This window comes from Medicago truncatula, chromosome 4 (genome assembly GCF_003473485.1).
Source record: "Medicago truncatula cultivar Jemalong A17 chromosome 4, MtrunA17r5.0-ANR, whole genome shotgun sequence".
Lineage (NCBI taxonomy): Eukaryota > Viridiplantae > Streptophyta > Magnoliopsida > Fabales > Fabaceae > Medicago > Medicago truncatula.
Window position 1 is genome coordinate 727,639 of NC_053045.1, and position 72,089 is coordinate 799,727.

Genomic DNA, 72,089 nt, shown 5'->3' on the forward strand with positions numbered 1-72,089 from the left:
AGAATTAATAGCAAGAGAGGTAAACTAAGTTAAAGCTAATTTATCCATAAGACTTATTATCCACATATGATGTATATGCACCAACAAAATAATTGCAAAATAAACAAAATTGATAAGAGACTTCGAAATTAAGGTTGTAAAATATATTTTTTCAAAATATATTGATCATAAAATTTTCTTCAAATCTAAAAGTGTAAATATATTTTATCAAAATATACTGATCATAAAATTTTCTTTAAATCTAAAAGTGTAAATATATTCTCTCAAAATATATTGATCATAAAATTTTCCTCAAATCTAAAAGTGTAAATATATTTTCTCAAAATATACTGATCATAAAATTTTCTTTAAATCTAAAAGTGTAAATATATTCGCTCAAAATATATTGATCATAAAATTAAAGTGTAAATATATTCTCTCAAAATATATTGATCATAAAATTTTCTTCAAATCTAAACAGTATATTTTCCTCAAAATATATTTGACAATAAATTTTCTTCAAATCAAACAGTATATTTTCTCAAAATATATTTGACAATAAATTCTCTTAAAATATATGTAATAAGGAAAAAAAGATGAGCAAAATCGTTGTCCATGGTGTCATTGGCATCGAGAGGAACCATAATGAATTCATCTCCGCCTGCTCATGAGAATGACTATAATGTTTATGAATTGAGGTCCTCTTGTTTGTTGGACCATCCATATCATATAGCAGAATGTTAACTGACCCCTCTTTGTTTTGAGCTTTGTGGCGGTTTCGTGGGAACAAACAACCATACAAACCGGATTAAACAGTTTTTCCAAGAAGACTAGTATCATGACAAGAGATTTGAAGGAAGGCGTTGGGATAACACGGCGGCGCGGAAGCATTGATCCATTCGGCAAGATGAATCAATCGATCTCTGGCTATGGTATTGAAGTTTCATCACCTTGACGACGTCATGATTGAAGGATTCGGTCATCACGGTGATGAGGTAGTGAGAAAGGGTTTACGAATCACGATTTGTGATTCGGAAACGTGGTCAAGGTTAGTTTTACCTTTTCCCACAGACGGCGCCAACTGTACTTGCAGAAAAAGTACGGTAAGGATTCTAGGGTTAAGAATCGTAGACTAGGGTTCTAATCTAGGGTTTTTTAGACTGAGTAATGGATCCTTTTAGAATGACCCCAAGGGGGTTATTTATAGCCTGCTAATGGGCTTTTTCCTGCGTGACTTAAGCTCTAAGAAAGCAGGGTTTTTAGTCTTTTCAGCTCATTTAGGCGGTTTAGGGCGACTTCTAGAGGTTTCTAGAAGCCGAGGTAGACGGCGCCCTGAGGAGGACGCGCCTAGGCCTCCAAAGTCCCTTCTATAAGGCGCCTAAACCCTTCTGGAGGGCTTTTAAGCCCTTAGGAATATTATGACGGTCCATTATCCTACACCGATATCCGCCCCGATACTTACCATTTAATGTTAACTAAACTAACTTAACTCTTGTGTATTGATGTGTTATTTTTTGAATATAGTGTTTCTTTTTTGGATAGATATAGTATGACACTAACAATAGACACATTAATTGATGATTGCATTAACAACTTTTCTTAAAAAATGTGAAAAAAGCAAAAGGGGGTTATATATAGGGATGGAGAGAGTAATAATTAAAGGGTAGAGATGACAACACTTTCTTTTGAACACTCTCTCTAATACTCACTCTCTTATTGGTTTAAATCATTGTGGGTCTACACTTTAAAAATTGAACTTACACAAAGTGGTGGGACATACTTTGATTTCATCCAATAAAAAAGTGAGTGCTAGAGAGAGTGTTGAAAGATGAGTGTCAACTTTCGAATGTTTTGGGTCAAACTTCGTTATAGTCTTAGACATGAGTGTCAACTTTTTAAAAAGAAAAAAAAAATCATAAAAAATTGTTTTCATCAAAATATAAAGAGTAAATTACACTCCCCTCCCCTCAAAGATACTTGAATTACACTCCTCTCCCCTCTTATGTTAAAATATACACTCATCTCCCTTGAAAAGTAAAGTTGATACTCCCCTCCCTCACGAGAAGCTTGAATTTCAACTCTCTCCCTTAATAATTAAATATATACTACACTTCAATCTATTTTAACATAATTAAATATTTTTATAATATATGCTAATTTTGAATCACAATTTAAAAAATAAAAATTCATTTTTTTTATAATTTAAATGTCAGTTATAATCAAGATTAAATATTTTTTTATTAATTTTATAATTTGGAGTATAAAATTCAAATTTAAATAAGCATTACTTAATCGACTTTAGTTATTTTTCACATATTTTAATTTTATTTGGGTTGTTTCATATGTTATAATAGGGTTTAAATTTACATATCAATGAAAATGTGAATAATAAATAGAAAGAAAGAAAAAAACATGTATTCAAATTTTGATTTTATTAAAATGAACATGTGTTAGACCATTTTTTTGTTAGATTATTATAAAAAAAAATAAAAAATTATTGAGGGAGTAAAACGTAGATTTTAACATAAAATGGAAGGGGAATGTAATTCAAGCTTCTTTCAAGGGAGGAGAGTGAAATATTTTCTAATATGTTTTGAATAAGAGGGAAGGGAAGTGTATATTTTAATATAAGAGGGGAGGGGAGTGTAATTCAAGCATCTTTGAGGGGAGGGAAGTGTAATTTACTCAAATATAAAATGTGTATTGAGAAAGCGAAGATGATTAGCAATCCAAATTTATTGAATGATCCTTTAATGATGATTAATGTGCTTGTAGACTTTTTATAAAACATAATTATGAATGAATAACAAATTCAAACTAACTAGTAGCTCAAGTTGCCTAACTAAATGTTAGTTATTCAACCAACAATTTACCTAACTTGAATTATATCAACTAATACACCTCCTTAATTCAAGTTAGTGACATTTATCATCATGATTCTCTTCTAAGCTCTACAAAGGTACTTATTTTTAATGCCTTTATTAGAATCAGCCACTTGCACTTCAGCTCATATCGAAAATCAAGCTTTTCTTTATTCTTTTAATTTCTAAAAAAAGTGAAATCTTGTCTCAATGTGTTTGCTCCTACCATGAGCAATTGAACGCTTAGCTAAATCAATTTTTTTTTTTTGAGAGAAAATCAATTGATGATTTGCTACCAACTAGAAGTCTCGTCCATCTTTCCTTAGATTTAGTTCCTCCTTTAACATATTGATATCGATGCAAATGCACGGTTTAACAGTCATAATAAAATATCGATCTTAAAGATTTGTGATCATCGGAATCATTGGATTTCATTGTTATGACGAACACACCAACTCATATTCCTTCCTTTTGTCTTGAAAATACATGACTAAAGATGATGTATTCTTATTTGTATTGTTTACTTACTCTATCTCTGGTAATAAACAATGGCCTCACTAACACAAAATTGTATTCTCATGACAATTCATGCTAACTTGGCCTATTAAACCCAAATACCCATTTTTTACATCCCAAAAATTCTTAAGCTATTCTCATGTTTCAAACTTTATGTCTAACTTCATATCCTACACAAAAGAAAAGAAAAAATAGATCATGAAAAGTTTGTATAAAACTATTTTTCATGTCTTCAAGACCTAAAGGAACTACTAACTCTTCACTAAGTTGAGAGCATAAACATAATGAAAACAAAGAATGCAATAATATAAAGAAGCAAAAACTATATTGAAATAAAATGCAAAAGTAGAAGTGTTCTACAATTACAAAGCTTTTATGCGTATAGTGATGCATATGCAAGAGCCAGAGGCCACATGCTAGAGAACTAATGTCATGAATGCCTAAATGAGAAAGTTAATATTTGGAGTATTAAATTCAATAAAAAAAATTGGAACTGGTTACGAGTGTAGTGATGCATGTGCAAAAACAACACTGATTTTTTTGGGATAATGTTACACAACTAATTAAACATGAACATATATGTACAAAAAACAGCACTGATTTATGTTTATCAAAGTGGTGTATTTATTACAATGTGTGCATATGCAGCTAGCTAGGGAGGCATCAATGCAGTACTCGCTCATTCTTTCTTAATTACAAACTATAATGTATTTATATACTATCATACAAAGATTCTAATTAATTAAGAGGTATTCTTAGATCTTATATATTGCAACCTTGTGGAAGATCATCATCTTCTTCTGAAACTTCCAGGGGCAGAAGAGGCTTTTACCTCAGAGTTAAACTCTTCATCAGGAAGCTTAACAGCAGTGTAATTACAATAACTCTGATCATGTACTTTTAAACAATTTTAGTATGACTCAAATAAACTCTCTGTAGGTACACAATGCAAAGAACCTTATTTATTTTGCAGACAAAAATTAGGTACACTTCTAACCTGGCATTTCTACATCAAATCAAATGAACCTAAAAATTAGGTACACTTATGACCTGACAAAAATGAGAGTGAGAGACAGAGAGAGATAGAATTGCATTGCATACTTGTTTGATTGGAACTTATGTAGAGCACCAATGTACAACTTCCTAGTGTATGGACCTAGATTCCCTACCATACTACAACATGGGATTTGGATTTACTGCAGTCACAAATTCACGTAGTTAGCACATCAGTGACCGTTGAGTTCAAATCGGATCGTACATAATGTAAGTAGTTTTTTTTTTTTCATTCTAAAATACCGAGCTTGAAATATGGACCTTCCGAATTCAGATCTTAATTTAACGGTCTTCGATGTATTAATTGCGTGAATGCGTGAAATTTGTGGTTGCAACAAATCCTATTTAACATGATCTAAATTAATATCAGCGGCTAAAAGATTATTCTATCGGTCATTAGATTAATCCAACGACTAATTTATTTTTTAGTATCCAGTCTAAGGATCGACTAATCTGACAACTAGTACATTCTACTTTTTTTTTAATGACTTTATTATTCTCTTCACACTTGCCTCTCTACATTTTTGGTATTTTTATCTACTTTTTATTGGTATATTCATGACTATAGGTTATGACTTATGATATGCTAGATAAGATCAAAAGCCTACTTTTTAAATTTCAGAATAATGTATTCTTGTAGAATGGACTTGTCTTATAAAAGGTGTGGTATCACTAGATTATCATACACCATGCAAAATTTGCGTCTAATTACAATAACCCTGATCATGTACTTTTAAACAATATTAGTATGACTCAAATAAACTCTCTGTAGGTACACAATGCAAAGAACCTTATTTATTTCTCAGACAAAAATTAGGTACACTTCTAACCTGGCATTTCTACATCAAATCAAATGAACCTAAAAATTAGGTACACTTCTAACCTGACAAAAATGAGAGTGAGAGACAGAGAGAGATAGAATTGCATTGCATACTTGTTTGATTGGAACTTATGTAGAGCACCAATGTACAACTTCCTAGTGTATGGACCTAGATTCCCTACCGTACTACAACATGGGATTTGGATTTACTGCAGTCACAAATTCACGTAGTTAGCACATCAGTGACCGTTGAGTTGAAATCGGATCGTACATAATGTAAGTAGTTTTTTTTTTTAATCTAAACTCTTTGTCTTTTGTGTATTCTATTATTATTGTGATAGACAAACCATTCCACAAAATCAAGTTGATGAGGGCATAAGCTGCAGTTAAAATCACTTACATTAATCATGGAGGTTTGATGTCATGTCATATTGTCAATTACTCAAAGAGTTTAAACATAGAATAATTTTGTTTCTCTCACACATGAACATAATAAACTTTATCTTTACTTTTGTACCCGGTATTTTTCATCATTCTTGTGATGAATGAAACAAACAACTACAGAAGATTTAAGATTCGAAATGGCTTAAAGTAGTGCAAGAAGAATATGCATCCCTCATTGCCATTATGCAGTCATGGAGATAAATTGGCCTCACTATACTTCAGAATGTCAAATGTGTATAGTAGGAAACTGTGGAAATGCCTAAAGCTCGTTTGGTTACTCAGCACTAAGCTCTTGCAAATAATTATTTTTGGATAAACTCATAGGAAGTTTCTCCAAAATGATTTATAAGTAAGAGAATGTTCATGTATATTTTAGAATGAAATAGGAGTATAAACTAAAGTCATTATTATCGGTCTATATAATGATACTCCCTTCGTCTCAAGTGTTTTGTGAAAACTAGGTCATCATTTAATGATGCTCTTTAGTTTAAAAAAAAAAATTCGACTAAATTAATGGGTTTAATCCCGCCGTTTATTATACATATTTTTCTTTAATAAATAATAAATAGCATGTTAAAAACATAAACTAATTATCTATCTTAAAGGATAAAATTGTAAAAATAATAGTGATTACAAACAACTTTAAATATCAACTTTTTTAATTTCATTGCTTTTGGCAAATCGGTCTTTACATATAAGGACGAGGTTAGTATCAATAGTATATATATAAAGTAAGGTTTTTTATGACGCGTGTCACTTCTACGTTTATTCGCAATATTTTTATTATTTTTCTATTTTTTAAAACCGATATTTGATTTGGCATAAATATCTCAACAAACTTTTGATCTTATCTATTAAATATTTTACTTAAATTTTTTATTGAATTCATAATATTTTATGTAACAGAAATATCTCAACAAATTACATACGACACCCTTCAACTATAAATCATCAATAAATCAATCAATCAACGGTGTATATATAAAGTAAGGTTTTTTATGCCACATGTCACTTCCATGTTTATTCGCAATATTTTTATTATTTTCTATTTTTAAAACCGATATTTGATTTTGCATAAACATCTCAACAAACTTTTGATCTTATCTATTAAATATTTTACTTAACTTTTTTATTGAATTCCTAATATTTTATGTAACATAAATATTTCAACAAATTACATACGATACCCTTCAACTATAAATCATCAATCAATCAATCAATAGTATATATATATAAAGTAAGATCTTTTATGTCACGTGTAACTTCCACGTTTATTCGCAATATTTTTATTATTTTTCTATCTTTTAAAACTCATATTTGATTTGGCATAAATACCTCAACAAATTTTTGATCTTATCTATTAAATATTTTACTTAACCTTTTTATTGAATTCCTAATATTTTATGTAACAGAAATATCTCAACAAATTACATACGATGCCGTCCAACTATAAATCATCAATCAATAGTATATATATAAAGTAAGGTTTTTTATGTCACGTGTCACTTCCACGTTTATTCGCAATATTTTTATTATTTTTCTATCTTTTAAAACCAATATTTGATTTGGCATAAATATCTCAACAAATTTTGATCTTGTCTATTAAATATTTTACTTAACTTTTTTATTGAATTCCTAATATTTTATATAACAGAAATATATCAACAGAAATAACACAAATTCCTAAAATATTAATTTTATTATATATATATATATCCTATTAATTTTATTTGTATGTGCATCTATAAATTTACGAGTATTTATAATATGATATATTTTATTATATTTGTGTGTATTTATTAAGATATTCATCATATTCCGATCGGTGATAAATTTTATTTGCGGATATCATACATATAATTTTTTTTTATCTTTTTGAATATGTTTAACCCGGGTAAATACACTACTCTTTTTTTTTTTTTTTTGAGGGAGACACTAGTCATTTATAAAAATAACAAACGATGTATTGATATTCTAAAATATCAATTTTTTTGAGAGAAAAAGAAAGACAAATGTGACAATTATTATGACATCAAGAGAATGCTATCTTTAAAGAAGTCTCTCATTTAATTCAACTTTTGTTTTAATGAACTAATATTTACTATCTTGAGGGTAATTTAGGCAATGTAAATAACTTTTTTCTTTGTTGACTAATGTAAATAACTTTTTAAATGTGATTATGTGGTTAATTATATTCTTAATATAGTGATGATTTAAATCAAGTGATTGAGTTTAGTACGTGGTTAATATAATGAAATGTTTGAGTTTGAATTTTGCTCGAAACTATCTTTGATTATAAAATTTAGTAAACCTCTCAGTTGAACTTCAAACTATGAGAGCTACATTTCCTTGATAATCAAATGGTTAAAAAAAAGTGATTCGATCAAATTTTACTTATAAATCAAATGCTAAATAAATAATTGTTATGACATTCAGTTTTATGGATTATCTCGGATACGGGAAATGGATGTATTTTCTCTAACGGGTTGAGTGAATGTAGGGTGATGGAACCTATCAAGGTGGAAAAGCATGATTATTGTGAATTCAGATGAAAAAGGCACCACAAATTAATTTGTGGAGCAAATATTAAAGGCAATCAATAATCGAACAATCTCATACAATAATAAAAGACCTAACAATTATGAGCAAGAACAATAAGATAAAGAGAGTACAAGAACAAACACACCATGGATTTATTTACCCAATTTGGTTCAAATTGGCCAACATTTAGTAAAGAAAGTGGTTATCCAATTCACTATCAATGAGTCTTTGCAAGTACAGTCTCAGGCAACAATAAAGAGTCATAAAAATTTTGAGTAAATAAAATGCACAATCAAAGCAAGAACAATAAGATAAAGAGAGTACAAGAACAAACACACCAGAGATTTGTTTACCTGGTATAGTTCAAATTGACCAACGTCTATGGGAAGGAGCGGTTTTTCAATCCACTATCAATGAGTCTTTACAACATATATAAAAAATTAGTTTCAAGAGTTCTCCAAAACTAACCATATTTTCTACCATTTTCCACTCTCTTTCCTTCAACAAGAGAGTTGTAAAGTCATCAAAAAATTGTACCCAAGAAGCACTCTACATTCATGAACTTCTGTGTTTCCTCTCCTTGCCTCTCATTCTTGTCTCCAAGAATCTCTCAGCAAAATACAACATTTTTTTTAGAGTCCTCTCTTTTGATTCTCCAAAATTAGGTTAAAAATCAAATCCAAATTCTAATATCAACCAAGAATTGTCCTTTATAACGTCACATACTAATAACTATGCCATTCATGTAGCAAGTGTCACTTTTTTTCTGGAATTATTCAAAATGAAACTAATGTAATTATGAGTTACATACTCCCTTTATGATATTCCCACTGAAAATCGATTCAAGTGTACTTGTGAGGATTCAAGTGTCCCATATTACAGTGTCTTTTACATACATAAATATCATAGTTGATATGACATCACAAACTAATGTCTATAGTTTTTTTCGAAACAATTCCCTTTTCATAGTTGGCCATGTGTCCTTCCTTTCTTTTGCTTTTTCCTTTGTATATTTTTTAAGATGATAATGCTACATCTTAACACTTAATAATTGAAGCCTAGTTTAGGAATTCCATAATCAAGTTTTTTTATATATTTTCTTACACTAGTTAAGCTTGACACAAACAATGGGTATATAGGAGAATCTAATTTTGGCCTTTTATGTTTTCATTCATTATTTAATTCTCTTTTATCATATACTAGTACCATTTAATTCTCTTTTTATCATATAGTATTACTATTTTGCTTCTTTTCTCCCATCCAACATGTGATTGTATCGAGTAAAGATCATCTTCATTTGTCAAATTAAATGGAGTATACAATTTAAAAAGAGATAGACAAAAACAAGTAAATGCTTCCACTAAATGGGTCCCAGCTACATTAATTATTTTATACTTTTTTTATAAAAAAATTGTGTCTTTATTATCTCAACAAACGAAGAAAATGGAGATAAATGAAGAGGATCCTAACTCGATTGTTCCAGTTGGTTCAACCTTTCCTTCTTCTTCTTTTTTACATTTTTTCATTTTTTCCTTTACTTTTCTTAAGTATTTTTTTTATTAATTTTTCGTTATCCAGATCAACTGTGATTGAATCAATTGAACCATGATTCAAATGTGTGATCGCTTCGATCTAATTTTTAAAATTGAAATTGTCACAAAATGTTTATGTTTGTTCTTAAGCATTAGGTCACAAAATTGACTCATACCATGCAAGGACTTGAGTCCAACTCATAGCTTATCACATCTATGAGCCTCCCATGATTTTAATAAATAAGTCTTAGGATCCAATTCACATAAACTCTCTTAAAAAAAACGAAAGAAAATAATAGATTGAAAGAATAAAAAGAAAATATTAGAAATATATTTCCTCTAACATGTACTAGTAAAATAGTGTTGCAACATTCGTTACATACTTTATTTTCACCATTAAATCAATAAATTTTATTTTATCTCACTTAATTTATTACTAAAATTTATTGATCTAATAGTAAAAACAAACTTGTACATGATTTAACACTTATATGAAACACTTCTCAATAATACATTGTATTTTTGGCCTAAACAATAAATTGAAAAAAGGTTGAATGAATAAATATAAAAATACTTATATGTACATACGCACCTTCCTAAGAAGGCATGAATTGCTACCTCACCTATCCTATTCCTATATATATGCATTACCTAGTTTTGCACTCTCATTCCAATTAATATATCAAAACAAACAATTTTAACATCAATCTCAAGGCCTCTCTCTCTCTCTCTATGCTTTAAGAGTGATTAGAGTATGGACAATGAGGAAATCCCATCAGTACCTTCTACCCCTGCAACACCAGGTACTCCTGGTGCTCCTCTTTTTGGTGGCTTCAGGTCTGAGAGAACTGGAAATGGTAGAAAGAACTCACTCCTCAAGAATTTAAAATGTTTTAGTGTTGAAGATTGGACTTTGGAAGATGGAGCCTTACCTAAAGTCACTTGCTCTTTACCTCCCCCTCCTGTCCCTCTTGCCAAAAAGGTACACTTAATTAACATATCATATATATATATATATATATATATATATATATATATATATATATATATATCTGTGCGCGTGCGTGCGTGCGTGCGTGCGTGTGTGTGTGTGTGTATATATATATATACACACACACACACGCGCACGCACGCACGCACGCACGCACGCATACATATATTAAGTGCGTGTTTAGAATCACTATGAGTTTAACGAAGTGATAGTAACATGATTTTCGTAAAGGTTTCAAAGTGTAACGTTTTTCAAAATCTGGTGACATATTGTGATTTTGTCAAATTCTCCTTAATTTTAACATGTACTAAAACTTGATGTTGTGGTCAAGGCCGGCCCTAGGCATAGGCCAGGGGTGCGACAGCCTAGGACCCAATTTTTTTTAAAGAAATATTTAAGGAGCCCTTTTCTCAAACTTGTCCTATGACCCATAAACAATAGGAACGATCCTGATCGTAGTTCAAATAGTAATTGCGGAGTTATTTTAAATTTTATAATCTTGCATAGTTGCATACATATAAACAATTATATCAAGTATACAACATTGGTAAAATACTAACAGGGGTCCTATTTTTTATATATTGATGTATTAATTAATGTAGTTGGGCTGATTAATCAAATTATTACCAGGTTGGAGCTGAGTTTATAGGCACATACATTCTAATGTTTGCTGGAATAGCCACTGCAATTGTGAACCAAAAGATACATAACTCAGAAACACTAATTGGATGTGCTGGAGCAACTGGACTTGCTGTTATGATCATAATATTATCAACCGGTCACATTTCTGGTGCTCATCTTAATCCGGCCGTCACGATTTCATTTGCTGCATTAAAACACTTCCCCTGGAAAAATGTAACAAAAAACCTTAAATTCATATCTTCTAATTCAATTTTTACATGTTGATTAAAAAATGCTAATTTATATTTTGTGAATTAATTTTAGGTACCTTTGTATATTGCTGCACAAGTTTTGGCATCAATATGTGCTTCATTTACTTTGAAAGGGGTTTTTCATCCATTTATGAGTGGTGGTGTCACGGTTCCTTCAGTTGAATATGGCCAAGCTTTTGCTTTAGAGTTTATTATCAGCTTTAATCTCATGTTTGTTGTCACTGCAGTGGCCACCGACACAAGAGCTGTGAGTATATTATATATAATATATATCTATATTCTATTATAAGAAGTTCGGTCTTGCATATATATTTTTGGTTTGAATTGAATGTTATATGTATACGTATATACACTAGTAAAATATGTTAGAACCGATCATGTGCTTGAGGATTGGAGTAGGACAATAGTCCATACTTTGTTTAAGAAAATAAGGAAATGCAAATAAACAAGAGGAAATAAAATAGTTTTTATGTTCTCAAATGAAATTTGTGCTAAATATCAAATTAAACAAAATGAGTTAGCTAACAAAATCAGCATGTAAAGTTTAGAACAACGCACAATACATGTAAAGTTTAAAATTCGAACCCTAAAAGAAAATTATAAACAAATAAAGAGGCTAGAGAAATGCAGTTTATGATTTGCAATTAGCACTCTTTCATCACCAATCATTACTTTTAATATCTCATGATTCAAGCCACTAGGCTAACTTTGTTCAATCAAGTAGTATAACTGATTAAGTAAATACAAAAACAAAAAAATAATTATAAAAGAAAATTTATTAGTTTACTTCATCAGAAATTAATTTTCACAAAAAAAAATCAATTATTAAAGGAACACTCGTATATATGGATACAATAAAATATGATTTTTTTATAATATAATCCTGAAAAATGCTAACATGTGTCCTTAAGATACTTGTTAGTGTACCTAAAATAAAAACTTATATTGTTTCAACGAATTTAATTCATTTGATAAGGACACTGCATTATATATGTATGGGTATGGTAGGGGTTTGAACCTTGGACTCTCTATTTATTCATCTTAAAAAAGTGAATTTCTAGCCATCGACTATTTAAAAAAAATAGAAACTTATATTGTAAACTCAATTTTTTATTTCTCAAAAAGTTAAAAATTGCTACTCTTTATGTTTTCTTAACATGTACTCAAAATATAAGTTAGCATAAGATATAAGCTAGCATGACCTTAAAATTAAATCCAAAAAGAGTCGACCAAGAAGACAAGAAGGGTACATGAAGATTGAGGCACATAAATCCAAAATGCTAAGATGAGAGTCAATGGAAAAGATATGTCAGCAGCTTTTGTCCTCACTAAATGGATATATAAAATTCGTTTTTTGTGACCACTAATTGTATCTATGAACATGCATACTGCATACATGTTTTGCAGTGAGATATTTGACTCTATACTCATCATAGTTGAAGACATGTGGGATTTGGAACCTTTGCTTGTTGCATCAACTAATAACTAGGCACATATATTCTGAAAATAGTTTATTCAAAATAGCATATCCTTATTGAACATGTAGAAACACATACTCCATCTGTCTCATATATATATAAACAAAAAAATATTCAATATGAAGATTTAAAATAATAAACACAAGAAAGTTTTAATTAATTCTATTAATTTAATGATATTGTGTTTGAAAAACTCTTTAGTTAATTTAAAGTTAAAGTTTTATTAATTTAATTTATCTTTGTGAAACAAGTTTTGATAAATTACAAATTTGGAGATTATAATTATTATTTGATATAGATAGATGAATCTCCCATATTATTGTTTTTTTGACAAAGGATCTCTTTATGAATTAATTAATATCGATAATGACTTGTGCTAACATGATGCAATACAGGTGGGAGAACTTGCGGGAATCGCGGTTGGAGCCACTGTCATGCTCAACATACTCATTGCTGGGTATGTTCCAACTTTCACTCCTCATTATTTTAATCACATTCATGTTTATATAATTGATCTAATTAGTATGTATGTATTGTGAATGTAAATAATTTTTTTTATCATCAATCATTACTAGATCATTGGATATATTTTTATTTATCAATCAAAATCTGTGTTTACCGTTCTCGACTTCGTGAGCATAACTCACTTGACATAACATATTGCCATATGTGAGATTTGATGTTCAAACATCAGATTTTTCATTTGTCTTAAGGGTTGATCAATTTATAGCCGCTAAAATATTTAGAGGAAAAAAAACGTGTGTATAACCGACAAAGCAAATTATATAAACTTGACAAAGGGCGAGAAAGATCTAATATTTCATTTAGGCCTTGTTTCCTAACATGACCTTATTGCTTGCAAATTTCTTTTCTTATCTCACACTTCTCGGATGTTTTGGTTTATCAAGATTTTGAAATTCGGACGTGTAAAAAAAGGTGCCAACACCTGTTTTTTACATGTATGCATTTTAAAATCCGAACAAACCAGAAACATCCGAGAAGTGTCAGGTTGGAAAATAAGCAATCTTATTGTTTTGACACTATATATACTGCAGGCCTGCAACTGGAGCTTCAATGAATCCAGTAAGAACATTAGGACCAGCAATTGCTGCAAACAACTACAAAGGCATATGGTTATATCTCATAGCCCCTATTCTTGGTGCCCTTGGTGGGGCAGGTGCTTACACTGTTGTTAAGCTTCCTGATGAAGAGTTTAACTCTGAGGTAAAAGCCTCTTCTGCCCCTGGAAGTTTCAGAAGATGATGATGATCTTCCACAAGGTTGCAATATATAAGATCTAAGAATACCTCTTAATTAATTAGAATCTTTGTATGATAGTATATAAATACATTATAGTTTGTAATTAAAAAAGAATGAGTGAGTACTGCATTGATGCCTCCCTAGCTAGCTGCATATGCACACATTGTAATAAATACACCACTTTGATAAACATAAATCAATGCTGTTTTTTGTACATATATGTTCATGTTTAATCAGTTGTGTAACATTATCCCAAAAAAATCAGTGTTGTTTTTGCACATGCATCACTACACTCGTAACCAGTTCCAATTTTTTTTATTGAATTTAATACTCCAAATATTAACTTTCTCATTTAGGCATTCATGACATTAGTTCTCTAGCATGTGGCCTCTGGCTCTTGCATATGCATCACTATACGCATAAAAGCTTTGTAATTGTAGAACACTTCTACTTTTGCATTTTATTTCAATATAGTTTTTGCTTCTTTATATTATTGCATTCTTTGTTTTCATTATGTTTATGCTCTCAACTTAGTGAAGAGTTAGTAGTTCCTTTAGGTCTTGAAGACATGAAAAATAGTTTTATACAAACTTTTCATGATCTATTTTTTCTTTTCTTTTGTGTAGGATATGAAGTTAGACATAAAGTTTGAAACATGAGAATAGCTTAAGAATTTTTGGGATGTAAAAAATGGGTATTTGGGTTTAATAGGCCAAGTTAGCATGAATTGTCATGAGAATACAATTTTGTGTTAGTGAGGCCATTGTTTATTACCAGAGATAGAGTAAGTAAACAATACAAATAAGAATACATCATCTTTAGTCATGTATTTTCAAGACAAAAGGAAGGAATATGAGTTGGTGTGTTCGTCATAACAATGAAATCCAATGATTCCGATGATCACAAATCTTTAAGATCGATATTTTATTATGACTGTTAAACCGTGCATTTGCATCGATATCAATATGTTAAAGGAGGAACTAAATCTAAGGAAAGATGGACGAGACTTCTAGTTGGTAGCAAATCATCAATTGATTTTCTCTCAAAAAAAAAAAAATTGATTTAGCTAAGCATTCAATTGCTCATGGTAGGAGCAAACACATTGAGACAAGATTTCACTTTTTTTAGAAATTAAGAGAACAAAGAAAAGCTTGATTTTCGATATGAGCTGAAGTGCAAGTGGCTGATTCTAATAAAGGCATTAAAAATAAGTACCTTTGTATAGCTTAGAGGAGAATCATGATGATAAATGTCACTAACTTGAATTAAGGAGGTGTATTAGTTGATATAATTCAACAACAATATATTCAATTCTCATAACTAACATTTGTAAATCTTTGTTAACTTAAATATCCGAAATTCAATTCATCTAAACTTTCTTAAAAAAAAAATAAAAAATAGATTAGATCTAAATTTCTGCAATAGAAATTAAGCAACCTCTTAAAAAAAAAAAAACGATAAGAAAGAGAAAGAGGAGGAGGGAAGAAGCAATTGTCCCCGCGGGAGCAGACGGTCTGTCTTCATCGCCAACCAACCAACAATCATCATCGTCGTCAGATTCATCACTCTTTTGATTCAAAGTTTCAATCTTTCTTCTTTCTTTTTTGTTTTTTGGTTTTCAGCCATGGAGGTACCAACTACTTCATGGGATTCCCTTCGCAAACAGGTTTCAATTAATTTTCTCTCATTCTCATGTTTTTTATGTTGTAAATTATGCTAATTGATATGAATATGCACAATTTGAATCCCCATGTGTTAAAGTTTCGATTTTTCTTTCTGGGGTTTTCTCAATTTGTCTGTGACGGGGAAGGAATTTATCATTGGATGAGCTTCCGCTCTTTTGCTTTCTCTGATCCTATCATAATTTAGTGCATGTTTGGTTCACGGATGATAAAAATTGATTTTGAATGAATCTATTTTGTAAAATTGATTTTTACTTAAAATGACCCGAATGTAAAATGATTTATGTTTGAACACATTTACCTAAAGTTAACAATAAATTTCGTGTTAACAATAAATGTACTGTAAAAAAAACAATAAATTTTAGGGTAAAAATCAAGTTTAGACTCAATGATTACAAATTCTATATTCAAGTTAAAATCAACTATGGAGGCAAAATTAATTATTAATATCTATGAAGCACGGATACAGACACGGACACGACACATACTCTAACACACCGACACAGCTAATAATTTAAAAAAAATCACATAATTCAGTGTAATTACAAGTGTTGGTGTCTTGTACACGACACATGTCCGACACAGGGACACGCCTAATCCGAGGAGTGTCCGTGCTTCATAGATTATTATGAGTATTAGAAAAGTTTGATGAGGTCTTGCAAAAATTAGTTTTGAATGAATTGATTTTGGTTGAAATTGAACGAAATGTAACTTGTTAAGTGATTTTATGGTGGATACATACTGTCTCTTACGTAATAGTGAGTGGCACGGAACATTTAAGACTTAATTTCAGGGCAAAAGCTTAAAATTCTAGTTTAAGTTGGAATTCATTATGGATGCAAAATCAGTTATTCTTGAGAACACTGTGAGATGTCCAAGTCAATTGTATGCTTTTAGAATTCATTTTACCTCCTCCAAGAGTGAAACTTAGACTCGTTGCTTAAGGGGTTGAATTGTGAATATTTGAAATGTTTTGGATGAGAATATGTTCCTTGGTTTAGGTTCATTTGATTTGATGTAGAAATGCCAGGTTAGAAGTGTACCTAATTTTTGTCTGCGAAATAAATAAGGTTCTTTGCATTGTGTACCTACAGAGAGTTTATTTGAGTCATACTAATATTGTTTAAAAGTAAATGATCAGGGTTATTGTAATTAGACGCAAATTTTGCTGCGTGTATGATAATCTAGTGATCATAGATGGTGTAGGAATTTGGTTTTTTGATATACAAGATGTAAATATAAAATGATGAGTAGAATCTCTTTAGAAACTAAGACGTGATTTTGAGTGACTAAAATTATAAGTTGTAAATTGTCACTCAAAATAATATAGTCTACAGACAACTTTCATGCATTGGCTAGAAACTTTATAGGATTGTATGAGTACTAGTCTAGTACCCGTGCGCATACGCACGGGTGGATATCGTTGATGATTTACAACTCAATACATCAACACATGATTAGCTTCAAATTACCCAAGACAATTGATCAAATTACATAAGCTAAGGACAAAATGGTGTCAAAGCGATGATTGCATTAGTTTGACATTGACCATTTATGTTTGGAATGTTTTTTTGTCAGTATTTGATTATTAGTTAGACATTGGTTGGGTAGTCAGTCATTCAGTGAACCCTTTATAGTTGTTTTATTACGACTTATTATTTTATTCGCTTGATGGTTTCTGTGATAAAATACATTATTATCCATATACAATTATACATTCAAACAGATTAATAATTGTAACTTGAATTTTATTGCATTGATAATGAACAAAGAATATAGCATGAATTCTATAATACAACTCTCTTTGTTCTAATTAAGAAGTATTGTTTTATTGTACTAAGTTAATAGACATGTGGAGTCACAAACTGGAAACCTCACTTCCCTTTCGCTGAAGCAATAGTTGTTTATTTTGTGAAAATTGACTGGAAGACATTTAAGACTGCATCAAATTATTCTACTCACAATTCATGTTTAAAAAATTGATTGATACCTTTTCCATTATTACATATAAGATTACAAACATTCTCTTTATTTGCCAATCACAATGCTAGAGTGTGTGTAGTATTATGTCTGGCCCATATTTATGTAATAAAGCTAAAGTAAATTTTGTTCACGACTTCATGCCTTGTTTAATAAGTTTCTGATCATTCTTATCAAGGTTTAATTGTTTTTGCTTTTCAGTATAAATAGTAAGAAGGAAAGAAAAACCACCTCATTGATCTATTTATTTAATAAGTTTCTGCATGCTTTTATGTACCTTTTTGGATTTTTGGTGTTGTAAATCATCAATCATTCCTAAATAGCATGCAAGCACCGGTAGAAATTTTGTTGGTTTTCTTTTTTAAATTGGTGTTTAAATAGATTTCCATTTTATGTTATTGACCCTTAATTTTATGATGATTCTGCATGTTAAACTATATTTACAAATTTCAAAAGAAAATGTAAATTTTTGGGAAATATTCTAATTGTTGTATTCTTTTGTTGTGCCTTCATGTTGCTCGTGTGATTCCTTTAATGCTCCCATGAGATGTTGTGAAAACCTGTAGTTTGGAGACAAAGGAGTGGTAAGAAATTGCATGAATAAACTATTAGTTTGGAGACAAAAGAGTGGTAAGAAATTGCATGAATAAACTATTGAATACTCGTGCAGAATGAGAGAAAAACAATCCATGAATTTGTACATGTCTTGTAGAAAATAGGACACAACCCAATAAGAAAACGTGTTTTATTCCTCTAATATATTACCTGCATCATCAATTTAGAGCATGAAAAACACAATTTATGACAACATAATTCTCAATCATGAAGAACAAATTTATCAAAAAACTTGAAAAAAAAACTTCAATGACAAGAGAAATGAATAAATTAAAGTTGATTTAATTACCTTGCAGGTTGGAGATGGCAAGAGTTCAAGCAGGATGGAGAACGAAAGTGAATGGCAAGTGAAGAGGAAATCTTGTGTCTAAATACTACCTCTTTTGACATAAAATATTCATATACATGGTAGGTTTGTAACCTATATTGTAGCTTTGTAGGTATTATATGAGGAAGGCTTATTTAGCAAGTGGATGAAAAAAAGACAACCATTGCAAGTGGATGTTAATTAATTTGAAAAATGCCCAATGCGGGAAACCTACCATATCATTTTACATACAAAAACAAGAATATTATAATTTATTTGTGTTTGAACAGTGGTATTTTGAGATGACTGTTGTTAAGATTATTGATTTACTAGAGTTGCAATGAAAAGCATGCAATTCTAGTTTTTTGACTCTCAATAGACTTTTACAATCTTCAAGCATGCAATTCATGTAACATTTTTTAATATAGTTTTCTTGGATGCCGAGTCCCGGTGTAATTGAATACTGGTTGGTATATTTTTTTTATATATATTATTTACATTTGAATAGAAGGTAAGCGGATAACATTCATGAACTTAATTACTATGCATGACCTTTTAAACTCTATGTAGAAGGACAACAACCTCTGATATTAAGAAACCAGAAATATCAAAAGCAAATGGTATAAAAAAGAAAAATCCTCCTTCAAAAAGAAAAACCCTAACATATAACATATAGTAGCACAACTACTAATGAACCGTAGACACGTGTATATCTGTTTCCCAATTGTCATATTCATATGAACACTTCCTTGGAGACTTAGGGCACATGGTGATGTGACTTGCATTGGAGTGTAAGTGGAAATAAATGGTCCATGTTTGAGTTATCTTTTGATGTTCTCATGTTGGTACGATGAATTGGTAATGGTCCAATTCTTGAATCCCTACCTATTTTACTTTTGTACAAGCAAGGTTATCATAAAAGGGATTTTCATTCAAATTCTGCCCAGCAAACAAAATAGTACAAAAGCAATGAACCTCAAAAGCAATGAAGTACTATCCTATAACCTATTTCACTTTTTAGCCAACCATATCAACATTCTATATTTTGATGTTTCCTTTAACTCTATCGACTACATTATTTTTTCACATAAATCATATACTCTTTCTTTTTAGAAGATAAATCATAGACTCTTGTTTTAGTAGGAACTCACCTTCATTGTGATAGGTTAGAGTAGCACTTGAGTGATATAACATTGGTGATATTTGTGACATCGACTAACTATACTGTTACAAGTGTAAAAAAAACAAAAATATCTTGTAGAAAAGAGAAGAAAGTCACTTGTGACATTGTGATTGACCGATGCCATCAAATGCTATATCACCTAAGTTCTATCCGAATTGTGATATCATGTATACAAGATTATTAGATCTCTTTGGATGAGTAATTAGAGAATCCTCATTTTATTGTTGTTGAAATCAGAGTCTCTTTATTTCTTTAGAAAGAAAAAAAAAACAGATATGTTAGTAGGGACGCACCATTTCTTAAAATAAATGGACATCACAAGTATTATAGTTTAAGAGTGAATTAAAGATACGAATACACACATTTAAAAAAATTAGCAACATTATTAGACGTTTAATATATCCCTAAAAAAACACAAAAATATAGTATGAAACTATATTATCTTAGTTACTAAAAGCTTTACCATCATTCCCTTAAAATAAAAAAAAGAAGCTTTACTACCATTATTAAAAAATACCTATATTTTATTTATAGATTTTTTTTTTGTTTCTAAGTCCACTACAATAATAAATATTATATTCATCATTCAGAAGAACTTATTTAGGGCTCCTGTTAAAGGACATTTAATTCAAGAACTAAGCTCATAAGTGTAAACAAATTCATGTAAGGAAAATAATAATAAAACAAATTTGTAGCTGACTTCTCCAAAATGTTAATAATGAAGACCCATATTAGATTTTGAGAAAAACGTATGAAACTTAATATTTCTCTAACAAAAATAAAAGTAGTTTTTAGTCCTTGAGAAGAAAAACCGGAATATATTAATCTCTACATGAACAACCACTAAAAAATGGATATTTAGATCTATAACAATAATTAAAAATTGTAAATATAATCATTGACAATAATTAAAAAGAGATAATTTAGTTGTTATTGTAAGAGATCAAACATCTCTTTTCTAACTATAGCTCAAGTAAAAATTATTGTCTTAATCTCTACATGAATGCACCACTATGATGTTAATGGTTCCGTACCACTTCCAAGCTAGGTTTTTTTTTTTTACCATTTGTAGGCAGACATGCAAGTTATCCTATCCTTTCTTGTCAAGGATTTTATTAGTTGATATAATTCAAGTTAGGTAAATTGTTGGTTGAATAACTAACATTTAGTTAGGCATTTAGTTAGGCAACTTGAGCTACTAGTTAGGCATTTGTTATTCATTCATAATTATGTTTTATAAAAAGTCTACAAGCACAAAAAGTTAAATAAAATCAAGAGGTTCTTGTAGAGTACTACGAATATTTAGGGTGCTAATACCTTCCCTAAATATAACCAACCCCCGAACCCTAAATCTCTTTAAAATGGGTGGTTTGGAACTTTTTCCCCTTAAAAAAAAATTTGTTCAGTCGTGAGATAAATAGTGAGTCAAAAATTTGTCTATCTCTTTTTAAATTGTATACTCCATTTAATTTGACAAACGAAGATGATCTTTACTCGATACAATCACATGTTGGATGGGAGAAAAGAAGCAAAATAGTAATACTATATGATAAAAAGAGAATTAAATGGTACTAGTATATGATAAAAGAGAATTAAATGATGAATGAAAACATAAAAGGCCAAAATTAGATTCTCCTATATACCCATTGTTTGTGTCAAGCTTAACTAGTGTAAGAAAATATATAAAAAAACTTGATTATGGAATTCCTAAACTAGGCTTCAATTATTAAGTGTTAAGATGTAGCATTATCATCTTAAAAAACTAGTTACAAAACCGTGCTTCAAACCCGTGCTTCGCACGGGTTCAATAACGTTTTTGATAAAAAAAAAAAATCGAAAGAAGATATGTTAAAACGACGGAACATTATGATTCATCATAAAATATGTATGGGTTGATTCCAAAGCATTATAAAGATATGCTGTAGAAAAAGGGCATGTTCTATTTTGTTCAAAAGATTAGGAAAACAACATTATAATTAACATGATACTAATTTGAACCAATGAAGGAACCAATAATGTGCAGATTAACGTTACATAATAGTTAGGTTTATAAAAGAGACTCCAAGTGTCAAAGACTAACTAAAAAGAGATTTTTGCCAATATTTACATCAGACAAAATGAAAAGAACAAATGACATCCCAAAGTCAAAATAGTTTATGATTACAGTCCAAAGCGATACGTCAAAATAGTAGAAGTTCAAATAGTTCAGCAGCAAATATTTACTTTAGAACAACTCGAACGTGCAAGTTCTTCGGTGACTTTTCGAGACCAAATATGAGCTTACCACCTTCTATCATCACACGTTCTCTGCAGAAATTGATCCATAGCCCACCCAAGTATTTTTCATAGCTTGCTCTTTCGGCGGTAATGAGGCGACACTTATACTTTCTCTGTATGCGAATATAGTTACATATAATTTATAAAATAAAGGTAGCTTAACTGATTTAAGCTAAAGAAAATGTATCATGACTTCTAATTTATCTTCCTATTATCTTCCTATAAAGTCTAGATAAATACATGTATGTGCATTATATGAACCCCGATGACCAATTAACATTGTTGAAACAAATGGAAATTAAGCATCACTCCCGCATGTGCATCTATAGCTAGCACCATTTGACATTGATGTCTTCGAACATTTGGTGCAACTCTTATAATACCATCCAAACTGGTTATGATTGAATTTAGTTGTTTTCCAAATAGTGATGAAGTATGTATCCTAACCCAAATTATGCACATGAAATAAAGAATAATGCAATATGTATTTTTAACTTGTGCATCAAAAAACTCAAAGCATGTTCGTGCATAAAAAAAGCAGACCATGACTAAGTTTATAAATTCAGTAATTGGCCTAACCTGAGGCAGATTGAAAAAATCGTTGTACAAAGTACGTTGAGAAGAAGCCGAACTCTAACTTAAGTTATGACTGATACTTTGCCTCTGAGCTTGAGAAGTGTTAAGGTCACGACAACAATTCAAGAAACATGGTCAAAAAACAATCAAATCAGATTGTGAAATAATAAGTTACTCTAATACTATATTTTGAAATCATAATGCAAACTTACTAAGTCTTAAACTTCTCAACAACCGGATAATGTAGGTTGATGAGCAGCCTCGAACCTGACCAATTGTTACATATATTTGGGTTGCGAATGACTACAAAATGGAAGAACTCAAGGTAAATAGATGGTAAATGATCAAGCTACGGAGTATTTTTCCCATAGTGTTACATCAACTATATTCTCACTGCATAAGGAAAGACATCTTTCAGGTCATTATCAAACTTATACAAAATTCTATCATCTGATGTTGACAAACTAGAAAATAATACCTTTTATCTTTCAACACAGTGTTCATACACGGTTTCTTTCTAGTGCCAATTGGTGTTGTCTTGACAATCTCATGAAGAAGCCCGATGATTTCTTAAAAAAAATATTACATCTATAATAATATTATAATCGGAGAAAACAAAGAAATAAATTAAAGCACATAACTATATCATATAAAATGTCAGATTTGAATTTTCCATCTTGAATTTCCTTAAATGACTTAAAACGAAATTCATGAGTAAGAACGTTAGTTAACTTGTCATACTTCTGCACCTTTGTATCAGAACCAAAAACAACCCTAAAGAGATTAAATACAATGTCATTATCAAACACATGACAATTATACAAAGTATAAGTCTTGTTTTCCTCGATCAAAGCCTTTCAATGCTCCAATTCTCTATACCGAGTTATTACATGAACTCGATCACCCTAAATTCGAGAAAGAAACCAAAAAATGTAAATAAATCAAAATGTACACTAATAAGTAACATTGATAAATCATAAAGGAAATTACAACAAATCTTAACCAACTCATCTAATCTTTGCATCACAAATAATGAGTTTCATATGTTGATTCTCATTACTACCATTTACAATCCAAGAATCCAGCACTCCAAATCCTATTTTCCAAATGTCCAAATCATTTTTTAGATCCTTAATGTAGTCATAATCCCTTGACATCGAAAGTCCTATATAAAGATACAATAATACATCATTTAATTTTATTCCCTCTGTTCATTCTGATATCGAAAGAAGCTAACATATTCCTATGTGATCAATTTTTGTATCATCAAATCAACCTGATTTTAAATGCACAAATTTCTGAATCATCAACTTTTTGGACGTCAATGATATGACCAAAACAAATTTCACCAATCAACTTTTGTACGGCTCAATCATATAGGAAAGAATAAACCAAATATGAAAATTGTTATGGCTTTATGATTACTCACAAAAACTAAAATAACCCACATACATCAAATTTTTTTCAACCACAGTACCAGAAGCTAAAATAACAATTGTGTCAAAACCTTATCATGAGCTAAAATTCAATCATCATGATTTATCAATGTTACTTATTAGTGTACATTTTGGTGTCTTTCAAAAAGATAAGAATTTATATTATATGATATTATATTTGTTACATTGTTGGTGCCATGGAAACATATATGTTTAGTTTTTTCGAATAAGAAAAAGATATGCATAGTTTGTTACAATATAAGGGTGCAAAATATATATATATATAAGTATAATTTTTCTAGGCATCTAGACCTTTTTTGAAGATAAGAATAAAAATAAGCATACGCATTATGCAACGTCAAAAAAAATTATACGCAGTAGCGTAACAAAAAAACAGACACATATAAAGTATTACTCTAAGCGCTAATATGTGTGTTCGTATATATTTGCGAGGTTGAAGAAAGAAAATAAAAATATTTGGTATCTTTAAATGACAGTGTGAATAAAAATATTTGTGAGGTTGTGATGATTAAACGATATTGAATTTAAATGTATAAGTGATAAAAAGATAATAAAATTCCTTTGAAAAAAAGGTAATAAAATTAAATGGGACCTCCTTAAAAATAATTAAATGGAACGATTCCAAAAAAAATTAAATGGAAGAAAAAATCATATTGAAATATAATATTAAAAAATAAAATAAAAGGTTCCCAGTGTGAGTTGAAAAGATGTGCTTTTGAAATAAATTGTCGAGAAGTAGTTTTTTAAAGTAACATTCAACAACTTTTGGCCAAAGCTCATTCCATTCAATTTTATGCATTAAAAAAAATTACTTTTTGTAGTAAGTACTTAATTGATATTGTGTTTGTGTTTGACCTAACTTCTCCTTAAAAATGTAGAAAAGTTGGAAAAAAAGCCGGGTCAAACGATACCTTATTCTCCTACAACGGCAATGTAGAAACAACTGAATTTGGGAAAAAAAATTGAAAAATAGTTAAAAACATAAAAATTGGAAATAAAATATTTGGTATCATTTAATGACAGAGTGAATAAAAATATTTGTGGAGTTGTGATGATTAAACAATATTGAAATTAAATATATAAGCGATAAAAAGATAATAAAATTAAATGGAACATCCTTAAAAAATTAAATGGAACGGTTCAAAAAAAAAGTTAAATGGAAGGAAAAAAACATATTGAAATATAATATTAAACAATAAAAGAAAAGGTTCCCAGCGTGAGTTAAAAAGAGGTGCTTGTGAAATAAATTGTCGAGAAGTAGTTTTTTTAAAGTAACATTCAACAACTTTTGGCCAAAGCTCATTCCATTCAATTTTATGCATTCAAAAAAATTACTTTTTTTTAGTAAGTAAACAACGTGAGTTAAAAAGAGGTGCTTGTGAAATAAATTATCGAGAAGTAGTTTTTAAAGTAACATTCAACAATTTTTGGCCAAAGCTCATTCCATTCAATTTTATGCATTCAAAAAAATTACTTTTTTTAGTAAGTAATTAATTGATACTATGTTTGACCTAACTTCTCCTTAAAAATGTAGAAAAGTTGAAAAAAAAACCGGGTCAAGCGATACCTTAATCTTCGACAACGACAATGTAGAAGCAACTGAATTTGGGATAAAAAATCGAAAAATAGTTAAAGTTATCAAAAATATAAAAATTATAAAATAATAAAAAAATTGTGAGGGGCAAAATGGGAAATGCACCCATATAATGGTGAGGTGGCAACAACACAATTCCACCAATTAGAAAATTACAAAAATACCCCTCCTAGGGGCAAAATGGGAAATTTATAGGGCATCAACTTTAATAGTAGTATATAGATATACAAAGGAAAAAGCAAAAGAAAGGAAGGACACATGGCCAACTATGAAATGGGAATTGTTTCGAAAAAAACTATAGACATTAGTTTGTGATGTCATATCAACTATGATATTTATGTATGTAAAAGACACTGTAATATGGGACACTTGAATCCTCACAAGTACACTTGAATCGATTTTCAGTGGGAATATCATAAAGGGAGTATGTAACTCATAATTACATTAGTTTCATTTTGAATAATTCCAGAAAAAAAAAGTGACACTTGCTACATGAATGGCATAGTTATTAGTATGTGACGTTATAAAGGACAATTCTTGGTTGATATTAGAATTTGGATTTGATTTTTAACCTAATTTTGGAGAATCAAAAGAGAGGACTCTAAAAAAAATGTTGTATTTTGCTGAGAGATTCTTGGAGACAAGAATGAGAGGCAAGGAGAGGAAACACAGAAGTTCATAAATGTAGAGTGCTTCTTGGGTACAATTTTTTGATGACTTTACAACTCTCTTGTTGAAGGAAAGAGAGTGGAAAATGGTAGAAAATATGGTTAGTTTTGGAGAACTCTTGAAACTAATTTTTTATATATGTTGTAAAGACTCATTGATAGTGGATTGAAAAACCGCTCTTTCCCATAGACGTTGGTCAATTTGAACTATACCAGGTAAACAAATCTCTGGTGTGTTTGTTCTTGTACTCTCTTTATCTTATTGTTCTTGCTTTGATTGTGCATTTTATTTACTCAAAATTTTTATGTCACTTTATTGTTGCCTGAGACTGTACTTGCAAAGACTCATTGATAGTGGATTGGATAACCACTTTCTTTACTAAATGTTGGCCAATTTGAACCAAATTGGGTAAATAAATCTATGGTGTGTTTGTTCTTGTACTCTCTTTATCTTATTGTTCTTGCTCATAATTGTTAGGTCTTTTATTATTGTATGAGATTGTTCGATTATTGATTGCCTTTAATATTTGCTCCACAAATTAATTTTTGGTGCCTTTTTCATCTGAATTCACAATAATCATGCTTTTCCACCTTGATAGGTTCCATCACCCTACATTCACTCAACCCGTTAGAGAAAATACATCCATTTCCCGTATCCGAGATAATCCATAAAACTGAATGTCATAACAATTATTTATTTAGCATTTGATTTATAAGTAAAATTTGATCGAATCACTTTTTTTTAACCATTTGATTATCAAGGAAATGTAGCTCTCATAGTTTGAAGTTCAACTGAGAGGTTTACTAAATTTTATAATCAAAGATAGTTTCGAGCAAAATTCAAACTCAAACATTTCATTATATTAACCACGTACTAAACTCAATCACTTGATTTAAATCATCACTATATTAAGAATATAATTAACCACATAATCACATTTAAAAAGTTATTTACATTAGTCAACAAAGAAAAAATTTATTTACATTGCCTAAATTACCCTCAAGATAGTAAATATTAGTTCATTAAAACAAAAGTTGAATTAAATGAGAGACTTCTTTAAAGATAGCATTCTCTTGATGTCATAATAATTGTCACATTTGTATTTCTTTTTCTCTCAAAAAAATTGATATTTTAGAATATCAATACATCGTTTGTTATTTTTATAAATGACTAGTGTCTCCCTCAAAAAAAAAAAAAAAAGACTAGTGTATTTACCCGGGTTAAACATATTCAAAAAGATAAAAAAAAATTATATGTACGATATCTGCAAATAAAATTTATCACCGATCGGAATATGATGAATATCTTAATAAATACACACAAATATAATAAAATATATCATATTATAAATACTCGTAAATTTATAGATGCACATACAAATAAAATTAATAGGATTTAGTAAAAATATTAACATATATATATATATATATATATATATATATATAATAAAATTAATATTTTAGGAATTTGTGTTATTTCTGTTGATATATTTCTGTTATATAAAATATTAGGAATTCAATAAAAAAGTTAAGTAAAATATTTAATAGACAAGATCAAAATTTGTTGAGATATTTATGCCAAATCAAATATTGGTTTTAAAAGATAGAAAAATAATAAAAATATTGCGAATAAACGTGGAAGTGACACGTGACATAAAAAACCTTACTTTATATATATATACTATTGATTGATGATTTATAGTTGAACGGCATCGTATGTAATTTGTTGAGATATTTCTGTTACATAAAATATTAGGAATTCAATAAAAAGGTTAAGTAAAATATTTAATAGATAAGATCAAAAATTTGTTGAGGTATTTATGCCAAATCAAATATGAGTTTTAAAAGATAGAAAAATAATAAAAATATTGCGAATAAACGTGGAAGTTACACGTGACATAAAAGATCTTACTTTATATATATATACTATTGATTGATTGATTGATGATTTATAGTTGAAGGGTATCGTATGTAATTTGTTGAAATATTTATGTGACATAAAATATTAGGAATTCAATAAAAAAGTTAAGTAAAATATTTAATAGATAAGATCAAAAGTTTGTTGAGATGTTTATGCAAAATCAAATATCGGTTTTAAAAATAGAAAATAATAAAAATATTGCGAATAAACATGGAAGTGACATGTGGCATAAAAAACCTTACTTTATATATACACCGTTGATTGATTGATTTATTGATGATTTATAGTTGAAGGGTGTCGTATGTAATTTGTTGAGATATTTCTGTTACATAAAATATTATGAATTCAATAAAAAATTTAAGTAAAATATTTAATAGATAAGATCAAAAGTTTGTTGAGATATTTATGCCAAATCAAATATCGGTTTTAAAAAATAGAAAAATAATAAAAATATTGCGAATAAATGTAGAAGTGACACGCGTCATAAAAAACCTTACTTTATATATATACTATTGATACTAACCTCGTCCTTATATGTAAAGACCGTTTTGCCAAAAGCAATGAAATTAAAAAAGTTGATATTTAAAGTTGTTTGTAATCACTATTATTTTTACAATTTTATCCTTTAAGATAGATAATTAGTTTATGTTTTTAACATGCTATTTATTATTTATTAAAGAAAAATATGTATAATAAACGGCGGGATTAAACCCATTAATTTAGTCGATTTTTTTTTTTTAAACTAAGGAGCATCATTAAATGATGACCTAGTTTTCACAAAACACTTGAGACGAAGGGAGTATCATTATATAGACCGATAATAATGACTTTAGTTTATACTCCTATTTCATTCTAAAATATACATGAACATTCTCTTACTTATAAATCATTTTGGAGAAACTTCCTATGAGTTTATCCAAAAATAATTATTTGCAAGAGCTTAGTGCTGAGTAACCAAACGAGCTTTAGGCATTTCCACAGTTTCCTACTATACACATTTGACATTCTGAAGTATAGTGAGGCCAATTTATCTCCATGACTGCATAATGGCAATGAGGGATGCATATTCTTCTTGCACTACTTTAAGCCATTTCGAATCTTAAATCTTCTGTAGTTGTTTGTTTCATTCATCACAAGAATGATGAAAAATACCGGGTACAAAAGTAAAGATAAAGTTTATTATGTTCATGTGTGAGAGAAACAAAATTATTCTATGTTTAAACTCTTTGAGTAATTGACAATATGACATGACATCAAACCTCCATGATTAATGTAAGTGATTTTAACTGCAGCTTATGCCCTCATCAACTTGATTTTGTGGAATGGTTTGTCTATCACAATAATAATAGAATACACAAAAGACAAAGAGTTTAGATTAAAAATACACTAGGAAGTTGTACATTGGTGCTCTACATAAGTTCCAATCAAACAAGTATGCAATGCAATTCTATCTCTCTCTGTCTCTCACTCTCATTTTTGTCAGGTTAGAAGTGTACCTAATTTTTAGGTTCATTTGATTTGATGTAGAAATGTCAGGTTAGAAGTGTACCTAATTTTTAGGTTCATTTGATTTGATGTAGAAATGCCAGGTTAGAAGTGTACCTAATTTTTGTCTGCGAAATAAATAAGGTTCTTTGCATTGTGTACCTACAGAGAGTTTATTTGAGTCATACTAATATTGTTTAAAAGTACATGATCAGGGTTATTGTAATTAGACGCAAATTTTGCATGGTGTATGATAATCTAATGATCATAGATGGTGTATGAAATTCAGAATACCACACCTTTTATAAGACAAGTCCATTCTACAAGAATACATTATTCTGAAATTTAAAAAGTAGGCTTTTGATCTTATCTAGCATATCATAAGTCGTAACCTATAGTCATGAATATACCAATAAAAAGTAGATAAAAATACCAAAAATGTAGAGAGACAAGTGTGAAGAGAATAATAAAGTCATTAAAAAAAAAGTAGAATGTACTGGTTGTCAGATTAGTCGATCCTTAAACTGGATACTAAAAAATAAATTAGTCGTTGGATTAATCTAATGACCGATAGAATAATCTTTTAGCCGCTGATATTAATTTAGATCATGTTAAATAGGATTTGTTGCAACCACAAATTTCACGCATTCACGCAATTAATACATCGAAGACCGTTAAATTAAGATCTGAATTCGGAAGGTCCATATTTCAAGCTCGGTATTTTAGAATGAAAAAAAAAAACTACTTACATTATGTACGATCCGATTTCAACTCAACGGTCACTGATGTGCTAACTACGTGAATTTGTGACTGCAGTAAATCCAAATCCCATGTTGTAGTACGGTAGGGAATCTAGGTAGGGAATCTAGGTCCATACACTAGGAAGTTGTACATTGATGCTCTACATAAGTTCCAATCAAACAAGTATGCAATGCAATTCTATCTCTCTGTCTCTCACTCTCACACTCACGGTTTATTTTCTCATTAGCCAAGATCTTTGAACTATTTTTTTTCTTCCTTTTTTATTTTGTTCTCATGTATCTCTTGTTCCACCAGGTCTAAATGCATTTTGGTTACATACGAGAGTTTCATGTTTTGCTATTATTTGCTTTATGTTTTGTCATAAAAATAAATGTTCTTTCCATGGATTTATTTTGAAGTTAAAACTTCCATATTGCTTTAATTGGCTTTGTGCATTTAATGTACTTCAAACTTAATTTAATGACACGAGCTTATGAATTTAGAAATTATTTGTCGCCAAACATTCTTAGTTAACTGTAAAACTGCTTTTACCAGTTTAATGACTTGAATTGAAATTTAATAAAGATAAAGATTGATGCTTCTGCATGTGTATTTGATTCATCCAAAAACTAAGGGGGTGTTTGTTTCCTGGTTTAAAAAATTATTCCCAGGAACATGGAGGTTGGAATTATAGATTCCTATGTTTGTTACAAAGTTAAAAAAATAATTCCCGGGAATAAAGAATTCCTAGGAAAAAAATAACTTCCACTTACCCATGATTTTATTCCCAAAGAAAGTGGACGGGAATAAAAGATTCCCATGTAAATGGTACTAAAATGGAAATAACTACCCATATACCCACTATCACAAACAATTCTCATGAATCTGACAATTATTTACCAAACACCATTTTCTAAAAATACTCAGGAATAAGATGCCCATTATTATTTCCCAGGAAAGATTAATCCCAGGAATGAAATTTTAAACCGTCAAACAAACGCCCCCTAACATTTAGTTAGGCATTTAGTTAGGCATGAATTGCTATATATATGCATTACATTCCAATTAATATATCAAAACACAAGGCCTCTCTCTCTCTCTCCTTGCTTTAAGAGTGATTTTGGAAGATGGAGTCACTTGCTCTTTACCTCCCCCTCCCCCTCTTGCCAAAAAGGTACACTTAATTAACATATCATATCAGCAAAAAAACCTTTTTTTTTTTTTTTTTCAAAAGTCAAAAGTGCGTGTTTAGAATCACTATAAGTTTAGAAAAATGGCCTTGACCTCCGAAAAATGGCGCGACAGATACATACATTAAGTGCGTGTTTAGAATCACTATGAGTTTAACGAAGTCATAGTAACATGACTTTCGTAAAGGTTTCAAAGTGTAACGTTTTTTTTAAATCTGGTGACATACTGTGATTTTGTCAAATTCTCCATAATTTTAACATGTACTAAAACTTGATGTTGTGGCCAGGGCCGGCCCTAGGCATAGGTTAGGGGTGCGACAACGTAGGACCCAATTTTCTTTTAAAGAATTATTTAAGGAGCCCTTTTCTCAAACTTATCCTATGACCCATAAATAATAGGAACGACCCTGATCGTAGTTCAAATAATAGTTGCGAAGTTATTTTAAATTTTATAATCTTGCATAGTTGCATACATATAAACAATTATATCAAGTATACAACATTGGTAAAAATACTAACAGGGGTCCTATTTTTTATATATTGATGTATTAATTAATGTAGTTGGGCTGATTAATCAAATTATTACCAGGTTGGAGCTGAGTTTATAGGCACATACATTCTAATGTTTGTTGGAATAGCCACTGCAATTGTGAACCAAAAGATACATAACTCAGAAACACTAATTGGATGTGCTGGAGCAACTGGACTTGCTGTTATGATCATAATATTATCAACCGGTCACATTTCCGGTGCTCATCTTAATCCGGCTGTCACGATTTCATTTGCTGCATTAAAACACTTCCCCTGGAAAAATGTAACAAAAAACCTTAAATTCATATCTTCTAATTCAATTTTTACATGTTGATTAAAAAATGCTAATTTATATTTTGTGAATTAATTTTAGGTACCTTTGTATATTGCTGCACAAGTTTTGTCATCAATATGTGCTTCATTTACTTTGAAAGGGGTTTTTCATCCATTTATGAGTGGTGGTGTCACGGTTCCTTCAGTTGAATATGGCCAAGCTTTTGCTTTAGAGTTTATTATCAGCTTTAATCTCATGTTTGTTGTCACTGCAGTGGCCACCGACACAAGAGCTGTGAGTATATTATATAATCTGTATATACATGCTGATTTTGTTAGCTAACTCATTTTGTTTGATTTGATATTTAGCACAAATTTCATTTGAGAACATAAAAACTATTTTATTTCCTCTTGTTTATTTGCATTTCCTTATTTTTCTTAAACAAAGTATGGACTATTGTCCTACTCCAATCCTCAAGCACATGATCGGTTCTAACATATTTTACTAGTGTATATACATATACATATAACATTCAATTCAAACCAAAAAAATATATGCAAGATCAAACTTCAAACTTCTTATAATAGAATATATATATTATAGTAAAAAACCCGACATGATATTCCGCGCGTAATAAATACATTGGTTCAATCAAATAAATTGCGCAATTTCTTACACACGACCTAGTATAGTAAAAAAAACGGCTGAACCAACCATGGTTAAATCAATTGAATTTGTTAAATATTGGAATTGGACAGTACCATTCATTTTAAGTATCCGTTTTTTGATTTCCTCTGCACAAGCTTCACAATGCATGTGAACTTTAAGGACAGTAATCACAATCTGAGGCTGCAAATGAGGAACAAAAAAAAAAAACATCATTCCACGGATTCGAAGGACAAAATCAATGAAAAGTATTAAAAGTTGAAAGAAATAAAAACAAAAATTTACCTCATCTTTCTTCTCCTCTTCAGGTGCAGCCTTCTCTTCCTCAGCAGGTTTTTCCTCCTCAGGAGCAATTGGGATCGGAGAAAGAAGCTCAACCTTCCTATGACTCTTCTTCTGAACCCTTTCCAAAACCTTCAATGGCTCCGCTTTCTCTCCTTTCACAACCACCGTATGAGACTTGCAATCAGCTATCACTTCTTCAACACCTGGAAAATCTTTCAACGACCGACGAACTTTCCGAGCACAGCTTTCACAATGCATGAAAACTTTCAGCAAAATCTCTGCCGGAGGTGGCGCAGGAACAGCAGCTTCATCTTTTGTTTCCTCTGGCTTGGTTTCTTCTTTCTTCTTCGGTTCCTCTGTTTTCTTCTCTTCCTAAACAAAATAAAATTGCTCAGAATCAGCGCCATATAAAAATTAAAGTAAATATAACCAATGAAAATTTCAATGATTTAAGAATAATAAAAAAAAGAGTTATCTTTCAATACCTCCCCCATTGGTGTTACTCTGCTGCTGAGATAAGCTTCGAAGAGGGACTCTAATTGTTTATAATCTGTATATACATGCTGATTTTGTTAGCTAACTCATTTTGTTTGATTTGATATTTAGCACAAATTTCATTTGAGAACATAAAAACTATTTTATTTCCTCTTGTTTATTTGCATTTCCTTATTTTTCTTAAACAAAGTATGGACTATTGTCCTACTCCAATCCTCAAGCACATGATCGGTTCTAACATATTTTACTAGTGTATATACATATACATATAACATTCAATTCAAACCAAAAAAATATATGTAAGATCAAACTTCTTATAATAGAATATATATATTATATAATATACTCACAGCTCTTGTGTCGGTGGCCACTGCAGTGACAACAAACATGAGATTAAAGCTGATAATAAACTCTAAAGCAAAAGCTTGGCCATATTCAACTGAAGGAACCGTGACACCACCACTCATAAATGGATGAAAAACCCCTTTCAAAGTAAATGAAGCACATATTGATGCCAAAACTTGTGCAGCAATATACAAAGGTACCTAAAATTAATTCACAAAATATAAATTAGCATTTTTTAATCAACATGTAAAAATTGAATTAGAAGATATGAATTTAAGGTTTTTTGTTACATTTTTTCAGGGGAAGTGTTTTAATGCAGCAAATGAAATCGTGACAGCCGGATTAAGATGAGCACCGGAAATGTGACCGGTTGATAATATTATGATCATAACAGCAAGTCCAGTTGCTCCAGCACATCCAATTAGTGTTTCTGAGTTATGTATCTTTTGGTTCACAATTGCAGTGGCTATTCCAACAAACATTAGAATGTATGTGCCTATAAACTCAGCTCCAACCTGGTAATAATTTGATTAATCAGCCCAACTACATTAATTAATACATCAATATATATAAAAAATAGGACCCCTGTTAGTATTTTTACCAATGTTGTATACTTGATATAATTGTTTATATGTATGCAACTATGCAAGATTATAAAATTTAAAATAACTTCGCAACTATTATTTGAACTACGATCAGGGTCGTTCCTATTATTTATGGGTCATAGGATAAGTTTGAGAAAAGGGCTCCTTAAATAATTCTTTAAAAGAAAATTGGGTCCTACGTTGTCGCACCCCTAGCCTATGCCTAGGGCCGGCCCTGGCCACAACATCAAGTTTTAGTACATGTTAAAATTATGGAGAATTTGACAAAATCACAGTATGTCACCAGATTTAAAAAAAAACGTTACACTTTGAAACCTTTACGAAAGTCATGTTACTATGACTTCGTTAAACTCATAGTGATTCTAAACGCGCACTTAATGTATGTATGTGTCGCGCCATTTTTCGGAGGTCAAGGCCATTTGATTGACTTTTGACTCACTATTTATCTCACGACTGAACAATTTTTTTTTTAAGGGGAAAAAGTTCCAAACCACCCATTTTAAAGAGATTTAGGGTTCGGAGGTTGGTTATATTTAGGGAAGGTATTAGCACCCTAAATATTCGTAGTACTCTATGAGAACCTCTTGATTTTATTTAACTTTTTGTGCTTAAACTTGCTTGCTTTTGAAGAGATGAAAATGGAATTGAAAGATGAGTTGAAAAGAAAAAGAAAATTGATTTTAGTTAAAGAGAAAAAAAAATTGTTTTTTAGTTGATTTGGAAGGACAAGTGTCCTCTGCCTACGTACCCGTGAGGGATCAAAACCTCGTAGTTCGGGGTAGAAATTGACGTTTGATTGGTTTTGTGTTTTTTATTAGTTTTGAAAAAGGTTTTGAAATAAAAAGCCAAGTGGCAAATGAGAATTGATTTGTGTTTTTAAGATTGAAAGAAATTGACTTGAAGTTGAATTAGAATTGATTTGAAATTTGATTAAGAAAAATAAAATAAAAAGACGGTCACTTGATTTAAGATCAAGGTTTATTGTGAAAAGCTCTTTTTGTGAATTTTGGATATTTGAATAATAACTGAAAATTAAACTAATAGAGCAATAAAAAATAAAAGTGTGTGGGTGTGAAGAAAAGATTGTTAGTTCAACAATATAAATAGTATTTAATATATGTAGGACCAGAATATTCTGGAGAATGATTAAATTAAACAAAAATATAATATTAACAGTTAATTTAAGACCAGAGCACTCTGGATTAATTTAATTAACAAGGACCAGATTGTTCTGGAGAATAATTAAATTAAACAAAAATATAATATTAACAGTTAATATAGGACCAGAGCACTCTGGATTAACAGAGAATTAAAATGCATGAAAAAGAAATTAAAAAAAGAAATTAAAAAAATGAGATGCTGGAGGTGTGTGAGAAGTAAAGTGAGGGTGTAAAAATGGAAAAAAGTTGAATTGGGCCTCAGAGAGAGAAAAGGGGACGTTGGGCTTAAACCGGTTCATACCGGTTCATAGACTGAACCGGTTCGGTCTGATGATATAAATAGGGGGAAAGGCCGGTTTTTTTTCATTTCATTTTTTTTCTTCTCTCTCTTCTCTTATTTCTAGAGAGAGAGGCTCTGCCTTCTCTCTAGAATTCTTCTCCGTCGCCACCTTCTTCTCCGGTGGCCGGCCGGCCAAGGTGGCCGCGCCGCCGTGCCGGAGTGATTATGTACTCCTTTTTTTTATTTTTTTTTGTTCTTTCTCTCTTACCCCCTCTCCTCTATACGTTTTTAGCCTTAAAAATTCGAAATGAAGTTTATAACAGCCTAGATCTGAAACGTTTGAAAAGAACTACCTTTTCTTGTGTTTTTTTATCGGATCTGTTTGTTTGGGTATGTTGAAGAAAAGGTTTGATTCGGTTGTGATCTGGATTTGTGGTGGTTTGGGTTTATGGCTACTGGATTTGTGTTTTGTTTGTTGAAGAAAAAAAAAAAAAAGGTTTTTTTGCTGATATGATATGTTAATTAAGTGTACCTTTTTGGCAAGAGGGGGAGGGGGAGGGGGAGGGGGAGGGGGAGGGGGAGGGGGAGGTAAAGAGCAAGTGACTCCATCTTCCAAAATCGAATCTTCAACACGGTCCATACTCTAATCACTCTTCAAGCAAGGAGAGAGAGAGGCCTTGTTTTTTGATATATTAATTGGAATGTAATGCATATATATATAGCAATTCATGTCTTGCCTAACTACATGTCTTGCCTAACTACATGTCTTGCCTAACTAAATGCCTAACTACATGTCTTGCCTAACTACATGTCTTGCCTAACTAAATGCCTAACTACATGCTTATGTTTTTTGGATGAATCAAATACACATGCAGAAGCATCAATCTTTATCTTTATTAAATTTCAATTCAAGTCATTAAACTGGTAAAAGCAGTTTTACAGTTAACTAAGAATGTTTGGCGACAAATAATTTCTAAATTCATAAGCTCGTGTCATTAAACTAAGTTTGAAGTACATTAAATGCACAAAGCCAATTAAAGCAATATGGAAGTTTTAACTTCAAAATAAATCCATGGAAAGAACATTTATTTTTATGACAAAACATAAAGCAAATAATAGCAAAACATGAAACTCTCGTATGTAACCAAAATGCATTTAGACCTGGTGGAACAAGAGATACATGAGAACAAAATAAAAAAGGAAGAAAAAAAATAGTTCAAAGATCTTTTGCTAATGAGAAAATAAACCGTGTTATTTTTTTGGTATTAATCCTCTGGTTCCTACGGGAACCGGCTCTGGTAATTCAGAGCTCAATCAGAAAGTAAGTAAAGTCTGACCAATAATTTTTCCGGTCAAATTCAAACAAATGACATGTTGGTCGAAGGAAGCTATACTTAGAGCTTAAGAGATAAGTCAAGTTTTTGCAACTTCTCTTGTTTAGACTGCAAATGAGAAGTGTTACTATCGAATAAGTAACCTCCAAGTCCTTCATTTGCAAGCCTTTTAGGAAACATGGCTACCCTTGAAATGCCACCACCAAAGGATGATTCAACTTCATCCCTCACATGAAAATTTCCTAATGGAAGCTTTCCAATTGCTGGTTGTGAATCTGAGTTATGTATCTTTTGGTTCACAATTGCAGTGGCTATTCCAGCAAACATTAGAATGTATGTGCCTATAAACTCAGCTCCAACCTGGTAATAATTTGATTAATCAGCCCAACTACATTAATTAATACATCAATATATAAAAAATAGGATCCCTGTTAGTATTTTTACCAATGTTGTATACTTGATATAATTGTTTATATGTATGCAACTATGCAAGATTATAAAATTTAAAATAACTTCGCAACTATTATTTGAACTACGATCAGGGTCGTTCCTATTATTTATGGGTCATAGGATAAGTTTGAGAAAAGGGCTCCTTAAATAATTCTTTAAAAGAAAATTGGGTCCTACGTTGTCGCACCCCTAACCTATGCCTAGGGCCGGCCCTGGCCACAACATCAAGTTTTAGTACATGTTAAAATTATGGAGAATTTGACAAAATCACAGTATGTCACCAGATTTAAAAAAACGTTACACTTTGAAACCTTTACGAAAGTCATGTTACTATGACTTCGTTAAACTCATAGTGATTCTAAACACGCACTTAATGTATGTATGTGTCGCGCCATTTTTCGGAGGTCAAGGCCATTTGATTGACTTTTGACTCACTATTTATCTCACGACTGAACAAATTTTTTTTTAAGGGGAAAAAGTTCCAAACCACCCATTTTAAAGAGATTTAAGGTTCGGGGGTTGGTTATATTTAGGGAAGGTATTAGCACCCTAAATATTCGTAGTACTCTACAAGAACCTCTTGATTTTATTTAACTTTTTGTGCTTGTAGACTTTTTATAAAACATAATTATGAATGAATAACAAATGCCTAACTAGTAGCTCAAGTTGCCTAACTAAATGCCTAACTAAATGTTAGTTATTCAACCAACAATTTACCTAACTTGAATTATATCAACTAATAAAATCCTTGACAAGAAAGGATAGGATAACTTGCATGTCTGCCTACAAATGGTAAAAAAAAAAACCTAGCTTGGAAGTGGTACGGAACCATTAACATCATAGTGGTGCATTCATGTAGAGATTAAGACAATAATTTTTACTTGAGCTATAGTTAGAAAAGAGATGTTTGATCTCTTACAATAACAACTAAATTATCTCTTTTTAATTATTGTCAATGATTAAATTTACAATTTTTAATTATTGTTATAGATCTAAATATCCATTTTTTAGTGGTTGTTCATGTAGAGATTAATATATTCCGGTTTTTCTTCTCAAGGACTAAAAACTACTTTTATTTTTGTTAGAGAAATATTAAGTTTCATACGTTTTTCTCAAAATCTAATATGGGTCTTCATTATTAACATTTTGGAGAAGTCAGCTACAAATTTGTTTTATTATTATTTTCCTTACATGAATTTGTTTACACTTATGAGCTTAGTTCTTGAATTAAATGTCCTTTAACAGGAGCCCTAAATAAGTTCTTCTGAATGATGAATATAATATTTATTATTGTAGTGGACTTAGAAACAAAAAAAAAATCTATAAATAAAATATAGGTATTTTTTAATAATGGTAGTAAAGCTTCTTTTTTTTATTTTAAGGGAATGATGGTAAAGCTTTTAGTAACTAAGATAATATAGTTTCATACTATATTTTTGTGTTTTTTTAGGGATATATTAAACGTCTAATAATGTTGCTAATTTTTTTAAATGTGTGTATTCGTATCTTTAATTCACTCTTAAACTATAATACTTGTGATGTCCATTTATTTTAAGAAATGGTGCGTCTCTACTAACATATCTGTTTTTTTTTTTTCTTTCTAAAGAAATAAAGAGACTCTGATTTCAACAACAATAAAATGAGGATTCTCTAATTACTCATCCAAAGAGATCTAATAATCTTGTATACATGATATCACAATATCGGATAGAACTTAGGTGATATAGCATTTGATGGCATCGGTCAATCACAATGTCACAAGTGACTTTCTTCTCTTTTCTACAAGATATTTTTGTTTTTTTACACTTGTAACAGTATAGTTAGTCGATGTCACAAATATCACCAATGTTATATCACTCAAGTGCTACCCTAACCTATCACTCATGAAGTGGGTTCCTACTAAAACAAGAGTCTATGATTTATCTTCTAAAAAGAAAGAGTATATGATTTATGTGAAAAAATAATGTAGTCGATAGAGTTAAAGGAAACATCAAAATATAGAATATTGATATGGTTGGCTAAAAAGTGAAATAGGTTATAGGATAGAACTTCATTGCTTTTGAGGTTCATTGCTTTTGTACTATTTTGTTTGCTGGGCAGAATTTGAATGAAAATCCCTTTTATGATAACCTTGCTTGTACAAAAGTAAAATAGGTAGGGATTCAAGAATTGGACCATTACCAATTCATCGTACCAACATGAGAACATCAAAGGATAACTCAAACATGGACCATTTATTTCAACTTACACTCCAATGCAAGTCACATCACCATGTGCCTTAAGTCTCCAAGGAAGTGTTCATATGAATATGACAATTGGGAAACAGATATACACGTGTCTACGGTTCATTAGTAGTTGTGCTACTATATGTTATATGTTAGGGTTTTTCTTTTTGAAGGAGGATTTTTCTTTTTTATACCATTTGCTTTTGATATTTCTGGTTTCTTAATATCAGAGGTTGTTGACCTTCTACATAGAGTTTAAAAGGTCATGCATAGTAATTAAGTTCATGAATGTTGTCCGCTTACCTTCTATTCAAATGTAAATAATATATATATATATATATATATATATATATAGTATCAATGCTTTCTAAACTTTTCTCATTTAACTTCAAAAGTTGAAAAAACGAAAATATTGAAGGGAAATAAGCTCATGAATTAGTCCAAAGAGATATAAAGATTGGAGTGATAAGGAAATTAAAAATTCAATTTTTCTATTATATAATATTTTTTGTATTAACCTTCAGTAGGGAAATGGTGTTGGTAATCCAGAGTTTCGTGAAGAGATAAGTAATATATTTGGTCCAAAATGTGAACCAAATATATCAATTTTAACTCATTTTTGTTTATATTGAGCTCAATTATAATGATTTCGTATTGGAGATCGATGCTTTGGGAACTGTGAGTTTCACAAATATAAAAAATAATTATACAATATTAATTACGGATATGTCATTGGATCTACCATAAATACCTTGTAAAAGTGAGGTACTATATTAGTAGAACACAATGAGAGCATCCTGTTTTTGAAAATCTTATTTTAAAGATCTTTTTGACACATTTTTTATTGATTAAAAAACTTTCTACATTTTCGATAGACAGATTCTTAAATTAAACAATGAGAGCATCCGGTCTTAAGATGCATTCATTAAACACAGTGTAATTTGTGAATCTCTTAAATTATTACTGTATGTTGTCTTAGCTCAGCTGGTAGAGCGCATGGCTTTTAACCATGTGGTCGTGGGTTTGATTCCCACAGACGGCGTTTCAATAGTCTTTTTTATTTTCTCCACCTCGGTATGAGAATCTCAACCGTTGTTGATTTAAGATTGGACGGTCCCGATCTATAACTACATCTTGGGGCATGAAATCCAAGCCGGTCTTTTGAGCCATGAAATTAGGAGGTTATTTTCTCCACCTCGCATCAGTTCCAATTCAAGCATTTGAGAGGGGGAAAAACCACCAAAATTTGCATGTCTAGATGTGTATTTTCAGACAATTTATGAAGTAAAAATGTGCACTTTAAAAACATGGATATTTTAAGTAGCATGGTCATAGTGAAAAGTCCCTTCAAAGTACACAAATTTCGAATAAACTATGTATGGTTCACATACACTTTCGAATTTTTTCCAAAACAGACTAGCTCGGGAGTGTCTTGTGCACGGCGTTGACATACGATGTCCAAATAACAGCGCTCTTCAAAATATTGTGTTTTTTTCTAGGTTTTATAGAGAGCAGCAAATATTTTGATTTGCTTTCCTCATAAAAGAACCCTGAAGCCTAATGCAACATGTTTGGTTTGAGTAATGAATTTACTGAAGGCATAGGAATATGAAGAAACCAATTCTAAACCAACAATATTGACAGAGTTCGATAACCATTACATTTTACACCTACATCTAATCAAAATTTTATTACATCATAACATCACTTCTTAACATGCATTGCCTTTTGTTATCGGTAAGAATCAAACTCGATACTTTAGAATGTACAACACACACACTTAACACAACAATCACTTGCACTAGACCCCAGCAGTCTTAATATGTGTATATCCTAAGACACGGTAGAGTTTAACCACCAAGTTCAGGATGGATTGGTGTGGTTCCTTTACGACTAGGACACCAAAATATCGAACCATGAACGAAGTAAAGCATGAGATAAAAGCATATTGACTAGTCGATAATAAAATAGTATTTATATCGTCAGTACATAATTATTAAACTGATATTGAAAGTTTTTCTGTCTATTATATTATATGCCACTTGCTCTACAAGATATGATATCGGAGCGAAGAAATGGATCCCCAAATTCACAAAATTGTTTTCTATTTTTTGGGGGAGTGTTAATATATGGATCTTTAATCAGTGTTGCTTTTGTTACAAGAACAAACAACCAAATGAACAAATACAATACACTACCTTGAAAATAATTTGTTTCAACATGGCTCAAGTTATTTAGCCCAATAGACAAGGAACACAAAAAGGGTTTACACAAGTTGAGCACCAACCAAAATATACAACCTCATTTGGTTATCCAGTAGATCAAAATGAGAAATGTGCATACAGATGCCACAAGAGAAAGTATTAGGGTATCCATTGACTTTTTTCGCTTTATTGCTGAGAGTATGTTATTTACCTGAAATTTTATTCAAAGCAGAACATTAAACAAACTAGAGGACCTGGATTCCCTATGCTCAGGGAATCCTACAATCGGTGCATCGGATTCGGAGGTTGTTTGATAGAAAACAAACTGTCCAAATTTGAAGCGTGTAGATAAATAAATAAAAAATTCTATAAATTACTGATCAAAATTGAATGGATGAAATCTGTGACTGAAGGAAATCCTTTTCCTGAATTCCAAACATTAGGATCTGGATTCCCTGCAGTCGGATAATGCAGGAAATTCGTGCAGTCGGTCTGAAGTCTGAACCATTTAATCAAGACCACAAAGCTCAGATTTCGAGTTTATTTTTTTAAAATCCAATTTACTGTGCTTAAAATTTATTGAGTTTATTCAATGCCTTTTTTTGAGGAGTAGTCATCATTCAGTCTCACATATGTGAATGGCGAAAATGGAAATGATTAAAATGCCAAAACCGACGATGATAAGAGTCATACCGTAGGGAGACGACTGCTCACGTTGCTGAGCTTTGAATTGATGCCACCAAATGTTGAACGCTGGAAGACAAGTGCCCCCAGTGTTGCTTGTGCTTGTGATATTACACCGTCCATCTGCAGCACAGGAATAACCAGAATAAGACCACCCAAATTGAAGATTGTATCGAAATTCAAAGAAAAACAAAGGAATTCTTCGAAACGCAGGATATAGAACTTACTAAGAACATTGATAGTTTTAAAAATATAATTTAATTGCCATCCTGAAAGTTCTAACATAACAAGTAGACAATATACAAGAGTTTGAAAAAAAGTTCGTAGCTAACATAACAATGTGGCTAAAGCATTCCACTGGGAATAAATGGATTAAAAAGAAATAATACAACATATTATATTATAAGAGCGAAATAATTGTTTTATATGACTGACATGTCCAGTATTTCGGCTGATTGATGCATTCTCTTTCAGGAGTGTATGCTGTTCAGATTCTCCACCCTCTTCCAAGTCTAATCTTGTCCGGTCAAATTCTTTAAAATCATCTAAAAGTGAAGCGTGTTCTTGCTTTGCTCGAAGACTTGAGCGAAGACGATAAAACTCCTGCAATTTAATTACATTTAAGCTTAGTGCAAAGTAATAATTAGAAAAACATGTAAGACATTAGAAAGCAAGAAGAGAAGTGCATTTGATGTCAAAGATCTAAGAGCAACTTGAAAGAATAAATAATAAGACATGGACAATGAACAAAATTAGGTGTATTTCCTTATGTTCTTTCCGTGTTTTTCTTCACTTAAAATACACTTCTCCACTAGCTTACAATATCACTAAGTTTTGGAAAAAAAATTGGGATTAAAAATTTCGGGGAGATCATAGAATTGAACAGTATAGTTTAATCACAAGGTAATGTCAAGAAAGAATAAAAGCATCTGAACCATTAACATTGAATACCTGAGTGATATCTTGAAGAATTTCTTGGTGTCTAGTCAAAGTATGAGACACCATATCTGAGCCACCAGATGATACCCAAGCTTGCATCTGTGAGTTTACTTGTTGGAGTTGTTTTATTAACCGCTCAATCCATGACTCTACATCACTCTGTGCAGCATCACCTTTTGTTGAAAGATTGGTAGAAACTAATTTACGGTAAGCATTCATCTGCTCATCCAATTGAGCTTCAAGTTTTCTTGCCTGCAAAAGATTGCGGGAAAAACAACTCTGCTATCAATCATTTGCTTGCCTTCTCTAAGAAATCGAAAGTTTTCTTGCCACAAAGGAAGATAAAAACAACTTGCTTGAGTGCACCTTCTTCAAGCCAATAAAAAATATCTAATTCCACCTAGTCTTTTATTATCATTATTATTATGATGATCATGCTATTATGATTAGGGAACATAAATCAAGATATATAAATATGGCCAAAGGAAAGAAAAAAAAAACCTAATTAGCAATCAAGATTGTTCAATATACCAACCAGTACTTGACTACTTGTTAAAAAAAAAATATACCAACCAGTATTCAATTACACCGGGACTCGGCATCCAAGAAAACTATATTAAAAAATGTTACATGAATTGCATGCTTGAAGATTGTAAAAGTCTATTGAGAGTCAAAAAACTAGAATTGCATAGCCAATGCATGAAAGTTGTCTGTAGACTATATTATTTTGAGTGACAATTTACAACTTATAATTTTAGTCACTCAAAATCACGTCTTAGTTTCTAAAGAGATTCTACTCATCATTTTATATTTACATCTTGTATATCAAAAAACCAAATTCCTACACCATCTATGATCACTAGATTATCATACACGCAGCAAAATTTGCGTCTAATTACAATAACCCTGATCATGTACTTTTAAACAATATTAGTATGACTCAAATAAACTCTCTGTAGGTACACAATGCAAAGAACCTTATTTATTTCGCAGACAAAAATTAGGTACACTTCTAACCTGGCATTTCTACATCAAATCAAATGAACCTAAACCAAGGAACAGATTCTCATCCAAAACATTTCAAATATTCACAATTCAACCCCTTAAGCAACGAGTCTAAGTTTCACTCTTGGAGGAGGTAAAATGAATTCTAAAAGCATACAATTGACTTGGACATATCACAGTGTTCTCAAGAATAACTGATTTTGCGTCCATAATGAATTCCAACTTAAACTAGAATTTTAAGCTTTTGCCCTGAAATTAAGTCTTAAATGTTCCGTGCCACTCACTATTACGTAAGAGACAGTATGTATCCACCATAAAATCACTTAACAAGTTACATTTCGTTCAATTTCAACCAAAATCAATTCATTCAAAACTAATTTTTGCAAGACCTCATCAAACTTTTCTAATACTCATAATAATCTATGAAGCACGGACACTCCTCGGATTAGGCGTGTCCCTGTGTCGGACATGTGTCGTGTACAAGACACCAACACTTGTAATTACACTGAATTATGTGATTTTTTTTAAATTATTAGCTGTGTCGGTGTGTTAGAGTATGTGTCGTGTCCGTGTCTGTATCCGTGCTTCATAGATATTAATAATTAATTTTGCCTCCATAGTTGATTTTAACTTGAATATAGAATTTGTAATCATTGAGTCTAAACTTGATTTTTACCCTAAAATTTATTGTTTTTTTTACAGTACATTTATTGTTAACACGAAATTTATTGTTAACTTTAGGTAAATGTGTTCAAACATAAATCATTTTACATTCGGGTCATTTTAAGTAAAAATCAATTTTACAAAATAGATTCATTCAAAATCAATTTTTATCATCCGTGAACCAAACATGCACTAAATTATGATAGGATCAGAGAAAGCAAAAGAGCGGAAGCTCATCCAATGATAAATTCCTTCCCCGTCACAGACAAATTGAGAAAACCCCAGAAAGAAAAATCGAAACTTTAACACATGGGGATTCAAATTGTGCATATTCATATCAATTAGCATAATTTACAACATAAAAAACATGAGAATGAGAGAAAATTAATTGAAACCTGTTTGCGAAGGGAATCCCATGAAGTAGTTGGTACCTCCATGGCTGAAAACCAAAAAACAAAAAAGAAAGAAGAAAGATTGAAACTTTGAATCAAAAGAGTGATGAATCTGACGACGATGATGATTGTTGGTTGGTTGGCGATGAAGACAGACCGTCTGCTCCCGCGGGGACAATTGCTTCTTCCCTCCTCCTCTTTCTCTTTCTTATCGTTTTTTTTTTTTTAAGAGGTTGCTAAATTTAGATCTAATCTATTTTTTATTTTTTTTTTAAGAAAGTTTAGATGAATTGAATTTCGGATATTTAAGTTAACAAAGATTTACAAATGTTAGTTATGAGAATTGAATATATTGTTGTTGAACTTACTTTTTGTTTTTATGTGAAAAAAAAAAAAAAAAAAGACGTCTGAACTTATTTTTTATATAAAAATACATGCATATTTATTAAAAAAAAAGAAAAATTAACTTCAAAGGCATGATATGCCTCCTCCGTCCTATATATAACCATCCATTTAACTAAAAAATTGTCCCTAATTTTAAACTCATTTTCAAATTACTATATGCATTTTTTAATTTTTTTTTCTTCTAAATATACCCCTAATTAATATTGCTAACTTATCTTGAAATATGAAAAGTCAAATTTATCCCACATACAAACAAAGGATAATTTGCTATGAATCATCGATACTTCAAAATGGATGACGTACCGTATCTTGCACTGTTACCTGCCCGATAATTTCTGATACGTATCAGAACAGTATCCGAAGATTAATTTTATCATTTTAAAAAATAATTATCATATACTTCCTGATACGTATCAGGAGAGTATCCGATCATTATCCTACACCGATATCCGCCCCGATACTTACCATTTAATGTTAACTAAACTAACTTAACTCTTGTGTATTGATGTGTTATTTTTTGAATATAGTGTTTCTTTTTTGGATAGATATAGTATGACACTGACAATAGACACATTAATTGATGATTGCATTAACAACTTTTCTTAAAAAATGTGAAAAAAGCAAAAGGGGTTATATATAGGGATGGAGAGAGTAATAATTAAAGGGTAGAGATGGCAACACTTTCTTTTGAACACTCTCTCTAATACTCACTCTCTTATTGGTTTAAATCATTGTGGGTCTACACTTTAAAAATTGAACTTACACAAAGTGGTGGGACATACTTTGAGTTCATCCAATAAAAAAGTGAGTGTTAGAGAAAGTGTTGAAAAGTAAGTGTCAACTTTCGAATGTTTTGGGTCAAACTTCGTTATAGTCTTAGACATGAGTGTCAACTTTTTAAAAAGAAAAAAAAAATCATAAAAAATTGTTTTCATCAAAATATAAAGAGTAAATTACACTCCCCTCCCCTCCCCTCAAAGATGCTTGAATTACACTCCTCTCCCCTCTTATGTTAAAATATACACTCATCTCCCTTGAAAAGTAAAGTTGATACTCCACTCCCTCACGAGAAGCTTGAATTTCAACTCTCTCCCTTAATAATTAAATATACACTACACTTCAATCTATTTTAACATAATTAAATATTTTTATAATATATACTAATTTTGAATCACAATTTAAAAAATAAAAATTCATTTGTTTTATAATTTAAATGTCAATTATAATCAAGATTAAATATTTTTTTATTAATTTTATAATTTGAAGTATAAAATTCAAATTTAAATAAGCATTACTTAATCGACTTTAGTTATTTTTCACATATTTTAATTTTATTTGGGTTGTTTCATATGTTATAATAGGGTTTAAATTTACATATCAATGAAAATGTGAATAATAAATAGAAAGAAAGAAAAAAACATGTATTCAAATTTTGATTTTATTAAAATGAACATGTGTTAGACCATTTTTTTGTTAGATTATTATAAAAAAAAAAAAAAAATTACTGAGGGAGTAAAACGTAGATTTTAACATAAAATGGAAGGGGAATGTAATTCAAGTTTCTTTCAAGGGAGGAGAGTGAAATATTTTCTAATATGTTTTGAATAAGAGGGAAGGGAAGTGTATATTTTAATATAAGAGGGGAGGGGAGTATAATTCAAGCATCTTTGAGGGGAGGGAAGTGTAATTTACTCAAATATAAAATGTGTATTGAGAAAGCGAAGATGATTAGCAATCCAAATTTATTGAATGATCCTTTAATGATGATTAATGTGCTTGTAGAATTTTTATAAAACATAATTATGAATGAATAACAAATTCAAACTAACTAGTAGCTCAAGTTGCCTAACTAAATGTTAGTTATTCAACCAACAATTTACCTAACTTGAATTATATCAACTAATACACCTCCTTAATTTAAGTTAGTGACATTTATCATCATGATTCTTCTCTAAGCTCTACAAAGGTATTTATTTTTAATGCCTTTATTAGAATCAGCCACTTGCACTTCAGCTCATATCGAAAATCAAGCTTTTCTTTGTTCTCTTAATTTCTAAAAAAAGTGAAATCTTGTCTCAATGTGTTTGCTCCTACCATGAGCAATTGAACGCTTAGCTAAATCAATTTTTTTTTTTGGAGAGAAAATCAATTGATGATTTGCTACCAACTAGAAGTCTCGTCCATCTTTCCTTAGATTTAGTTTCTCCTTTAACATATTGATATCGATGCAAATGCACGGTTTAACAGTCATAATAAAATATCGATCTTAAAGATTTGTGATCATCGGAATCATTGGATTTCATTGTTATGACGAACACACCAACTCATATTCCTTCCTTTTGTCTTGAAAATACATGACTAAAGATGATGTATTCTTATTTGTATTGTTTACTTACTCTATCTCTAGTAATAAACAATGGCCTCACTAACACAAAATTGTATTCTCATGACAATTCATGCTAACTTGGCCTATTAAACCCAAATACCCATTTTTTACATCCCAAAAATTCTTAAGCTATTCTCATGTTTCAAACTTTATGTCTAACTTCATATCCCACACAAAAGAAAAGAAAAGGCTTAATTGCTATTTTCGTCCCTTAACTAATTTTTTGGTATCGCTTTGGTCCCATAATTAATAAAAAGTCCGCTTAAGTCCTTTAAATATGTCTCCGTTACATAAATTGGTCCCTTCCGTTAATTTTATTAAAAAAATGTTAACTCAAGCACACGTGTCATTTTCGCATTGGTTGGAATTTATATTCATCTTCTTCCTCCTCACCTTCATCTTCTTCAACAAATCTTCATAAAACCTTCGTACAAACCCAGAAGATTTTTTTTTTTTTTTTTACCTTTATCATATGAAATCCAAATCTAAACACTTTACTTTTTTCTCTTTTTCTTCATCTTGACCCATTTTCGAATGTCAATCATTCATCATCAATAGCAATCCTTTCAAATTCCAATCTAAACCCATTTTTGGATCTAATCTAAATTCTTCCAAATCCCAATCTAAACTCATTTTGTTGTTGTTGTGTTTTTGTTGGGGAGCAAATTTAATTTGGACCAGATTTATTGTGTTGTGTTGTTGTTGCAACTTGATTTTTTTTTCCACAGATTGAACCAAAAAGAAGGAAATTTTCTGCAGATTTTTATTTTTGCAGATTTGAATGAACAACAAAACTCATCAAATAAAACTTTACATTTATCATATGAAATCCAAATCTAAACCCTTTATCATGGTGATGGGTTTATATCAGAAAATGAGTTTTTGTGAAGGTTTGATGATGATGATGAAGGGTTTAGATTGAATTTGAAAATGAGTTTATTATTTTTCTCCATTTTCTGTTTCCATGCTTAAGAATCAATTTGTTTTCTTCCAATTTCAATTTCAAGGTTCGATTTTTTTTTTCTTCAGTTTTTTGTTTTGCTGGGTTTTTTCATGAAGGTTGATGAGGAAGAAGATGAAGAAGTTGAATGAAGGTGATGACTTGTACAAACCCTAACAGTTTTTTAATAAAATTGACGGAAGGAACTAATTTATGTAACGGAGACATATTTAAAGGACTCAAACTGACTTTTTATTAATTATGGGACCAAAGCGATACCAAAAAATAAGTTAAGGGATGAAAATAGCAATTAAGCCTAATATTAATTACATGTTTGAAGTATGCGGACTTCACTAGTTGAAACTTGTAATGAGAGCCGAAAGTATGGCGGGGATGCAGAAAATTGAACTAAAAAGTTTTTTTATCAAATGAAAAAGAAAAACAAGTAACAAATAAAAATTCTACTTACTTGACCCACATGGAATCCCTTAGTAATAATGCATGTGGGTATTATGCCGTAGATTTGTGCTAAGACCAAACAATATGTAGAAAACAACACTGAAATCAAGCAAAAACCATTGTTGTTATAGGACAAATAATAACAGTATACATGGAAGGCAAACAAAAACATGACTTCATGTGACATATATACTTACACCGTGATCCCTTAAAACAATAAACTGTGGACCAAATAGTAATAACAGACTCATAGTATATAAATCAAAATGATTAAATGTTTCATATGATTAAGTACATAATGATATAAACAAAGTTCAATGCAACATTAATTTATCAAAAAAAAAAAAAGAAGTTCAATGCAATATTAAGACTTGTTTAGTAACTCAGACTTAAAAGGCCTTCCACAAGCTATTAATGTAGATTGAAATTGAATGGTAGGGTAGCTAAGATGTCAATTTATTTGAAATTTTACTTTTAAATTTAGGGCACATTTTGGTACCTAAAATTGAAATGGAATCTTTTGTAAGAAACTTTAATTAACTTGAGACAACAATGGTGATTATGGCTTTGAATTTGATCATAAAAATCCACAGCACAGGAGGTCCTTGTTTGCTACTGTTCTTTAGTATTTGTCCTCTTCCATTCTGTTCTATTTATCATCATGTTGTGTTTCTCACTTTGGTTTCTTAACAAAATAAATTAGGGGGATGTGTTGTAGTATGTTATTGGTAATGATATCACAAATTGTAATGATTAAGGTTGTTGTTGATAATTAATATATTAATTATGATGACTCATGGAGGCTAGATCTTAGTTATGCTAATCAAATTAATTAATTAATCAATCATTCCAACATGTATTTATGCTAGAATCTTAATGTTCATGAGAAGAATGAAATAAGAAGTGATAAACTAAAACAGATCAACAAGAGGAATCAAAAAGAAAAGAAAATATATATTACTTGGTAGGTGTGATCTTCTTCTTTCTCTTCTTCTTCATCTCTCTGCGTGTGTTTCTAAACAAAAGAGGTTTATAGAGAAAGAAAAATAGGGAGGGAATTTTTTGGGGAAAATTGGAAACAATTGAGTGAAAAAACAAAAGATGGGTTAGCTAATTGCAACAAATGATGGGCAAGAGCTTAATATATATAGCCAGGAGAGGTGATGATATGTGGTGGTGGTTGAAGAATGAATAATAGACAGGGTAAAAGGAAATGAAAGTATAATAATAAGTTCCTTGCAAACTCACAAAATGGTAATTTTACCTTTTAATTAATCTTTAATTATTTTAAAAATAACTAAAAAGGTCATTCAATGTTTTCATTTTATGTTTAGTTGGTAAGGAGTTTAGTCATAAGTAAAGTGAGCAAGTCTTACTTAAACACAAAATACAAATGAAAAATGTTTAGTCACATTCACATAAATGTAGAAAAATAAATAAGAAAGAATTTAATCACATCATTCAATTATTTTCTTTTTTAATTTTTTCAATTTATGTGTGTGTCTAACTATATATTTTTTTTATGTTTGTGACCAAGTAAGTTTTCTCGACGTAAAGTAATTGTTTCAACTCCCTCTACTCTACAAGCATTAGACTAATTTTGTGGGTAATTTAGAAATACTTTTATAACGCTTGTTGAACCTTCAGGATTAACTTCGACGAATCCCTATATTTCTCAACTCACCTAAACTTGTAGTAACAAAAAAAAAAGTTTTGACTTTATGTAAGTTTGCCTAAAACTTGTGTTTGTAGTTTGTGTCCATGGAATTTTTTCCAAAAAAAAATAATTATGAGACTTGCTCAAAATGAATGTAAACTAGGGTAAAATAATGCCATGCGTTCCACGAGGAATTGTTTTTCTATAATAAAAATAAAAATGCCCTGCAAGGACGACAAGTAAGGGAACTTCATGCCGTTCAAATAAATTAGTTTTTTGTGTGTTAAAATTGACTAACTTCTACACCTAAAAAAAATTGACATTATTGTTTTTACTAAACATTCTTTCCATCTTTTTATTTTTTTAATTTTTTTTTATTTTTTTATAAGCATTAATGCTATATTTTACTACATATATATATATTAAAAAAGGTTGATAGTAAAGGCAATATGTAATTTTTGTATGTAATTATTTTTTTTGAAGAAGTTAACACCGGGTAGAATCTACCTGACCTTGAAGAGAAACACACTTTCAAATCTCAAGTCAATACTACCATACCAACCTAAATGAATTTTGTATGTAATTTTTTTTTTTTTGACAAGGTATGTAATTATTATTAAATTATTGTTTATAGATGTGTTCATCCAATATTGACTTTCATATTTTAAAATTAAGAACTTATGTTTGGGACAGTTTTTACACTGAGTGGTGAAATGCTTATATACTTAGGGGCGGAGGAGGCCTAGCTAGCTATACCATGATATATCATTGGATTGTAACTAAATTATCTAGTGGTGGAGCAGCCTTTTGGATAGATTGCTCAACCGTTTTAAGAGTGTGTGAGTTATATGTCCCACATCGAATAGAAAAATGAAGGTTGAGAACTTTATAAGTGAGAGGACCCATAAACTCATTGCCTTAAGATTTTGGTAAAAGTGTGGTGTCTCTCTCATTTGTGTGGTTGCTCTTACTGGATGTGGGTGGTCCCCTGGGCTCCCCTTTGATCCCAACAATGGTATTAGACTCGAGGTTCGACGAAGGGATTGGTCGGCTCCTTGTGTCGAAATTCTTCCTGACCAAAGGTGTTTTGGTGAGTTGTACATTTTTTAACAACATTGTTTAAAAATATTAACGGTGTTCAATTCATATAAAAAAAAAAATTTAAATTTTCAAAACTATTTACTATGGTATAAAATTACACAAGAAAAAAAAAATTGAGCAACGGGTTGATCGCTAAACCTTTTTTGATGGCAAAATTAACTCTTTTGTAAACTAGATTCATAAATCTATGAGACACAACATTATCATCCATGACGCTTTGAACTTTTTGTAAAAGACCACGGTAGGAGTCAAAAGCGTCACAATCGAATTCGAATTAAAATCACAAACCAAATTAAAAAATCAAAAATCATATAATCGATATAATATGTTTTTGGATATTCTTTTATGAAAATCGGTCTGATTATATTTGGAATCTGTTATCATGGTTTTTGGGTACCAAGCCATTAATTGGACTTGAACCTTTCGACCGTTGATATCTCTCTTTTTTTCTTGGGAAGGGTAAAAGGAGAAAAACCCTTAAAAAGTTCTAGATTCGGGGGTCGTTTTCACTACGGGAAGGTGTTAGGCACCCGGAGCGATTATGGTATTCCATAAGAACCGCTCTCCTAAGTTTATTTCTACGCTTTAGTTTTATTGCTTATTTGTAAAAAATGAAGGTGTGATTAGTTAAGAATGGGGGTGGGAAGAAGTAGAATTTGATTTTATTTCGGCTTGGAGGAGTTTTGACTCATTGCCTACGTACCCTTTTTAGGGATCAAAACCGTTCGTAGTTCATTCTCAAAAATGGTTTTTGTTTTTGTTGGTTGATTTTAAGTTTGAAAAGAGATCTTGAAGAATAGAGATGAGAGGCCTCGAGGGCATGAGATTTGGAAAAAAGTGAGGTGGAATTAGCTTTTTCAAAATGAAGTCCAAGTATAGTTAAGATTTATTAGAAATTTTACTTAAGAAAATAAAAGGGAAATAAGGAGTTTTGACTCCTATTTTATTTTCAAAAAGGTTTTCAAGTGAGGTTATTTGCATGTTTTGGAAAAAGTTGGATTTTCTCTAAGTGTTTAAACCTAAGCATTCATCTAAACATGCAATCCTAGCCATACATCTACACATACAATCCTAGGCATACATCTAGGGTGAGTGTGTGCGTGCCGGTGCGTCATAGTGTTCATAGTCCATATTACAAAAATTACCTAAATACATTCTATGGCCCCTTTGCCAAGCTACAAACCAATGATAACAAATTACATCACCAAATGAATTAAAACTTGCAAAAATAAATGCTAAGCTAAAGAAAGTGGAGGAGGTGGTGGAATGCTATGAAATGTATGACACATGAGATGAAATGGTTAGTAATCACAAAGCACAAAATAATAGGAAATAAACAAAAAGAAATTGCATAGGCAAAGCAAAAGAAAGTAATAAAGTGGTAAAAGCCTAAAGAATTTTGATATGATACCTAAAGGTGCTTGTAACCCATAATCATCACATCATGGCAATTTTGAAAGAAATTTTGTTTCAAGCCATGACATGAAATTAATGGAGACACATGCAAGCAAAGTATCACACCAAATTCGTAGAGAAATTTGACACTTTATTCTTTAAAACAAACACTTGTTGCTTGTAAAACAAGAAATCCATAAAATCATATTCAAAAACAGCAAAAGAAGCACATGTCTAGAGGCATATTCATCACAAGATAGGGTATCATTTATTCATAACACATACCAAAGTATCAAGAACAAAAACATAGCAAAAAGTATACCAAAAGTGTAAAAACACATGGAAATTAGTTCATGCCATTTTACCATTTTTTTATGCAAAAATACCATAGAAATACCAAAAATACATTAAGAAACAACTAGGATTTTTTAGGAATTTTTGTAAAAAAAGGTAAACAAGCAACAGGTTCAGATAGCAAAAAGAACGGTGTGAATAGCACAAAAAGCCAAAAACGCAGAAAACCAAAGGAAACAAGCCCAAGCCCAAACCTAAAAGATCCGGATGCACAAGATCCACACGATTGATCCAGGATTCTGAAACCCTAGATCAAACGGCCAGGAACAAAGGGGACTGGACCGGTCTTGGACCGGTCCGGTTCACTGGCTTATAAAAACAGAAGAGCACCGGTTTATTTCATTTTGTTACTCTCATTCTCTCTCTAACTCTTCTCTCTTCTCTCATCTCTCACCTCTCTCTAGAACCTCACCGCCGGTGAGGATGAAGCTACGGCGGAGACCTTGAAGGTCCGCCGGAAACTTCATCTTCTCCGGCGAGACCTTGCACCTCCGGTGACCTGAAATTTCCAGAACTCAAAGATTTTTGCATCTTTTGATTCGTCCTTTAACCCTAAACACGAATCCAACAATTATTTTTTCAAATACAGCTTGAAACGACGTAGATCTTGGAAAAACTTTATACGGTTTTGAAATGATTTTTGATTTTTGAACAAAAACGTTTAGATCTTTAAAGATCTACATCGTTTCGTCGTTTGATTACTTTTCTGGTACTTGTTCTTGCTTTCAAAACTTTGATCCTCACGGATCTAGGTTTTGGTGTTTACGGTTATAGTTTTCTTTGAATTCTGGAAATTTTTGATATGCTTGCTCGCGTGATTTTACGGGTTTAAACTGTGATTTTATTTTCTGAAAAGAGATTCTGAGTTTTACCTGAGGTTTTGGTTGAAACCTTTAATGGAGGAAATCTTCGGAAAATTTGATTCTGTTCCTGATGATCCTTTGATCTTCTCTGGACCGAAAATAAATCGGTTTACCGGTTCCGTTTCTTCATCTTCTCTGATTCTTTATCTACTTCTCTCTCTGTGATTACGTGCTTGAGCTTGCTTCAATGCTTCTTAGATTCTGCGTAAAAAAAAGAGATCCCTATGATCAGTGCTTGAGCTTGCTTCAATGTGAGCTCGCACTTTGAATCGTAGGAGAATTCTTCAATCCAGTGATGAAGATTCACACGAATCTCTGAGGATTGATGTGAAAATCAATGAATTTGTGTATGAATTTTTGGTTCTGGAAATTTTTAGGGTTCTTGTGTTCTTGATGAACTTGATGATTTTGATCTGTAACTGAAAGGAGAGAGATTGTGGTTTCTGTTTGTGATGTGGCGTGTAATTAATGGCTCTGAATCTGACTCAATGTATTTATAGCTGACATGTGTACACTTGAGCCAATGGAATTGTGACATCTGGGCTTGTATCAAAGTGGCACGGCCTTGGTCCTGAAATGAACTTTGGACTTTTCTGCAAAAACAAAAACTTTAAGGACTAAACTGCAAATAACCCAAAAAGGACTGAAATGTAAAAAAAAAAGTTCTGGACTGAAATGCAATTTTGGACCTCTTTGGGGACCAAAATGTAAAAATAAAAAATAAAATTGGAATAAAATTGGTAACCTGACAAAACGTAAAGTGAAACTAAAATAAAATTGACAAAACGGACTAAAACGAACCAATGGCCTAAATGAGGTACTTCAAAGTAACCTCTCTATGCCAAAATTTTGTGTGAAATGACCAAAATGCCCCTAGGGCTAAAATTGACCTAAACAGATTCAAATTGACTTGACACTGACTCAGATGCAAGTTTTGAAATGAATTTAACAAGGTTTACTGATGAAATGTAAAAAAAACCATCTGAAAAGACTCAGAGACAGTCACAAGGATGAAAATGGGTCCCACTGCAGGAAATGACCAAAATACCCTTCTGTATGACTTTTTGCAAATTTTGAAATAAACTGTGGTAAAAGCAATGTAATGATCCAGAGACACTTTTGAATGACTTATAAGACAAGTAAAGACATTTCAAAAGGTTTTATGTAAGAAAAACATAGATGAAATTGTGATTGAAAATACTGCGAAGCAGAGACAATTTGAACTGTGCAGTTGAAATTTAATAATTGACAAAGTTTGAAATGAAATTGGGCCCAGTATTTTTAGGTCCAAAAACAGGGTATAACAGAATCCTTTTTTCAAAACCGAATCAATGCGTGGTTCATTTATAAATATAAAGAATCTATCCCAAAATATATGCGACCCTTTCTATTTTCAAAAGTAGTTGTAAATACTTCTTTTCCAATTGCATGTACGGCGATCATGAATACACCAACATTTGATAAGAGCCAATTTGTAAAAGTATCATTCAATCTCTTTTATTTGTAATTTTTTTTTAATGTGTGTGCAATTGTCAAATAGTTCATTAATTGTAGGATGGATGGAGTAGTTTATTACTCCCTCCCTCCGATCCCATTTATAAATTTTTTTTGACTTTTTTGATTCATTGCATAAATGATGGATTTAGTCTATATTCTAAACAAGATACATTAATTATATAATAAATCTTAAAAATTAACTTTTTCTTATAAATAGGACCGGAGGGAATACTAATTATTAACAACTTATACTATATTTACATTGAGATATATGACACATGAATACGCCTTTGTCAGCATTTCAAAAGCAAAACCTGTGTTAAACCAAACTCAATTCAACCAAGGGCCACAAAAGCTTCCCTTCCAAGTAATGGTCAGTTAAACTACAGACATAAGTACGCTCACATTCGAGACTCTTTTGTAGTACAATTATTGTGCACCATACATGAGTTTGTGCTACAGTCTTTGAAGTACAATTATTTAGCATGCACAAATAGCCAAATTTGTGTATCATGCAGATGTTACTTTCTCACATGGGTCAGATTGTTTTCACCATTAGATCAACTAAAGAACATATGTTTATCATAAACAAATCAAAACTTTTGAAAGGGGTATAAAATAAAATTTTGGGAGAATGATTATTAATTATTAACTCTGATTATGAAGACCCAATTGGAGAATTAGAGAAATCTTGCTGCTTAATGGTTTAGAAATGTTTTATGAAACTATAAAAATTCCATTTTTATATTTTATTACATTTGAAAGGAAAGAAAAAATTGGGCATGAAACAATGTATTCAATTTTATATGTTAGTTTTGTGCTAGTAAATTAAGATTTAAGACAAAAAAAAAAAAAAAATCAAGATTTTGTGGTATAGTGAGGGAATGGATGCGATTGGGAGTAATTTTGCGGTTCTAGAAGTTGAATGTGTTACTGGATTTTGATTCGAGGGAGATGAGTTGTAGAAACTTAGAAAATGAGTAGTTAGATCTAGTGTATGAGACACATGATAAGATGTAGTATAACCGTAAAATCCGATGGTTGATCTGAAGTAGTCCATGGTGCACAATTTTAAGAATGGTGAATGCTAAATGCACCATAATTGTGTATTTAAGTTGAAATTAAAAGAAAGGGAGCATAAAATTGGGATATATGGCATGCTATCACCAACACCACATATTGAATTTTAGATATACAAGTAAATAACAGTTGTGTATTCCGGTTTATATATATGATGAATCTATGAGAAGGGGAAAAAATGGTACATTGTATTATCATTTTGGTGGAATATATTTTATTTTATTTTTGTGTGTTAATGTAACTGAATGAGTCCAATTTTTTTATTTTGGTGGAATATATATATATTTTTTTTTTGTTGCAAGAATCTGCCTCCAAGATGTTTTCGTAATTAATCAAGAGTCAATTATGTTATATCCTTCTGCATTTACTCCAAAAACATGTACTAGTCTTAAAATAGATAAAAACGTGTTCATGTTATAAACTAATGGTGATGTCAATGACAAGAGACATCATCTAAATCAAATTCAGCTCCTTCTTAACTTCAAATCCAAACACTGAAACAGAGAATCAATATTACACCAATCATGAAATAATTTTTTGTCTGGTTAGAAGGAAATCAAACTATAGTAGTACAAGGCTGAATATTGTTATTTTCATTATTTAAGCAATAGACTGTTATGCATCATGCTGATTTGATTGCACTCATGATCAAAATCTGAGTATATACTTTCATTCTGATCAATCAAAAGAATCATTCTTCCCTGAATTTATTAGTTGAGTCAAGTTTTCCATTCTAGTTAGTGCAAAACATTTATCAGTTATGTTCGCTAACGTTCATTTAAACCATTTAAACTTTATAGATCCATTCAAACCTATTAAACTTCCAAGAACAAATCTCATGTTGATGTTGATAACCATCCATAAATTTGTACTAAACCAAACAATGTGATACTCTCAACACATTGTTTTCAACACATTATTTGGTCTTAGCACAAATCTACAGATGATTACTTGATATTGGTAGGTGTTCTTCATCTTCTTATATGTAGTAGTAGTGGTCCATGAGCTAACAAACTAATTAAATATAAGAAAATAAAGATGGTAATGAAAAGGAAAAGAGGCTGACATAAGAGAGAAAAATTACGAAGAAGAAGAAGAAGATGTTCTTGCTAATGCTATGTAGTGTTCTCTATTTTATAGCCACAATTGGAGTTATGGTTGAAGTCATTATGATGCATAGGCTCTAGGTGTGGTGCATGTGAAGATCTTGGCCATAGGATAGTATTCACATGGTGGGGGTTGTTTGTGATGTGATATTTTCAAAGAAAAGGTTAAAAATGGCGATGAAGCTCGGAAAGTACTATTGCCATATTTTGGAAACAAATGAAATGAGTCACATCTCACATATGTACTTGTGCTTTGATTGATTCCTATATTAAGTTGTTTTGCTTAATACATAAAATTAGCAAATTACTAGTATATGGGTAATATAATGTTACATATTAAGTACATACAATTCAAAGTGTGTTTGTTTTAAGATGTGTGTAATGTTGGAAAAAGCTAAAGTGTAGAAACAAGTTGTTTGTGGTGATTTGTGTTCTTTTTTAATTCTGATATATTACTCAAAAGGATTGGTTTAGTCTAGAAGATCTGTTTGTTTATGATAAATCATACACTTTTCTCCACATCATTGTAGCATGTGATCAATTGTCGTTCTTCATTGTTTGTGAGATGGTGAAGCATGTGAATTTTCTCCACATCTTTGATGTTTATACAATAACTAAATATATGTTTTGTTTTAAAAGATTATAATCAAGAATCCATTAAAAGAGAGAACCAATTGTAAATAGACATAACGTGCAATTTCGTGTGCCTGCCTGCCGTGCCGTATAGCAACCCTCGTGTATCCCTTAAAAAAAAACGTAATGTTACATCGGAGAATACAAGATTTAGAATACAACATTCCTATAATTGTTTCAAGTTTTCAAAATTTGTAAACATGAGTTTTTATTCCCAAGAAATTTTTTTACACATGCGAATTAAAAGATGAGAATCCTTTAATCCGAATTTAACAATCCAATAAAAATATAACTTAACTTATTGTAACTTTCAACAACCACTTACATTTATTTTCTATCTCTTAAAATAGTGTTGTGGATGATAAACTGCATAATAGTTTGTATGCTGAATTTCGAGTAGCTTTGCATATCTTTGCTAGTTTGCTCTTTTTTAATAAAAGCATGCTTATAAAAAAGTGCTATATATTAAATAGGATATTACACATATTAAAAAAAGATCAATTCAAATCTGTAAAAAAAAATTGAAGGACTAAAAGCAAAATATCATGTATTTACTAGGAGTAAAAAAATATTTATAACGACTAAAACCTAGAGTAAAAGACTCTTCCTACACCAATGGCTTATAAAAATATCCCGGTGAACGGAAACTTAGTCCAGAATTCCGGTAAGCAGGGGCTGTTAAGCGCCTTGATTGCGTCCCATAGCATGTGGACGCAACCTTTTGCTAAAATCACACCCTCTGCAAAAGCTTTCATGGCAACGAAGAGATTTCCGTTTGTTCTTAGGTATCGGAAGTGATTCAGAATGAGTGGAATTGAGATTCCAACAATGCCTGCAACCAGGACGGATGCTATGGCCACAATCTCGAGAAGAAACGCGGCTAACTCATCTTGACACGGATATGAGCCAAGTTGAGTTGGATGTTGATTGTTTGAACAATGATTCCTTTTCAGAGTAGAGTATTGTTTTTCCTGTGAGATATTGGAGCAGTAGTTGCCAGAAATTTTGGAAAGAAAACATGATGATGAAGAATTGAAAATAGGTGACAAGAATTTTGATTGGATGAAGATAAGAGAGAGAGGTAAAGAGAGAGAAAAAAAAAAAAAAAAAAGAAAGAAAGAGTAAATGGTTTATTGGATGAATGAAGAGAAGAGAAACTGAGTTGTTTTAAAAGAGATAAAAATGAGTTTGATCTTGGAAGACTTAGTATATATAGACCTTGAATGAAGCTAAACCATAATAATGGCATAAAAGGAGAATTAAGTACAAGAAAAGATGGGGTAGATTTAGCTAGAATTGATGATGTTTACCTTTCATGCATTTGTATTCTGTTATAACTTATATATGTTGATGTTGATGTACTACTTAATTAATATTTACCCAATTTCTTTCTTTGAAATGTGTCCATGTCCATAATCTTAATGGATCCCACACTTTTGTTTTTTCTTTTTTGGGGAAATATTCTATGGATTTAATTAAAACTTGTACAAGATAATTATCTACTCCTTATTGTTGTCATTTTCATTTACTTGAGCATGCTTGAGAATATTTAATATTACAGATTATCACAAACACCTAACATAATATATATCTCCAATAATTAATATTGAGTTCTTCTTAGTTCAAATTTAGTGCACTTTCAAAGTTGATAGCAAAATAATAAAAATATAAAGAGGAAGCAAAACAACATAAAATGGAGAATTTGCATGAGAAATGCCTCCACAGTGGAAGATATCAATTTTGATTAATCTTGAATGGTAGAGTAGAGACTAACAAATGAACTATATTACATAACTGGATAATCAAGTAGTTATGGTGTCTAACACAATGATTACAACTTGGTCAATTGGTGATTATAGGGCACAAAAAGGAGTTATGTATGTCCTCAAATTATCAAGATATTCATGAATAATACTATTCAGTGCTAGTGTGTCCTTTTCTTTAACAAGATGTTCGGGGAATACATATCTTTTTTGTACTGTGTGCATTAATGGAATAACTCTACCATATTTTTTCAGCAAGGTTAAAGATACTCATGGAATACATGTCTTTTTTGTGTTAGTGTGTCCTTTTCTTTTACAAGATATTTGTGTGAGCTGAAAATTGAATTTGTTTTCCTGTTATAGGTTTTATATTGAAGGTGACATTATATATGTGTTGATATGCAAGCTATTGTTCATTTACGAGATATGTGTGGAACACCTGTGATAGTAAAAGCAAGGAAGGATATTGTAATGCTTTTGTGATGTGTACTCATCTTTTGTAATTTGTAACTAGAACTAGAAGGAACTTGGTGAACATGGAAATGCAAATTTTCTTTCTCAACAAATTCAGTTTATTGTTACCAATTGCCAGACACATCAACTTTTTACTCAAATCTTCTATCTGTAAATCAATGTTGAACAACTTTTGAAGAAGGATGAAAGAGCTCATCTTTCATATAAAGATTGTAAAAACACACACAAAAAAAAAAAAGTTAAACAAAATTGCGGAGATGGTCATAACAAATTAAGTATCTATTGATTTGAGTCTTATTAAAATGTATGGCTTAATTGCTATTTTCGTCCCTTAACTTATTTTTTGGTATCGCTTTGGTCCCATAATTAATAAAAAGTCCGTTTGAGTCCTTTAAATATGTCTCCGTTACATAAATTGGTCCCTTTCATCAATTTTATTAAAAAACTGTTAGGGTTTGTACAAGTCATCACCTTCATTCAATTTCTTCATCTTCTTCCTCATCAACCTTCATGAAAAAACCCAGCAAAACAAAAAACTGATGAAAAAAAATCGAACCTTGAAATTGAAATTGGAAGAAAACAAATTGATTCTTAAGCATGGAAACAAAAAATGGAGAAAAATAATAAACTCATTTTCAAATTCAATCTAAACCCTTCATCATCATCAAACCTTCACAAAAACTCATTTTCTGATCTAAACCCATCACCATGATAAAGGGTTTAGATTTGGATTTCATATGATAAATGTAAAGTTTTATTTGATGAGTTTTGTTGTTCATTCAAATCTGCAAAAATAAAAATCTGCAGAAAATTTCCTTCTTTTTGGTTCAATCTGTGGAAAAAAAAAAATCAAGTTGCAACAACAACACAACACAATAAATCTGGTCCAAATTAAATTTGCTCCCCAACAAAAACACAACAACAACAACAACAACAACAACAAAATGAGTTTAGATTAGGATTTGGAAGAATTTAGATTAGATCCAAAAATGAGTTTAGATTGGAATTTGAAAGGATTGCTATTGATGATGAATGATTGGCATTCGAAAATGGGTCAAGATGAAGAAAAAGAGAAAAAAATAAAGTGTTTAGATTTGGATTTCATATGATAAAGGTAAAAAAAAAAAATCTTCTGGGTTTGTATGAAGGTTTTATGAAGATTTGTTGAAGAAGATGAAGGTGAGGAGGAAGAAGATGAATATAAATTCCAACCAATGCGAAAATGACACGTGTGCTTGAGTTAACATTTTTTTAATAAAATTAACGGAAGGGACCAATTTATGTAACGGAGACATATTTAAAGGACTTAAGCGGACTTTTTATTAATTATGGGACCAAAGCGATACCAAAAAATTAGTTAAGGGACGAAAATAGCAATTAAGCCAAAAGAAAAAATAGATCATGAAAAGTTTGTATAAAACTATTTTTCATGTCTTCAAGACCTAAAGGAACTACTAACTCTTCACTAAGTTGAGAGCATAAACATAATGAAAACAAAGAATGCAATAATATAAAGAAGCAAAAACTATATTGAAATAAAATGCAAAATTAGAAGTGTTCTACAATTACAAAGCTTTTATGCGTATAGTGATGCATATGCAAGAGCCAGAGGCCACATGCTAGAGAACTAATGTCATGAATGCCTAAATGAGAAAGTTAATATTTGGAGTATGTCATACCCTAAATTTTGACCAAGGATCCCACGGACGCGCGTCGTTTGACTCTGGTCGATCTCATGATTCAGTGAAAATTTCGGCAGAGAGGTATTTTAAAATACCTCATTTTTGTTTTGTTCCGATTGCAGGCACTTTTCTCTCCTTTTATTTTTTTATTTCATTATCTAATTTCCATTTTTTAATTTTAATTTTAAAGTCAGTTACTTCTTTTTAATATTTAATAATGTTTATTTTCCGTTTTTTGTCCAATATTGTCAGTAAGTCCGAAAATTTCCGGCAAGGGTCCAATTTTTTTTTTTTTTTTTTTTTTTCTTCTTCGTATGCCTCATTTTTAGGTAAATTCATAGGGTCAAATGCTTGTTGCCAAATCCAGTAACACGGTAGTTATTTCCTTATTATCTTCAACCCTAATGGTATAAAATCAAGGCTGCAAAAAGAGAAAGACACACAATTTTCCACAGCCGCAAACAGAAAAAACCTAGCCGCAAATCGTAGACAAAAAAAACAGAAACTTGCATCAAAGACAGTCACAACTCTACAACCCACAAAAACTCCTCACAACCGATCCAGACACACAACAACATCACAGCAAAAGAATCCACCTTCAGCCACGCATCATCGAAGCACAAAGGCCGATCCAGACGGAACAACAACAATCGACGCCGTTTTCCACAGAACCGGGCCGTTTCCAACATCCGTTCAAAAAAACCGAATCTGAACCGAACCAAAAGGGACAAGAGAGAACCGGATTCATTCAAGGGTAAAAGGTAGTGATTTCTGTTTTTTGTGTAGATGTAGATCTGTTTGTGCTGGGTGTTTTGGTGAATATTTTTTATCTGTTGTTTTGTTGGTTCTTGTTTTGCGATTCTAAAATTGTAGATCTAGAAGTTTTGGTTGTTTGTTTGTAAAAACTAAGTGGATATTTGAAAAGAGAGAAAAAAGGATTTTTAAAAAAAGATAGTTTGTTTTTGAATTGGCGGAGTTTCACACTCCGGCGCGGAGGTGCCACCACCGGCCACCGCGCCGGAAAATTCATGCTCGCCGGAAAACTCATGAAAAAGAAGAAGAAAAGAGAGAGAACAGAGAGGAAAAGAGTGAAGAGAGAGAAGTGATTGGAGAAAATGGAAGAAAATGGGTCTTACACCTTATATATATCAACTCGAACCGGGTGGGTCTAACCGACCCACCCACGACCCGTTTTTGCTTAAGCCCAATTGTTCCTTTTAATTTCACTACAGTTTTATTAAATACACCTCTGTTTTTACTTTCTGCACCCATTTGCTAAAAGAAAATTATCTAAAAAACCTACAAAAATATTGTGTTTGTTTTAATTTTTATTTACTGTTTTTATTTTATAATTGCCATTTTTTTATTTAGAATCATCTCATGCATATTTTAATTTCTTGTCATTTTATTGTCATTAATTTTTTTCGGTGTGTATAATTAGGAAATTGATGTAATTTATTTTGCGCATTTTTTTATTTCTCGTTATTATATTTCTCTTGAGACCATAGAATGTATCTAGGAATTGACCTAATAATGTAGGTAACACAAGCACCGACACTTCACGTTTATTTCTTGTGACGTTGCGCCGTTATGTTAGTTTTTACCGTTAGTTTAGAAAAATCATTTTCCCAAAAAAATCAAATATGCAAAACTTCAAAATATTTTCTTAATAAACCTTGGTTTGTAACCCAAGGGTTTTTCCTTTTATTTTCTTAATCAAATGCTTAATTGAATTAATATTCATAATAGACTTGATTTTCTTGTAATTAAAATTTGACTAACCTCACCTTATTTTATCTCGTGCCTTGAGGCCTCTTATCCCTTCTTAAAACCATTTTCTAAAATCTAAAATCAACCAACCCACCAAAAATAAACTTTTTAGGTGAACTACATTGGTTTTGATCCCTTTTCTTAAAGGGTATGTAGGCATAGGATTTTTATCCTTCCAAATCAAATAAAAATAACCAAAAACATACTTCTTCTCCCTCCATTCTTTCACTTAGATTTTTAGGTAATAATTTTCAAATAAGCAATGAATTTAGCACAAGATAATTTAGGTAAGAGGTTCCTATGGAATACCGTAGATGCTTAGGGTGCTAGCACCTTCCCTTCGCATAACCAACCCCCGAATCCAAAGTCTCGATAAGGGTTTTTACTCATTTTTTCCCTTCCCACGAATAAAGATCGAGAGTTCAAAGATTGACGATTCAAATCAATTAATGGTTTGATATCCGAAAATCACGAGCACAAAGTATTAAATTCAATAAAAAAAATTGGAACTGGTTACGAGTGTAGTGATGCATGTGCAAAAACAGCACTGATTTTTTTGGGATAATGTTACACAACTAATTAAACATGAACATATATGTACAAAAAACAGCACTGATTTATGTTTATCAAAGTGGTGTATTTATTACAATGTGTGCATATGCAGCTAGCTAGGGAGGCATCAATGCAGTACTCACTCATTCTTTTTTAATTACAAACTATAATGTATTTATATACTATCATACAAAGATTCTAATTAATTAAGAGGTATTCTTAGATCTTATATATTGCAACCTTGTGGAAGATCATCATCATCTTCTGAAACTTCCAGGGGCAGAAGAGGCTTTTACCTCAGAGTTAAACTCTTCATCAGGAAGCTTAACAGCAGTGTAAGCACCTGCCCCACCAAGGGCACCAAGAATAGGGGCTATGAGATATAACCATATGCCTTTGTAGTTGTTTGCAGCAATTGCTGGTCCTAATGTTCTTACTGGATTCATTGAAGCTCCAGTTGCAGGCCTGCAGTATATATAGTGTCAAAACAATAAGATTGCTTATTTTCCAACCTGACACTTCTCGGAGGTTTCTGGTTTGTTCGGATTTTAAAATACATACATGTAAAAAACAGGTGTTGGCACCTTTTTTTACACGTCCGAATTTCAAAATCTTGATAAACCAAAACATCCGAGAAGTGTGAGATAAGAAAAGAAATTTGCAAGCAATAAGGTCATGTTAGGAAACAAGGCCTAAATGAAATATTGGATCTTTCTCGCCCTTTGTCAAGTTTATATAATTTGCTTTGTCGGTTATACACACGTTTTTTTTCCTCTAAATATTTTAGCGGCTATAAATTGATCAACCCTTAAGACAAATGAAAAATCTGATGTTTGAACATCAAATCTCACATATTGCAATATGTTATGTCAAGTGAGTTATGCGCACGAAGTCGAGAACGGTAAACACAGATTTTGATTGATAAATAAAAGTATATCCAATGATCTAGTAATGATTGATGATAAAAAAAATTATTTACATTCACAATACATACATACTAATTAGATCAATTATATAAACATGAATGTGATTAAAATAATGAGGAGTGAAAGTTGGAACATACCCAGCAATGAGTATGTTGAGCATGACAGTGGCTCCCACCGCGATTCCCGCAAGTTCTCCCACCTGTATTGCATCATGTTAGCACAAGTCATTATCGACATTAATTAATTCATAAAGAGATCCTTTGTCAAAAAAACAATAATATGGGAGATTCATCTATCTATATCAAATAATAATTATAATCTCCAAATTTGTAATTTATCAAAACTTGTTTCACAAAGATAAATTAAATTAATAAAACTTTAACTTTAAATTAACTAAAGAGTTTTTCAAACACAATATCATTAAATTAATAGAATTAATTAAAACTTTCTTGTGTTTATTATTTTAAATCTTCATATTGAATATTTTTTTGTTTATATATATATATGAGACAGATGGAGTATGTGTTTCTACATGTTCAATAAGGATATGCTATTTTGAATAAACTATTTTCAGAATATATGTGCCTAGTTATTAGTTGACGCAACAAGCAAAGGTTCCAAATCCCACATGTCTTCAACTATGATGAGTATAGAGTCAAATATCTCACTGCAAAACATGTATGCAGTATGCATGTTCGTAGATACAATTAGTGGTCACAAAAAATGAATTTTATATATCCATTTAGTGAGGACAAAAGCTGCTGACATATCTTTTCCATTGACTCTCATCTTAGCATTTTGGATTTATGTGCCTCAATCTTCATGTACCCTTCTTGTATTCTTGGTCGACTCTTTTTGGATTTAACTTATATCTTATGCTAACTTATATTTTGAGTACATGTTAAGAAAACATAAATAGTAGCAATTTTTAACTTTTTGAGAAATAAAAAATTGAGTTTACGATATAAGTTTCTTTTTTTTTTTTTTTAAATAGTGGATGGCTAGAAATTCACTTTTTTAAGATGAATAAATAGAAAGTCCAAGACTCAAACCCCTAGCATACCCATACATATATAATGCAGTGTCCTTATCAAATGAATTAAATTCGTTGAAACAATATAAGTTTTTATTATATCCATATATACGAGTGTTCCTTTAATAATTGTATTTTTTTTTTGTGAAAATCAATTTTTGATGAAGTAAACTAATAAATTTTCTTTTATAATTATTTTTTTTTGTTTTTGTATTTACTTAATCAGTTATACTACTTGATATTGAACAAAGTTAGCCTAGTGGCTTGAATCATGAGATATTAAAAGTAATGATTGGTGATGAAAGGGTGCTAATTGCAAATCATATTCTGCATGCTTAAATACATTTCTCTAGCCTCTTTATTTGTTTATAATTTTCTTTTAGGGTTCGAATTCTAAACTTTACATATATTATGCGTTGTTTCTATCAACCCAACTAAACTCACGATGACATATTTGTTTATAATCTGTATATACATGCTGATTTTGTTAGCTAACTCATTTTGTTTGATTTGATATTTAGCACAAATTTCATTTGAGAACATAAAAACTATTTTATTTCCTCTTGTTTATTTGCATTTCCTTATTTTTCTTAAACAAAGTATGGACTATTGTCCTACTCCAATCCTCAAGCACATGATCGGTTCTAACATATTTTACTAGTGTATATACATATACATATAACATTCAATTCAAACCAAAAAAATATATGCAAGACCAAACTTCTTATAATAGAATATAGATATATATATATATATTATATAATATACTCACAGCTCTTGTGTCGGTGGCCACTGCAGTGACAACAAACATGAGATTAAAGCTGATGATAAACTCTAAAGCAAAAGCTTGGCCATATTCAACTGAAGGAACCGTGACACCACCACTCATAAATGGATGAAAAACCCCTTTCAAAGTAAATGAAGCACATATTGATGCCAAAACTTGTGCAGCAATATACAAAGGTACCTAAAATTAATTCACAAAATATAAATTAGCATTTTTTAATCAACATGTACAAATTGAATTAGAAGATATGAATTTAAGGTTTTTTGTTACATTTTTCCAGGGGAAGTGTTTTAATGCAGCAAATGAAATCGTGACAGCCGGATTAAGATGAGCACCGGAAATGTGACCGGTTGATAATATTATGATCATAACAGCAAGTCCAGTTGCTCCAGCACATCCAATTAGTGTTTCTGAGTTATGTATCTTTTGGTTCACAATTGCAGTGGCTATTCCAGCAAACATTAGAATGTATGTGCCTATAAACTCAGCTCCAACCTGGTAATAATTTGATTAATCAGCCCAACTACATTAATTAATACATCAATATATAAAAAATAGGACCCCTGTTAGTATTTTTACCAATGTTGTATACTTGATATAATTGTTTATATGTATGCAACTATGTAAGATTATAAAATTTAAAATAACTCCGCAACTATTATTTGAACTACGATCAGGGTCGTTCCTATTATTTATGGGTCATAGGATAAGTTTGAGAAAAGGGCTCCTTAAATAATTCTTTAAAAGAAAATTGGGTCCTACGTTGTCGCACCCCTAGCTTATGCCTAGGGCCGGCCCTGGCTAACATCAAGTTTTAGTACATGTTAAAATTATGGAGAACTTGACAAAATCACAGTATGTCACCAGATTTTAAAAAACGTTACACTTTAAAACCTTTACAAAAATCATGTTACTATGACTTCGTTAAACTCATAGTGATTCTAAACACGCACTTAATGTATGTATGCATGATTTTATAATGTATATGATATGATATGTTAATTAAGTGTACCTTTTTGGCAAGAGGGACAGGAGGGGGAGGTAAAGAGCAAGTGACTTTAGGTAAGGCTCCATCTTCCAAAGTCCAATCTTCAACACTAAAACATTTTAAATTCTTGAGGAGTGAGTTCTTTCTACCATTTCCAGTTCTCTCAGACCTGAAGCCACCAAAAAGAGGAGCACCAGGAGTACCTGGTGTTGCAGGGGTAGAAGGTACTGATGGGATTTCCTCATTGTCCATACTCTAATCACTCTTAAAGCAGAGAGAGAGAGAGGCCTTGAGATTGATGTTAAAATTGTTTGTTTTGATATATTAATTGGAATGAGAGTGCAAAACTAGGTAATGCATATATATAGGAATAGGATAGGTGGGGTAGCAATTCATGCCTTCTTATGAAGGAAGGTGCGTATGTACATATAAGTATTTTTATATTTATTCATTCAACCTTTTTTCAATTTATTGTTTAGGCCAAAAATACAATGTACTATTGAGAAGTGTTTCATATAAGTTTTAAATCATGTACAAGTTTGTTTTTACTATTAGATCAATAAATTTTAGTATTAAATTAAGTGAGATAAAATAAAATTTATTGATTTAATGGTGAAAATAAAGTATGTAACACATGTTGCAACACTATTTTACTATTGCATGTTATAGGAAGCATATTTGTAATGTATTTCTTTTTATTCTTTCTATCTATTATTTTCTTTCGTTTTTTTTAAGAGTTTATGTGAATTGGATCCTAAGACTTATTAAAATCATGGGAGACTCATAGATGTGATAAGCTATGAGTTGGACTCACGTCTTTGCATGGGATGAGTTAATTTTTTATCAATTGGACTAATCTTTGTTAGATTTATATATAAACCAACCTTTTCAACTATAAGATAAATCAATCGGTCAATCAACCTCTAATCGTAAAAGCGACAGAAGATTCATATTTCTCATTTTTTTTTCTTCTTTTATTATCTTCATGTATCTGTCATTGAATTAATCTTTTAAAAAAAAAAATTGTAAATTAATTTCTTAATACTGAAATGGCATCTCATCAATTTTCTCAATAACTTTATTTAATCAAGTTAACTCCTTAGAGACACAACTATCACCAAATTCATTCATTCATTCATAACTAATAAAAATAACTTCTAATTGTATGCCAAAAAAAAAAAAGATAAATATGACTTCTCATTGGACCAATCTTAGTTAACTTGGGACCATGTCCAAAAACATGAAGAATTTTGCTCTCCCTTAGTACAAAACACCCGCACCCTGCAGTCATGTCCAAAATACACCTGCACTAGTTTACTAGCGCAAGTGTAAATTAGTGTGCAAGTTAAGTAACGTTGCGCACGTTAAGTGGCGTAAAGTGGCTACTTTTTATTTATTTATTCTAAAATATTTTATTTACTTTATTCTAAATAATTAGGTCACTTTATTCTAATTTATTTATGCACTTAAAATAAATTCGATTTTATTTATTCAATATTTATTAATTCAATACATAATCATAAACATAAAATAAATGCAAAAATAAATACAGATAAAAATAAAATTAACAAATATAACTCTCATTTTATTAATATGATTCAAACATTACAATAATTAATACATATATTTTACCCTCTTCGGTATATACCAATAGCTC

The 72,089-nt window shown here is 30.8% G+C and overlaps 4 protein-coding genes, 2 long non-coding RNA genes and 1 other non-coding gene across 11 annotated transcripts; 3 read left to right on the forward strand and 4 right to left on the reverse strand.

Moving 5' to 3' along the window:
* Positions 1 to 10,407: 10,407 nt before the first annotated feature.
* LOC11420487 (aquaporin NIP6-1) lies at positions 10,408 to 35,320 on the forward strand. 2 transcript variants are annotated; one of them, XR_005645701.1, is made up of 6 exons: positions 10,408 to 10,728; positions 11,368 to 11,592; positions 11,683 to 11,877; positions 13,504 to 13,565; positions 34,672 to 34,836; positions 34,941 to 35,320. XR_005645701.1 is itself a non-coding variant. In XM_039833055.1 (5 exons), the coding sequence occupies exons 1-5, from the start codon at positions 10,501 to 10,503 to the stop codon at positions 14,369 to 14,371; spliced, it is 918 nt and encodes a 305-aa protein (XP_039688989.1). In that variant the 5' UTR covers positions 10,408 to 10,500; the 3' UTR covers positions 14,372 to 15,412. The 2 variants fall into 2 exon arrangements, 1 of the variants encoding a protein (XP_039688989.1); XM_039833055.1 differs by lacking the exons at positions 34,672 to 34,836; positions 34,941 to 35,320 and adding an exon at positions 14,164 to 15,412.
* On the forward strand, positions 15,677 to 19,413 carry LOC112421101 (uncharacterized). Its single transcript, XR_005645702.1, has 2 exons — positions 15,677 to 16,034; positions 18,942 to 19,413. It is a non-coding gene; the product is annotated as an uncharacterized lncRNA (long non-coding RNA).
* Positions 17,782 to 19,022, reverse strand: LOC11421045 (uncharacterized). Its single transcript, XR_003011076.2, has 2 exons — positions 18,935 to 19,022; positions 17,782 to 18,795 (listed from the first exon to the last, which is right to left on the reverse strand). It is a non-coding gene; the product is annotated as an uncharacterized lncRNA (long non-coding RNA).
* Positions 32,471 to 34,350, reverse strand: LOC11434390 (heavy metal-associated isoprenylated plant protein 7). The gene is made up of 5 exons (XM_024781342.2): positions 34,286 to 34,350; positions 33,801 to 34,172; positions 33,611 to 33,698; positions 32,953 to 33,117; positions 32,471 to 32,848 (listed from the first exon to the last, which is right to left on the reverse strand). Exons 1-4 carry the CDS (start codon positions 34,292 to 34,294, stop codon positions 33,017 to 33,019), a joined length of 570 nt encoding a protein of 189 aa, XP_024637110.1. The 5' UTR covers positions 34,295 to 34,350; the 3' UTR covers positions 32,471 to 32,848; positions 32,953 to 33,016.
* Positions 35,321 to 41,663: 6,343 nt separating the features above from the next.
* TRNAK-UUU (transfer RNA lysine (anticodon UUU)) lies at positions 41,664 to 41,736 on the forward strand. The gene has a single exon. It is a non-coding gene; the product is annotated as a tRNA-Lys (tRNA).
* Positions 41,737 to 42,696: 960 nt separating this feature from the next.
* Positions 42,697 to 51,968, reverse strand: LOC11444199 (Golgi SNAP receptor complex member 1-1). 4 transcript variants are annotated; one of them, XM_024781340.2, is made up of 7 exons: positions 51,733 to 51,966; positions 50,782 to 50,870; positions 46,585 to 46,628; positions 44,534 to 44,773; positions 44,018 to 44,185; positions 43,592 to 43,705; positions 42,697 to 43,109 (listed from the first exon to the last, which is right to left on the reverse strand). In XM_024781340.2, exons 3-7 carry the CDS (start codon positions 46,624 to 46,626, stop codon positions 42,996 to 42,998), a joined length of 678 nt encoding a protein of 225 aa, XP_024637108.1. In that variant the 5' UTR covers positions 46,627 to 46,628; positions 50,782 to 50,870; positions 51,733 to 51,966; the 3' UTR covers positions 42,697 to 42,995. The 4 variants fall into 4 exon arrangements, with proteins under 4 accessions (XP_024637108.1, XP_013454509.1, XP_003604202.2 ...); XM_013599055.3 differs by lacking the exon at positions 46,585 to 46,628 and having other exon boundaries at positions 44,534 to 44,800; positions 51,733 to 51,968; XM_003604154.4 differs by lacking the exon at positions 46,585 to 46,628 and having other exon boundaries at positions 51,733 to 51,967.
* Positions 51,969 to 66,697: 14,729 nt separating this feature from the next.
* Positions 66,698 to 70,769, reverse strand: LOC11420488 (aquaporin NIP6-1). Its single transcript, XM_003604170.4, has 5 exons — positions 70,457 to 70,769; positions 69,715 to 69,939; positions 69,430 to 69,624; positions 67,762 to 67,823; positions 66,698 to 67,163 (listed from the first exon to the last, which is right to left on the reverse strand). Exons 1-5 carry the CDS (start codon positions 70,682 to 70,684, stop codon positions 66,956 to 66,958), a joined length of 918 nt encoding a protein of 305 aa, XP_003604218.1. The 5' UTR covers positions 70,685 to 70,769; the 3' UTR covers positions 66,698 to 66,955.
* Positions 70,770 to 72,089: the final 1,320 nt, after the last annotated feature.

What these genes read in the sequence shown, in the direction of transcription:
- LOC11444199 (XM_013599055.3), bottom strand. An exon ending in AGGGATTCCATGTGGGTCAA is followed by an intron (nt 44,801 to 50,781) that starts GTAAGTAGAATT and finishes GATTGATAGCAG; the next exon opens with AGTTGTTTTTCCCGCAATCT. An exon ending in TCAGCCGAAATACTGGACAT is followed by an intron (nt 43,706 to 44,017) that starts GTCAGTCATATA and finishes CCTGTGCTGCAG; the next exon opens with ATGGACGGTGTAATATCACA.
- LOC11420487 (XM_039833055.1), top strand. Translation starts at nt 10,501, where the DNA reads ATGGACAATGAGGAAATCCCATCAGTACCTTCTACCCCTGCAACACCA. An exon ending in CTGTCCCTCTTGCCAAAAAG is followed by an intron (nt 10,729 to 11,367) that starts GTACACTTAATT and finishes AATTATTACCAG; the next exon opens with GTTGGAGCTGAGTTTATAGG. An exon ending in AACACTTCCCCTGGAAAAAT is followed by an intron (nt 11,593 to 11,682) that starts GTAACAAAAAAC and finishes AATTAATTTTAG; the next exon opens with GTACCTTTGTATATTGCTGC.
- LOC11434390 (XM_024781342.2), bottom strand. An exon ending in AAGAGGAGAAGAAAGATGAG is followed by an intron (nt 33,699 to 33,800) that starts GTAAATTTTTGT and finishes CCTCATTTGCAG; the next exon opens with CCTCAGATTGTGATTACTGT. An exon ending in ACGGATACTTAAAATGAATG is followed by an intron (nt 33,118 to 33,610) that starts GTACTGTCCAAT and finishes TGGCCACTGCAG; the next exon opens with TGACAACAAACATGAGATTA.
- LOC11420488 (XM_003604170.4), bottom strand. Translation starts at nt 70,684, where the DNA reads ATGGACAATGAGGAAATCCCATCAGTACCTTCTACCCCTGCAACACCA. An exon ending in TGGCCACCGACACAAGAGCT is followed by an intron (nt 67,824 to 69,429) that starts GTGAGTATATTA and finishes GATGCAATACAG; the next exon opens with GTGGGAGAACTTGCGGGAAT. An exon ending in CTCAACATACTCATTGCTGG is followed by an intron (nt 67,164 to 67,761) that starts GTATGTTCCAAC and finishes TATATACTGCAG; the next exon opens with GCCTGCAACTGGAGCTTCAA.